General features: G+C 44.0%; 2 protein-coding genes across 3 annotated transcripts; both read left to right on the top strand.

Moving 5' to 3' along the window:
• The first annotated feature begins 20,752 nt into the window (after nt 1-20,752).
• On the top strand, nt 20,753-24,843 carry LOC110487388 (zinc finger protein 501-like). Of its 2 annotated transcripts, XR_005035712.1 has the most exons (3): nt 20,753-21,350; nt 22,640-24,581; nt 24,670-24,843. XR_005035712.1 is itself a non-coding variant. In XM_036942390.1 (2 exons), the coding sequence occupies exons 1-2, from the start codon at nt 21,020-21,022 to the stop codon at nt 23,758-23,760; spliced, it is 1,452 nt and encodes a 483-aa protein (XP_036798285.1). In that variant the 5' UTR covers nt 20,753-21,019; the 3' UTR covers nt 23,761-24,843. The 2 variants fall into 2 exon arrangements, 1 of the variants encoding a protein (XP_036798285.1); XM_036942390.1 differs by having other exon boundaries at nt 22,640-24,843.
• Nucleotides 24,844-26,027: 1,184 nt separating this feature from the next.
• Nucleotides 26,028-59,096, top strand: LOC118938062 (zinc finger protein 2-like). Its single transcript, XM_036939725.1, has 4 exons — nt 26,028-26,194; nt 26,321-26,473; nt 41,465-41,601; nt 55,316-59,096. The coding sequence occupies exons 1-4, from the start codon at nt 26,028-26,030 to the stop codon at nt 56,464-56,466; spliced, it is 1,608 nt and encodes a 535-aa protein (XP_036795620.1). The 3' UTR covers nt 56,467-59,096.
• Nucleotides 59,097-61,256: the final 2,160 nt, after the last annotated feature.

Raw genomic sequence — 61,256 nt, 5'->3', positions numbered from 1 at the left:
GTATTCGGCCCCCTTGAACTTTGCGACCTTTTGCCACATCTCAGGCTTCAAACATAAAGATATAAAACTGTATTTTTTTGTGAAGAATCAACAACAAGTGGGACACAATCATGAAGTGGAACGACATTTATTGGATATTTCAAACTTTTTTAACAAATCAAAAACTGAAAAATTGGGCGTGCAAAATTATTCAGCCCTTTACTTTCAGTGCAGCAAACTCTCTCCAGAAGTTCAGTGAGGATCTCTGAATGATCCAATGTTGACCTAAATGACTAATGATGATAAATACAATCCACCTGTGTGTAATCAAGTCTCTGTATAAATGCACCTGCACTGTGATAGTCTCAGAGGTCCGTTAAAAGCGCAGAGAGCATCATGAAGAACAAGGAACACACCAGGCAGGTCCGAGATACTGTTGTGAAGAAGTTTAAAGCTGGATTTGGATACAAAAAGATTTCCCAAGCTTTAAACATCCCAAGGAGCACTGTGCAAGCGATAATATTGAAATGGAAGGAGTATCAGACCACTGCACTCTACCAAGACCTGGCCGTCCCTCTAAACTTTCAGCTCATAGAAGGAGAAGACTGATCAGAGATGCAGCCAAGAGGCCCATGATCACTCTAGATGAACTGCAGAGATCTACAGCTGAGGTGGGAGACTCTGTCCATAGGACAACAATCAGTCGTATATTGCACAAATCTGGCCTTTATGGAAGAGTGGCAAGAAGAAAGCCATTTCTTAAAGATATCCATAAAAAGTGTTGTTTAAAGTCTGCCACAAGCCACCTGGGAGACACACCAAACATGTGGAAGAAGGTGCTCTGGTCAGATGAAACCAAAATTGAACTTTTTGGCAACAATGCAAAACGTTATGTTTGGCGTAAAAGCAACACAGCTGAACACACCATCCCCACTGTCAAACATGGTGGTGGCAGCATCATGGTTTGGGCCTGCTTTTCTTCAGCAGGGACAGGGAAGATGGTTAAAAATGATGGGAAGATGGATGGAGCCAAATACAGGACCATTCTGGAAGAAAACCTGATGGAGTCTGCAAAAGACCTGAGACTGGGACGGAGATTTGTCTTCCAACAAGACAATGATCCAAAACATAAAGCAAAATCTACAATGGAATGGTTCAAAAATAAACATATCCAGGTGTTAGAATGGCCAAGTCAAAGTCCAGACCTGAATCCAATCGAGAATCTGTGGAAAGAACTGAAAACTGCTGTTCACAAATGCTCTCCATCCAACCTCACTGAGCTCGAGCTGTTTTGCAAGGAGGAATGGGAAAAAATTTCAGTCTCTCGATGTGCAAAACCGATAGACCTACCCCAAGCGACTTACAGATGTAATCGCAGCAAAAGATGGCGCTACAAAGTATTAACTTAAGGGGGCTGAATAATTTTGCACGCCCAATTTTTCAGTTTTTGATTTGTTAAAAAAGTTGGAAATATCCAATAAATGTCGTTCCACTTCATGATTGTGTCCCACTTGTTGTTGATTCTTCACAAAAAAATACAGTTTTATATCTTTATGTTTGAAGCCTGAAATGTGGCAAAAGGTCACAAAGTTCAAGGGGGCCGAATACTTTCGCAAGGCACTGTATATGAAAATAACTTCCTGAAGATTGATTCTCTACTTAGTTTGACCAGTTTATTCGACCTGGAATATATATTTTTGAAGTTTTCGTCCGAGTTCTCCTGGACCGGCGTCAGCTTTTTGGGCACGTGAGCTGAAAGTGCTAGCAAATGCAGCTAATTGGACACTAGTATTGGACATTATGGAACAAAACAACGATTTATTGTGGAACTAGGACTCCTTGCACTGCATTCTGATGAAAGATCATCAAAGGTAAGGGAATATTTATGATGTAATTTCGTATTTCTGTTGACTCCAACATGGCGGAGAAATATATTTACGTCTGAGCACTGTCTCAGATTATTGCATGGTATGCTTTTTTCGTAACGTTTTAAAAAAATCTGACACAGCGGTTGCATTAAGAACCAGTGTGTCTTTAATTATATGTAGAACATGTATCTTTAGTCAAAGTTTATGATGAGTATTTCTGTTATCTGGCGTAGCTTTCTATAATTCCTCCGGATATTTTGGAGGCATTTCTGAACATGGCATCAATGTAAACCGAGATTTGTGGATATAAATATGCATATTATCGAACAATACATAAATGTATTGTGTAACATGTCATGAGTGTCATCTGATGAAGATTTTCAAAAGGTTAGTGATTCATTTTATCTCTAATCCTGCTTTTGTGACTATCTTTGGCTGGGAAAAAAGGCTGTTTTTTGGGGGGATTTGGTGGTGGTCTAACATAAATACATGTTGTGTTTTCGCTGTAAAACATTTTTTTTTTTAAATCGGACAGGATGGGTAGATAAACATCTTGTTCATCTTTCATTTCCTGTATTGGACTTGTTAATGTGTGAAAGATAAATATTTTGAAAGAATATTTTTGAATTCCCCGCGCCACCTTTTCAGCTGGCAAACAAACAGGCAAACAAATCACTGACCATTTTGAATTTCACCGTACCTTCTCCGCTGTGCAATCCAGTTTCCGAGCTGGTCATGGGTGCACCTCAGTCACGCTCAAGGTACTAAACGATATCATAACCGCTATCGATAAAAGACAGTACTGTGCAGCCGTTTTCATCAACCTGGCCAAGGCTTTTGACTCTGTCAATCACCGTATTCTCAGACTCAACAGCCTTCTTTTCTCAAATGACTGACTCGCCTGGTTCACCAACTTCTTCTCAGACAGAGTTCAGTGTGTCAAATCAGAGGGCCTGTTGTCCGGACCTCTGGCAGTCTCTATGGAGGTACCACAGTGTTCAATTCTCACACCGACTCTTTTCTCTGTATATACCAACAATGTTGCTCTTGCTGCGGGTGATTCCTTGATCCAACTCTACGCAGACGACACCCTTCTGTATACATCTGGCCCTTCTTTGTACATTGTGTTAACATACCTCCAAATGAGCTTCAATGCCATACAACACTCCTTCCGTGACCTCCAACTGCTCTTAAACGCTAGTAAAACTAAATATGTGCTCTTCAACCTATCGCTGCCCGCACCTGCCCATCCAGCACCACTACTCTGGATGGTTCTGACTTGAATATGTGGACAACTATTAATACCTAGGTGTCTGTGTAACAGTACTCTTCTTGCGTTGTGTACAATCAGTCATCGACACGGAACTCCAACGTGTAGCACCAGTCATGTAGATTTATTCTGATAAGAACGACACAAAATTGCACGTCATGCAATGCACGTCTCACCATCCAACTCTGCACTCACGCACTGTAAAAAATATATGAACTCCCCCCATCAGACACAGTAAGTTGCTAGCTAGTACTGAAGGGAATTCTCTACAACAAAATGCACAACAAATATTCTCCAAAAACCGCTGCATCTTATGTGTGATGTTCGAATAACATTTACAAACAATTTGATATAAATTGTACATTTAAATCATCACAAGAGAGTATAAAAAACACTTTTGATGTACAGTGCTTTGCAACCAACAACTTACCGCTGGTTTGGTGCTTGTTCACTGGGACGATTCTAACTGGAACATCCCCCCTCGTAAGCAAGCTACGCAATCCAGCCAATAAGATGCCATGTTGAGTAGGTGAAGGCAAAACAAACTCAAACCAAAAACCCATTGGCTCAACAATAAAGTGGCAAGGGGAATCACCAATATAACCCTGTTACATCTGGCTAGACTGTAAATTCTCCTTCCAGACTCACATTAAGCATCTCCAATCCAAAATTAAATCTAGAATCGTCTTTCTATTTCGCATCAAAGCTACCTTCACTCACGCTGCCAAACATACCCTCGTAAAACTGACTATCCTACCAATCCTTGACTTCGGTAATGTCATTTTCAAAATAGCCTCAACACTCTATTCAGCAAACTGGATGCAGTCTATCACAGTGCCATCCGTTTAGTCACCAAAGCCCCACATACCACCCACCACTGCGACCTGTATGCTCTCGTCGGCTGGCCCTTCGCTAAATATTCGTCTCCAAACCCACTGTCTCCAGGTCATCTATAAGTCTTTGCTAGGCCGCCTTAACTCAGCTCACTGGTCACCATAGCATCACTCACCCATAGCACGCGCTCCAGGAGGCATATCTCATTGGTCATCCCCAAACACCTACTTTGGCCACATTTCGTTCCAGTTCTCTGCTGTCAATGACTGGAATGAATGCGATGTGATTGGAACGAATTGCAAAAATCGCTGAAGTTGGAGACTTTTATCTCCCTCACCAACTTCAAACATCTGCTATCTGAGCAGCTAACCGATCGCTGCAGCTGTACATAGTCTATTGGTAAATAGCCCACCCATTTTCACCTACCTCATCCCCATACTGTTTTTATTTATTTATTTTTCTGCTCTTTTGCACACCAATATCTCTATCTCTACCTTTACATAACCATCTGATCATTTATCACTCCAGTGTTAATCTGCATAATTGTAATTATTTGCCTACCTTCTCATGCCTTTTGCACACAATGTATATATAGACTCCCCTTTTTTCTACTGTGTTATTGACTTGTTAATTGTTTACTCCATGTGTAACTCTGTGTTGTCTGTTCACACTGCTATGCCTTATCTTGGCCAGGTCGCAGTTGCAAATGAGAACTTGTTCTCAACTAGCCTACCTGGTTAAATAAAGGTGAAATAAAATAAAATAAAATCTATCACTCCAGTGTTAATTTGTTACATTTTAATTACGTCGCTACTATGGCCTATTTATTGCCTTACCTCTGTACTCCATTTGCACACACTGTATATAGATTTTTCTATTATGTTATTGACTGTACGTTTGTTCAGTTGTAAATGATGGATAGACTATTGAACAACACACACAGCTATTTTCCTATATTTGTTCTTAGGTGAAGTTATGGGTCCTACAGTAGGTCTATGTTATTGTAAGGTGAAGTTATGGGTCCTACAGTAGGTCTATGTTGTTGTTAGGTGAAGTTATGGGTCCTACAGTAGGTCTATGTTGTTGTAAGGTGAAGTTATGGGTCCTACAGTGGGTCTATGTTGTTATGGGTCCTAGAGTACACTATGTATGTCATGCAACAACAACCGAAGTGCTTCTTCGTTCATTACAGGTACTGTGCTGCCATCCTCTTAGAAGGTAACAGATTATTTTATTACAACGGTTAAAATGTATTTTCATTGTGTTCCATGGTGTTATTTGCCCCCTAGTGGAGCTTTCTGGAACTTAGAAAGACTACGCAAACAGGAAGTAGAGAATTTGTTCTGCACGCATAGAAGCAGCTAAAAACAACGCTACGGTGCAGGTCTTTCAGTGTAGTTATTTCTCGTCACGCTTCAGCCTTGGAAAATATTTGTTTGTAAGTTCGATTCAAGTATTTAGCTAATGATGATAATCTTGCTATTGATAGTTGCTTACATATCAATGTTGGTTGCATTTACTCACACAAATTGCAATGCCTTTCATGTTTATTTATTTTTTTATTTCACCTTTATTTAACCAGGCAGGCTAGTTGAGAACAAGTTCTCATTTGCAACTGCGACCTGGCCAAGATAAGGCATAGCAGTGTGAACAGACAACACAGAGTTACACATGGAGTAAACAATTAACAAGTCAATAACACAGTAGAAAAAAGGGGAGTCTATATATACATTGTGTGCAAAAGGCATGAGAAGGTAGGCAAATAATTACAATTATGCAGATTAACACTGGAGTGATAAATGATCAGATGGTTATGTACAGGTAGAGATATTGGTGTGCAAAAGAGCAGAAAAATAAATAAATAAAAACAGTATGGGGATGAGGTAGGTGAAAATGGGTGGGCTATTTACCAATAGACTATGTACAGCTGCAGCGATCGGTTAGCTGCTCAGATAGCAGATGTTTGAAGTTGGTGAGGGAGATAAAAGTCTCCAACTTCAGCGATTTTTGCAATTCGTTCCAGTCACAGGCAGCAGAGAACTGGAACGAAAGGCGGCCAAATGAGGTGTTGGCTTTAGGGATGATCAGTGAGATACACCTGCTGGAGCGCGTGCTACGGATGGGTGTTGCCATCGTAACCAGTGAACTGAGATAAGGCGGAGCTTTACCTAGCATGGACTTGTAGATGACCTGGAGCCAGTGGGTCTGGCGACGAATATGTAGCGAGGGCCAGCCGACTAGAGCATACAAGTCGCAGTGGTGGGTGGTATAAGGTGCTTTAGTGACAAAACGGATGGCACTGTGATAAACTGCATCCAGTTTGCTGAATAGAGTGTTGGAAGCAATTTTGTAGATGACATCGCCGAAGTCGAGGATCGGTAGGATAGTCAGTTTTACTAGGGTAAGTTTGGCGGCGTGAGTGAAGGAGGCTTTGTTGCGGAATAGAAAGCCGACTCTTGATTTGATTTTCGATTGGAGATGTTTGATATGGGTCTGGAAGGAGAGTTTAGAGTCTAGCCAGACACCTAGGTACTTATAGATGTCCACATATTCAAGGTCGGAACCATCCAGGGTGGTGATGCTGGTCAGGCGTGCGGGTGCAGGCAGCGAACGGTTGAAAAGCATGCATTTGGTTTTACTAGCGTTTAAGAGCAGTTGGAGGCCACGGAAGGAGTGCTGTATGGCATTGAAGCTCGTTTGGAGGTTAGATAGCACAGTGTCCAAGGACGGGCCGGAAGTATATAGAATGGTGTCGTCTGCGTAGAGGTGGATCAGGGAATCGCCCGCAGCATGAGAAACATCATTGATATATACAGAGAAAAGAGTCGGCCCGAGAATTGAACCCTGTGGCACCCCCATAGAGACTGCCAGAGGACCGGACAGCATGCCCTCCGATTTGACACACTGAACTCTGTCTGCAAAGTAATTGGTGAACCAGGCAAGGCAGTCATCCGAAAAACCGAGGCTACTGAGTCTGCCGATAAGAATACGGTGATTGACAGAGTCGAAAGCCTTGGCAAGGTCTATGAAGACGGCTGCACAGTACTGTCTTTTATCGATGGCGGTTATGATATCGTTTAGTACCTTGAGCGTGGCTGAGGTACACCCGTGACCGGCTCGGAAACCAGATTGCACAGCGGAGAAGGTACGGTGGGATTCAAGATGGTCAGTGACCTGTTTGTTGACTTGGCTTTTGAAGACCTTAGATAGGCAGGGCAGGATGGATATAGGTCTGTAACAGTTTGGGTCCAGGGTGTCGCCCCCTTTGAAGAGGGGGATGACTGCGGCAGCTTTCCAATCCTTGGGGATCTCAGACGATATGAAAGAGAGGTTGAACAGGCTGGTAATAGGGGTTGCGACAATGGCGGCGGATAGTTTCAGGAATAGAGGGTCCAGATTGTCAAGCCCAGCTGATTTGTACGGGTCCAGGTTTTGCAGCTCTTTCAGAACATCTGCTATCTGGATTTGGGTAAAGGAGAACCTGGAGAGGCTTGGGCGAGTAGCTGCGGGGGGGGGGGAGCTGTTGGCCGAGGTTGGAGTAGCCAGGCGGAAGGCATGGCCAGCCGTTGAGAAATGCTTGTTGAAGTTTTCGATAATCATGGATTTATCGGTGGTGACCGTGTTACCTAGCCTCAGTGCAGTGGGCAGCTGGGAGGAGGTGCTCTTGTTCTCCATGGACTTCACAGTGTCCCAGAACTTTTTGGAGTTGGAGCTACAGGATGCAAACTTCTGCCTGAAGAAGTTGGCTTTAGCTTTCCTGACTGACTGTGTGTATTGGTTCCTGACTTCCCTGAACAGTTGCATATCGCGGGGACTATTCGATGTTAGTGCAGTCCGCCACAGGATGTTTTTGTGCTGGTCGAGGGCAGTCAGGTCTGGAGTGAACCAGGGGCTATATCTGTTCTTAGTTCTGCATTTTTTGAACGGAGCATGCTTATCTGAAATGGTGAGGAAGTTACTTTTAAAGAAAGACCAGGCATCCTCAACTGACGGGATGAGGTCAATGTCCTTCCAGGATACCCGGGCCAGGTCGATTAGAAAGGCCTGCTCACAGAAGTGTTTTAGGGAGCGTTTGACAGTGATGAGGGGTGGTCGTTTGACTGCGGCTCCGTAGCGGATACAGGCAATGAGGCAGTGATCGCTGAGATCCTGGTTGTAGACAGCGGAGGTGTATTTGGAGGGCCAGTTGGTCAGGATGACGTCAATGAGGGTGCCCTTGTTTACAGAGTTAGGGTTGTACCTGGTGGGTTCCTTGATGATTTGAGTGAGATTGAGGGCATCTAGCTTAGATTGTAGGACTGCCGGGGTGTTAAGCATATCCCAGTTTAGGTCACCTAACAGAACAAACTCTGAAGCTAGATGGGGGGCGATCAATTCACAAATGGTGTCCAGGGCACAGCTGGGAGCTGAGGGGGGTCGGTAGCAGGCGGCAACAGTGAGAGACTTATTTCTGGAGAGAGTAATTTTCAAAATTAGTAGTTCGAACTGTTTGGGTATGGACCTGGAAAGTATGACATTACTTTGCAGGCTATCTCTGCAGTAGACTGCAACTCCTCCCCCTTTGGCAGTTCTATCTTGACGGAAGATGTTATAGTTGGGTATGGAAATCTCAGAATTTTTGGTGGCCTTCCTGAGCCAGGATTGGTGGCCTTCCTGAGCCAGGATTCAGACACGGCAAGGACATCAGGGTTAGCAGAGTGTGCTGTATGTCGTTAGGTGTATTACTTTACTCGTGCGTCAATGCAAACGAATTGTAAAATATACAATACTGTAGTTTTGTTACTGTTTCTATTGTATTATGCTTTGTTATTCTACATAGATGGTTGTACATTATTAGAGTAATGAAAGGAGTTAACCAATTACCATATGAGTAACAATTAGCTATATGGTTTGGCATCATGCCAAATGCATGGTACCTTAGCACGTGCTTTGTATTTATGCAACTTCAAATGTATAATGTACAGCTACAGGATGTCGGTGTGAATTGAATACTAAAGTATATTCTTTTCTGTATTTTGCAGTTTCACAACAAACGTTTTCAATATATTCATTCAAGAAAAGTCACGCCTTGGGAGTTTTATTGAAGACTTAGTTGTTAGCTATCTGTCTAGTTTTGCATGAGAACGCAACTCAAGGGCAGAATAGGTATATTTGTTGTTAGGCGAAGTAATGGGCCAAACCGTGTACAAACCCTCATTGTCATGTTGATGGAAAAGCTAGACAAAGAGCCTTTTACTGGTTGAAGTGTTTTTTAAATACAAAGCGGTTGATTTGCGATGACAAACATTATATTAAGCAGGACATTCAATTGAGCCTTACAATTATAATCCAAAGTAGTGTGAAATGCACTCATAAGCAACCTGGAAATGGAGGTTACTCCCCTGAGTTTTCCCCCATTCACATTCAGAATACATTGTGAAAAACTATAATCTTTGCTCACCATTTTTGCTCCTGGCAGATATACTACATCCATAACTAGTGGTTTCCTCATTACCAGATAAACATCCATAACTAGTGGTTTCGTCATAAGCATGGAGGAGTTTCTGCAATCAAATTGCCCTCGTGCCGCAATTTTATTAAACACTGAAAGGGGCCTGTATTGGAGACCAAACGTCTTCTAGCACACTGCTTAGAGTTTCAACAACATGAATAACGTTTTTCTAGTCTACAACCTTAGATGTTACTACTAATGTGAAAACAAGACAAAATATGACTTCTTGCTCATTTTAAGACAATTGTCAAATAATTTTAACATTCATTGAGGTTGGACTTTAGCACGTCTAGCTCGTTAGAACGTAGGACGCACTGATTGGTGTCACCTCGTTAGTCAGTATATGTTACACCTGTGCTGGCTTGTCCATCTCGTTAGTGGGAAGGTGTTTTACCTGAGCTGGTCCAGGTTCTATTTAAGAGCGTCTGGCCCAGTGCTCCAGTTGTCTTGATAGATGTGGAGAGTCAACACCTTTAGTTGCTTCACCTTTTTGGTTTAAGATGTTTTCATTTCAGGTTGCGGCTTCTTTCTGAAGAGAGCTTTTTTTTGAAGAAGAAAAATGAATACAAACAAGCAAACCTGGTCGGTTCCGGGGATTGGTATAGCAAATACCGTAAGATTTTCATGGACTGAAAAGGAGATGGAACCTTGGGGCAGGGAAACTTTTGGAAGGACCATATTGATGGGATGCCTCAGGATACTGGAACGAATTGCTGGAACGAATTGCAAAAATCGCTGAAGTTGGAGACTTTTATCTCCCTCACCAACTTCAAACATCAGCTATCTGAGCAGCTAACCGATCGCTGCAGCTGTACATAGTCTATTGGTAAATAGCCCACCCATTTTCACCTACCTCATCCCCATACTGTTTTTATTTATTTATTTTTCTGCTCTTTTGCACACCAATATCTCTACCTGTACATGACCATCTGATCATTTATCACTCCAGTGTTAACCTGCAAAATTGTAATTATTCGCCTACCTCATGCCTTTTGCACACATTGTATATAGACTCCCCCTTTGTTTTCTACTGTGTTATTGACTTGTTAATTGTTTACTCCATGTGTAACTCTGTGTTGTCTGCTCATACTGCTATGCTTTATCTTGGCCAGGTCGCAGTTGCAAATGAGAACTTGTTCTCAACTAGCCTACCTGGTTAAATAAAGGTGAAATAAAAAAAATTAAAAAAAATAGAGGTGAAGGAAGTACTCTGCCTTCAAGGCAACCCAAATGAAAAGGGTTTTGATGTGACGTTTCACAAGCAAGAGAAACATGATGATGTATTGAAGATGGCAAAGGAAGCGGAAAGAAAAGGACCCCTGTGCCATTATGCGGTGACCAGCCTGGCAAAGAACAACTTCAGGGTGGTCACCGTAAACATGTACAATCCGCACGTGAAGGATGAAGAAGTGAGGGCCTTTCTGGGGAGATACATGGACAATGTCTCCTCAGCGAGGTACCTCAGGGACTCCCTGGGTTTCTGGAACGGGAGGAGAGGGTTCCAGGCGTTACTCAGGGAGTCCCCGAAGAGTGTGGATGGCTACCTCCATCCTTCGGCGATGTTCTCCCTGGGGGCTGACAGGGGAACACTCTACTATGCACGTCAGCCCCCGTTCTGCAGGCGTTGTATGGCCTACGGCCATATCCTGGCCTCGTGCAGCGCCAAGAAATGTTGTTTTTGTGGGTCGGAAGAGCACGAGGCCAAGGAGTGTGACGAGCCCAAGGCTTGCCACGGGTGTGGCTCGAAAGTACACCTGTGGCGTGATTGCCCGGCTCGTCACAGGTCATACGCGTCTGCAGCTGGGGGGGAGCGGGGGATGGGGGGAGGAAAGAAAGGACGCGTGCGGATTGCATGGATGGCACAGGGGAAAAGACGGCGCAGGAAGAAGATGGGAAGAAGGATGAGGTGGGAAGAAAGAGGCGAGGAGAAGAAAAGAATGGAACAGAAGGAGAGAAGAAAAAGGGGACGGAAGAAGGTGGAGGAGCTGAGAAGAGGGAGAAGGGGACAGTGGTACGAGAAGGAGTGGAAGAGGGAACGGGGACAGTGACGGAGAAGGAGGGAGGAGTGGAGGTGGGAGGGGGGAGAGATGGGGGGAAGGAGTGGGGGGACAGCCTGCCAGGCTTCCTCGAGGTCGAAATGAGGGATTTGGTGGAGGAGTTAGCGGGGATGGGACGTTGTGTCTCCCCGCTACCTCCTTCACCAAAGAAGAAAGGGATAAAGAGGGGGAGCTTGGCAGGAAGTGAGAGGGAGGGGGGTGTGGAGGGGGAGGGGGGGGTAATTTGTCCTCCCGGTTTGCCTCAGCCCCTTGCATTTTAGTGGATGACTCCAGTGAGGGGTCGGTGGGTTGTTTGCTAGAGGGATCCCAGCTCCTGTTTGGGGAGATGGGGTCCCCTACATGCAGCCCCGAGGCAAACAGGGAGGGGGGGATGGTGGGTGGGGAGGGAGGACCCAACACACTGCCTGGATCATGGGTTGGGATGGAGGACGGGGGGGCGTCAGGAGAGGAGAGGACGTCCCCGCCGGTGGAGATGGACCAGGGGAGCATCGGGTGAGTCTCCTGGTTTTTCTTTGGGTTTTGGGGTTTTTATTTGTTGTAAATAATTAAATGAATAGTTCTGTTTCTTTTTTTAGTCTAAATGTTAGGGGGTTAAGAGATAATGTTAAAAGGAGGGCGGTTTTTTGTTATTTAGAGGGTGTGGGGTTTGATTTCTGTTTTTTACAGGAGGTTCACCTGAGGGATGGTGGGGATGTGTGTAGATTTAAGAGGGAGTGGGATAAGGGGGAATCTTTTTGGGGCATAGGAGGGGTGCACTCAACAGGAGTAGGGATTTTGTGTGGGCATACAGAGGTTAAAATAGAGAACACTTTTGTAATAATGCAGGGTAGAGTTTTGGGGATAGATGTTAAGTTTAGAGAAGCTAGATATAGGTTAATTGGGGTGTATGGGCCACAGGTGGCGGCAGACAGGAGGGAGATGGTGGACTGTATGGCGCCCCTGTGTGTTACAAACAGGCACTTGGTGATAGGAGGAGACTTTAATATAGATTTAGGGGTAGGCGGTGATAGCAGTGCAGGTGCCATCTCTGGGCTAATGGCTTGCCATGGTCTGGTTGATGGTGGCCTGCACACTACTCCGACAATGGTCGGTCCTACATGGCGCAACTCCAGGGGGGTTGCGAGGAGGCTCGACTACATTTTTGTATCCAGGTCTTTGGGTCACTTGTCTGGGCGGCTGTTGCCTGTTTTCTTCACGGATCACGACGGGGTGTTCCTGCAGGTGGGGTCGCCAGTCTGCCTCTTCGGTAGGGGGTACTGGAAGTTAGATCGGGATATACTGGAGGAGCAGGCTTTCGTTGATGCATTTTTTTGTTTCTTTCGGAGGCTTGACGGCCTCCGGTCCATGTGCGAGGGGGTGTTAGAGTGGTGGGATTTAGTCAAGGGGAGGATAAGGGCTTTTATAATAGGATATTGTAGAAGGAAAAAAAGGGAGGAAAGGAGGGAGGTGGATCGTATCCAAAGGTTAATTGAACTCGAGTACGAGGCAGGCAACCTCGGCGGGTCGATTGACTGGGAGAGATTCGCAGCCCTAAAGGCTGCAGGAGCAGAAGGCTCGAGCTTTCCTGGAGCGTGCGCATAGTGGCTTTCTAGAACATAATGAGACTTGTTCTGCTATGTTCTTTAAGTTGGTTAGGGCCAGACAGAGTAGGAAGGTAATGCAGGGAGTTAGGGAAGAAAATGGTAGTATAGTAAGTAAACCAGAGGAAATGGTCAGGGTGACAACTGATCATTTCCAAGGTTTATTTAAGGAAAGGGAAATAGATGTAGAGCAGGGAAACGTGTTTTTAGAACACTTGTCCCGGCGGTTGCCAGAGGACATTAGAGACGTGATGGAGGCCCAGATCTCACTAGAAGAGGTTGAGAGCTCTCTTAGGAGGATGGGAAAAGGGAAGGTGCCTGGGATGGATGGGCTGCCGGCTGAGTTTTACCTCAAGTTTTGGGGTATACTTGGACCAGTGGTTCTCGAAGTCTTGAAGGCCATCCTTGAGACGGGGGTCCCGGGGGGGTCAATGGCTGTTGGTGTGCTGTCACTTCTTTATAAGAAGGGGGAAGCAACTGACCTTGGCAACTGGCGGCCATTGACCATGCTGTGCGTAGATTACAAGATTCTTGCAAAGGTTTTAGCAGACCGGTTGCACACAGCCCTTCCCTACGTCGTCCACGAGGATCAGACGTGCGGGGTAGAGGGCCGCTCTATAAGATGGAACCTACAGTTGATCAGGGATTCCATCGCTTGGGTTGAAGATAGAGGGCTGCCTTTAATGGTAGCAGCGCTAGATCAGGCGAAAGCTTTTGATCGCGTGAATAGATATTTTCTATTCAGGGTGTTAGGTAGATTAGGATTTGGGGAGAAGTTTATAGGATGGATCCGTACTTTATATGTCGGAGCGGGGTGTCAAGTTAGTGTAAATAGTCACTTAGGTGACGTTTTTGACCTCTCGTCTGGGGTCAGGCAGGGATGCCCACTCTCGGCTCTCCTCTTCGTTCTGTACATGGAGCCTCTGGGGGCTGCTATTAGGGCAGACACAGGGGTGGAAGGCTTGTTGATCCCTGGAAGCGGTGGGCTGCGTGTTAAGATGACGCAGTACGCCGACGACACTTCCTTGCTGTTGTGAAAGGACTCGTGCCTGACAAGGTCCCTTGCCATCTTTGGGAATTTCACCCGAGCGTCGGGAGCGGTTCTGAACCATGCAAAGTCTTCCGTCAAGTTTTTCGGAAGATGGCGCGGTAGAACGGATGTGCCTGGGGGGTTATCTCTCTGTGAAGGGGCCCTGAGGATTCTCGGGGTTCATTTTGAGACCTCCGGCTCAGCGACGCTAAACTGGAACATGCGTATCGCAGTGGTACAGAGGAAGCTAGCAATGTGGAAGGCTAGGTATTTGTCTTTTATGGGCAAAGTCCTGGTCCTAAAGGTGGATGTGTTGCCGTCTCTTTTGTATGTGGCATACATCTATCCATTGCCGGCTTGTCTGAGGAGGCCTCTAGTGAGGCTTGTGTTTCAGTTTATGTGGAGTGGCAGGTGCGAGTGGGTCGCCAGGGCACGCATGATCTGTCCCATCGGGGAGGGAGGTAGGGGGGTACCACATTTCCCCCTCAAGCTGGACGGCATTTTTGTTTCTTTCTTGTTGACGGAGCTTGCTCGTCCGGTTATACACCCGTCCGGTTACCTCCTGCAGGTTTTCTTCTAGTATAAGGCGAGAAGTGTAATGGTGTGGTCTAACACGGGTCCTCGGGCGGAACAGCTGCCGTGGCATTTTGGCCATGCGGCCAAGTGGCTGCGTGCACACCCCGAGGTTGAAGTTGCCCGAGTAGGTTTAGACCACAGGCACCTGTACGAGGAGGTCATGCAGTCAGGGAGTCCTGCGCCTGTAGCGGGCATCTCGTCAGTGGTCTGGGAGGGAGTGCAGGCGCGGGGCCTGGACAACAGGCTCAAGGACCTGAATTGGTTGGGCCTCCATAAGTGCTTGCCGGTACGTGCCATCTTGTACCGGTATAGTTTGGTGCAATCCCCCACCTGTCCAAGATCCTCTTGTGGCAGGGAGGAGACTGTGCGCCATGCCTTCTGGGACTGTGCCTTTGCCGGACTAGTCTGGGCTAGGGCACGGGTAATGCTAGGTGTGGTTAGGAGTGATTTTGTTTTGACATGGGCTAGGCTAGAGAGAGGCGTAGGGAGAGCAAAGGGAACGGATAGAGACAGGTTTCTGCTGTGGCTTCTCATGAGTCTCTTTAAAAAGGGACTGTGGGAAGCCAGGCAGAATTTAGTCAAGACAGGGAGAGATTGGGGGGTGGAAGGGATAGTGAGAAGGGTGGAAGGTGATTTGAGGGGGAAGATGAAGAGGGAGGAGAGGAAGTGGGGGAAGCATGCGGCACGGGAGAGGTGGAAAGGGGGTTTAGGGCTGGGAGTGTTAGAGTGAGTTTGGTAAGGGGATAGATTAGGGAAGGGGAGATAGGGAAAGGGTTAGGTATTGGTTAGGTATGACGGGGAGGGACGATGCTCCCCTGAGGTTTGTTTTTGTTTGATGTTTTTGTAAATAGAATTAATTAAGAATGAATGAGAAATATGATTTTGTAATAGTATGAATGGTATTGATTGTAATAAATTATTTTAACCACCTTTTTGGTTTGCTTCCTGTCTTTACGTTTGGTGTGGGTTTTTCTTTTGTTTGTCGCTTCTTGGGCGGAGTTGATGGGTCTCATGGTGGGTGTCTTTTATGTCCCAGTGTTTGTTACTAGTCAACTTTCAATGGACACCCCCATTGTGTCTTTAAGAGCCCCTCCTATAAAACAAGCTTATATTTTGGGTTGGATATTGCATCCAATTATTCATATTTTAATCAATGGCATTTCCATAGGGTGCTCATTAGTCTTTCAGTTGTTATTCTTCTGTTTTTTTAATCCTCTTATGTTTGTTGTGTACTAAATAGTTGTTTATTTATATATTTTTTTTGCTGTGAAGCCATTGTGTTGCATCCATGTCTGAAATGTGCTGTATAAATAAAGCTTGATTTGACTTGAACATATTGCAAAACAAATTAACCCAAGGACTGACCAATCAACAGACTCTTGGTCCCTTTTATTATCCCCCTTGTCCCTTTGAACTAGACCAGGTACTGTGATACAGCTGCTCTCTCCTCCTCAATGCCATGAATTAGACCAGGTACTGTGTTACAGCTGCTCTCTCCTCCTCAATGCCATGAACTAGACCAGGTACTGTGTTACAGCTGCTAAACTCACTGAGATGAGGTCCAAAGCCCCCTCCTCCACGGTTTCCCTAACCTAAACTCACTGAGATGAGGTCCAAAGCCCCCTCCTCCTTGGTTTCCCCAACCTAAACTCACTGAGATGAGGTCCAAAGCCCTCTCCTCCACGGTTTCCCCAACCTAAACTCACTGAGATGAGGTCCAAAGAGGTGACGTCTAATAGAGGTGGTTTGATGAGTAACTTTGCCTGAAGACTTGTTAGGTTCCCAAGCACTTTAATTTGTTGTCCATGTTTAATGGAAAGAGACAGCAAAGTTAAGCCCAGTGTGTAGCAGGTGGACATTGGGTTTGATCTAGACCCTGTCAGTGTGCCAGGTGGACATTGGGTTTGATCCAGACCCTGTCAGTGTGCCAGGTGGACAGTGGGTTTGATTCAGACCCTGCCAGTGTGCCAGGGGGACATTGGGTTTGATTCAGACCCTGCCAGCATGGCCAGAAATGTATTCCAAGGTCAGTAACTTAACCACAGAACCACCCCAGACCTTTCATGCATGACTAAAAACACCTAAGTATTAGATTTACTGCCATGGTCTAGTATGTCACTGCCTCAGACACCATTCACAATGCTGGCTGAGGTACGAGTAAAGCATGACATATTATTTCCTAATTGTAAAAAATGGCAAGGCTTTAGCTAAGTGGGCTTTTCCATTGTTGATGAAAGCAGGGGAAGTGTTGTGAGTAACAGAACTGCCTGAGATGTGAGGGATGGGAAACTGCTCACTGATTGGCTGTAGTGACATGGGTCCCTCCAAAAATCTATCATTATTCCAACTGACATGTCAAATTCTCCCCCAAATCTACCACTAATAGGCCAAGCCTCTGCAGACCCTGTCTTGTACTGACAAACAGAACAAATCATTTGACATTCAAATATGTCATTTTAAATAGTTCAATTCAATCCAGCTGAGCCTTTTTAACACAGACAGTTGTTCCTGCTGTAGATGTTATGTCTTTGTACAGATCTAGGATCAGTTCGTTTTATATGCTCTCTAACATAGACAGTTGTTCCTGCTGTCGATGTTATGCCTTCACACAGATCTAGGATCAGTTTGTTTTATATGCTCTCTAACACAGACAGTTGTTCCTGCTATAGATGGTATGTCTTTGTACAGATCTAGGATCAGTTCTCCTCCACAATGCATACACAGTACCAGTAAATTGTTTGGACACACCTACAAATTCAATGTATTTTCTTTATTTTAACTATTGTCTACGTTGTAGAATAATAGTGAAGACAACACAACTATGAAATAACTCATATGGATTCATGTAGAAACCCAAAAAGTGTTGAACAAATCAAAATATATTTTATATTTGAAATTCTTCAAAGTAGCCACCCTTTGCCTTGATGACAGCTTTGCATACTCTTTGCATTCTCTCAACCAGCTTCACCTGGAATGCTTTTCCAACAGTCTTGAAGAAGTTCCCACATATGCTGAGCACTTGTTGCCCGCATTTCCTTCCGTTCCGATTCATCCCAAACCATCTCATAGGCTTAGTTGTGTTGTCTTCACAGTTAACTCTAATTAACTTTTTTTCTGCAGCAGAGGTAACTCTGGGTCTTCCTTTCCTGTGGCAATCCTCATGAGAGCCAACTTCATCATAGCGATTGACGGTTTTTGCAACTGCACTTGAAGAATCTTTCAAAGTTCTTGAAAGTTTCCGCATTGACTGACCTTCATGTGTTAAAGTAATGATGGACTGTCATTTCTTTTTGCTTATTTGAGCTGTTCTTGACATAATATAGACTTGGTCTTTCAGCAAATAGGGTTATCTTCTGTATACCACCCCTACCTTGTCACAACACAACTGATTGGCTCAAATGCATTAAGAAAGAAAGAAATTCCGCAAATTAACATTTAACAAGGCACACCTGTAAATTGAAATGCATTCCAGGTGACTACCTCATGATAGATAGATGATAGGAGATATAATTATGGTCAACAGATAAAAGTCAAAATAAAACATAATAAAAAGTACATTTGAATGACACTAAGTGGCAGTCTTTTTACAACTAATGCCGGTTTGCCTGAGGCTGGTGCCGTGCAGGTGTTGGTACACATGCATATACATACACTCACTCACTCACTCACTCACTCACTCACTCACTCACTCACTCACTCACTCAAATAAACACATTCAAGAACACACATATACATGTAATAGTGCCAGACATGCACACAAACATATACAGTTGGCATTGCTGTTATGATTTTAGTTGTCATTGATGTCCTTTGTTTTAAATGTATTTTTTGCATTGTTGTTTGCTGTTTTCTTCTGTCTTTTCCTTTTTTCTCTTTAGTTCATTATTTTGGTTGTTGGTACATTGGGGGGTTCTTGGGGGTGGGGAATGGAATGAATTGTTTTGTCTTCCTGAGGGGGGACAGTGGGAGGGGTCTCGAATGGTTGAGGGACAGCTATTGGGGAACTGTGGGGGGATCTTGGAGGGTTCGGTTTCACGTTTTTTGGCCTGGTGGTAGATCGGTGAGCAGGGCATTGACCCTGGATGCTTCTGTGTGTTGCTCTGAATGGGAGTCTGTTGGGTGACTGGTGTGATGTAGTTGTTGAGTGGCTTCACTGCAAGTATATTGTATGTTAATAATATTCCATTTTAAAAAATTAAATCGAAAAAAAACAACTTTTGCAAGCTTGAGCTAGATATCGAGCTAGTGTGACCTTCCTGGTCCCGTTTCTCAAGTCAGTGAGTCAACACAGGAAGGAGCAATGGATGGATAGTTAATTTATGTCCAAAGCTGCAATGATGGGACACACACAGTATGGATGAATGATCAGTGGTGACGGGATGTAAATAGCACTCCCACAGCAATTCTCCATAAATATGCCCTATAATATACTAACAAAAAAACAGTTGAAATGTCGATCAAAGTTATTGTGATCTTATAGTGGATTTAACAATTCCTACTAATTCATAATTTACTATATTAAATGAATCAATTGTTTCCATGTGTCTCATATGCACTACATCAGAATAAACTGTCATCCATTTTAGTGTCAAAATATATCAAATTAACCTGGAAAATTACCCAATGTCCGAAGAAGTATAATACACCTAAACTAACAAAACCGGGCTAATAAACTGGCTGGTGTTCATGTTTTATTTATTTATTTCACCTTTATTTAACCAGGTAGGCTAGTTGAGAACAAGTTCTCATTTACAACTGCGACCTGGCCAAGATAAAGCATAGCAGTGTGAACAGACAACAACACAGAGTTACACATGGAGTAAACGATAAACAAATCAATAACACAGTAGAAAAAAAGAAAGAGTCTATATACATTGTGTGCAAAAGGCATGAGGAGGTAGACGAATAATTACAATTTAGCAGATTAACACGGGAGTGATAAATGATCAGATGGTCATGTGCAGGTAGAGATACTGGTGTGCAAAAGAGCAGAAAAGTAAATAAATAAAAACAGTATGGGGATGAGGTAGTTAAACTGGGTGGGCTATTTACCAATTGACTATGTACATCTGCTGCGATCGGTTAGCTGCTCAGATAGCAGATGTTTAAAGTTGGTGAGGGAGATAAAACATATACTTTATACATTTGTCATAAATTACCAGCATTGACGGGACACAGTGTGGATGAATGATCAGTGGTCGACAGGGTAAAAATAGCACTCCTAAAGAATATGCATTTTCCGTTAGATACCAATTTGAAAGAGGGATCTTTAGCATAAAACCCACATGGAAAACTGAGATTTGGCAAACAGCTTACTTGACACCAAACCAACATCAGTAGTTACTAAAACATAAATTGCTAATGTATGATTTAAAACGTGGATTTTATGATGTAATGTCAACTTTATACATTTCTATCCCAGGACCACTCAATTTTCAAATTCTCCAAAAATCTGCTGTGGATTACATAGAATCCCTTACCTTTATCACTGAGTGTATTTACACCGAGTGTAACGTTAACACACGAGCAGCGCAGTGGTCTAAGGTTCGGCGTCTCAGTGCAAGAGGCATCACTACAGACCCTGGTTCAAATCCAGGCTGTATCATAACAGGCCCTGATTGTGAGTCCCATCGGACAGAGCACAATTAGCCCAGTATTGATCTGTGTTAAGGTTTGGCCGGGGTAGGACGTCAATGTAAATTAGAATTTGTTCTGAACTAACTTGCCTAGTTAAATATATTTAAAACATGTAGCTTCACTACACCGTTACACTGGCATACAAACTCAGTGGCACAGAGTAGATCATCCATATGACCTTGTCAATAGTGCATTGTGGGTAGTTTAGAAGATTTCCTGAAATAAATTAATAAATATGTAATTACGCAAAAACATAACTGTTTGTCATTATAGGTAACCATAAAGTGACTACAACTAGCTTACTAAGTCTTTACACTTGTGAGTAAAAACTAATGCTTCCTACACTTTAACTTGTTGTTTGAAGATAAAATATACATTTTACTCAACTGCGTTACCCACTCCAGTCAGCAGATGGCGGTCTGGGAATTTAAGGTTGTGCTGTTTTGTGACGTGTAATCTAGTGCACGGAACGCTTCTTTCAGCAGCAGCAACAGTTAGTCAGACACCTCGATAGCTTGCTAGACAAAAAAAGCAGAATCAATAAGATCTTTAGACGCTTTAATGTTTATCAGCCACTGTTTTAAACCCTCTTCTGCCATCTAGTTAGTTATCCGATTTAATTTCATATTTACGGTGTTGTTATTAGTCAGCTAGCGGGCTGGTTAAGGTAGCATTAGCCTAGCTAACATCCCCGACCATGCGGTCACTAAGCTACTCCCCTTCTAAAGAAGAGGTGGATATCACAGTAAAACAAGAAGTAGAGGGTGAGGCTGTTACTGTGAAAGAAGAGGAAGACGCGTTCAGAGTGAAAGAGGAGGAGGATGTTACAGTTAAAGGAGAGGATGGTGCAGTTTATGGAGTGAAAGAGGAGGGAGAGATGACTGTTACATCGAAAAAGGAGGAGGAAGAAGAGGAGGAACCTGGATATCTGGGCCCGGTTTCCCAAACGCATCTTAAGGCATCCAATGGTTCTAACGATGAATTTAGCCATAAGATGGTTTTGAGAAACCGTCCCCTGATCAACACTAGTAAGTACTGTCTTAAAAACAGAGGCACAAACTCTGCAGTTGTTGAACTGATGTTTGGTGTTAAAGCGGAAATCTGCAATTGCTACATCCATATTGTGTATTTTTTATTATTTATTTCTAGCTTGTTTTCTATTTGGAGTGCAAATTATCTTACCTTTTCTACCTATCTGCTTGCCAGTTATGGTTGTCATATGCACATTTTCATGGAACAGTTTAATTTCATTTATAATAGTATCTCAAAATCATTGTCTATGATTAATCTACATTCTATCTAAATCTGAATGAAATCTAAAAGTAACTTTTATTGCCATTGACAACTATGTAAAGAATTCCCTACATAAAGCCTACAAAAAAAACATTGCAAATACATATCCTATAAATCACATGGCCTGTCTATAACGAACTTGAAACATTGTATAAAATATTCTGGGCCCTCAGGTTCCCGCGCCAGTGAGTTTGGGACAGACACAGTTGTCAGCCATTTGTGTAAGGGATAAGAAGTAATCGGGTATTTTCCACTGGATCAGCGCATTACATTTTTCCCTTTCGTGCCGAGTGGTTATCGAAAGGGCGAGAGCTGGAAATGTTTTTCACATACTTTATAGGACTATTCTCATTTGCAATTGATTTTGATTAGACTTTGTTTACTTGCTGTTTGAGGTGAAGAGAAATTAGCTTTGAGAAGCTCCTCAGCTCATTAGTGGTGGTGCGTTAAGACAATCAGAAATACTATCAGAATTCCCCAAATAGGCACATTTATAGGCCTACATTTGCGCTCAGGCCAGGTAGACTAGTCCTACTTCTATATCCCTAGTAGGTCTATGTTGTTAGGTTAGGTTAGGGGTCCTACAGTAGGTCTATGTTATTGTTAGGTGAAGTTATGGGTCCTACAGTAGGTCTATGTTGTTGTTAGGTGAAGTTAGGGGTCCTACCATAGGTGTATGTTGTTGTTAGGGGTCCTACAGTAGGTCTATGTTGTTGTTATAGGTCCTACAGTAGGTCTATGTTGTTGTTTGGGGAAGTTATGGGTCCTACAGTAGGTCTCTGTTAGAGGAAGTTATGGGTCCTACAGTAGGTCTCTGTTAGAGGAAGTTATGGGTCCTACAGTAGGTCTATGTTGTTGTTAGGTGAAGTTTTGTGCCAATTTGGCAAGCACTTAGTGTACAAACCCTCATTAATATTTAACCTTAACCCTAATTAATAATTAACCTTCATAATTTGAATAACTCAATCATCGATGTTACTACTATGGGCCTTTAACCATCTGTCTGAATTTGTTGTTCACACAGGAGAGAGACGTGACTATCGTGGATCTTCTTTGGAGCCTCAACAACCTCATGATGCTGATGAGGCAGAGAAGAGTCTCTCCACATTAGAACACCTCAAGAAACACCAGCGGAGACCCACAGGGAAGAGAACTCACTGCTGCTCTGACTGTGGGAAGAGATTCACCTCATCAGCGGGCATTAAAATGCATCAGAGAATCCACACAGGAGAGAAACCTTTTAGCTGTGATGAATGTGGGAAGAGATTTACTCAATCATCCAGCCTGTCGTCACACCAGAGAACACACACAGGAGAGAAACCGTTTAACTGTGATGAATGTGGGAAAAGTTTTACTCGGTCAACTGGTCTGATATCACACCAGAGAACACACACAGGAGAGAAACCTTATAGCTGTGATGAATGTGGGAAGAGATTTGTTACATCTAACAGTCTGACTAAACACCGGAGAACACACACAGGAGAGAAACCATATAGCTGTGCGCAATGTAGGAAGAGCTTTACTGAGTCTAGCAGTCTGACTAAACATCGGAGAACACACACAGGAGAGAAGCCTTATAGCTGTGATGAATGTGGGAAGAGATTTACTGAGTCTGGTTGTCTGACTAAACACCAGAGAACACACACAGGAGAGAAGCCTTTTAGCTGTAATCAATGTGGGAAGAGTTTTACTCAGTCAACTGGCCTGATATCACACCAGAGAACACACACAGGAGAGAAATCTTATAGCTGTGATGAATGTGGGAAGAGATTTGTTGCATCTAACAGTCTGACTAGACACCGGAGAACACACACAGGAGAGAAATCATATAGCTGTGCTCAATGTAGGAAGAGCTTTACTGAGTCTAGCAGTCTGACTAAACATCAGAGAACACACACAGGAGAGAAGCCTTTTAGCTGTAATCACTGTGGGAAGAGTTTTACTCAGTCAACCAGCCTGAAATCACACCGTAGAACGCACAGAGGAGATAAATCTTATAGCTGTGCTCAATGTGGAAAGAGTTTTACTCAGTCAACCAGCCTGATATCACATCAGAAAAAACACACACAGGAGAGGAATCTTATAGCTCTGCTAAATGCGGGAAGAGTTTTACTCCGTCTAGCAAGCGGACTACACACCATATAACACACACAGGAGAGAAATCTCAGCTGTGAGCAGTGTGACCAGAGATAATCTGATAAAATACCTATGATCAAACATCAGAAAATACATACATGAAGGAGTTGTTTCATGGTATCAATGAAATAATGTCTCAATGTAGAATGTTTTAACATTGTAGTAGGATTATTTTAATAATGTCACAATGTAGAACTCTAATCGTTTGCCCCTTGTTCTATTGATTTCAACATGATCTGGATATTAGCCCCAGGGGGGAAATCCAGGCTCTGAATTGAAAGAGTACAATTTATGTGATGTAACAAAAATTGACTCTCAAAAAAAGAGTTGTGTTACACTTACCGTGTTGGTGACCCACTTGAATCAAAATGCAACACTTCAAAATGTAGCTAGCTGTTTTCTACAAATTGTACTCAGGGATGTACACATTATTCCCAGATTCCGTGTGGTTTTTGAGCTGTTAGTTTTAACAGGACGTGCAACCTCATCTCCCTCCTCTTGCACAAATGATTTTAGCGATGAGTTATGACAAATAGGTGGTGTTCCTTTGTTTAGCGACCCCTACATTTAAATGCATCACTCCAAAATGTAGTTGACTGTCTTCTGCAGGTTGTCCTCTAACCAGGGAGGTAAAAGATATCTCCCATTTCCATGTGTTTTGTTTAGTTGTGTTAGTTTCAACAGCACAAACAACCTGATTTACCCCCTAATCGATATCAGTGGTATATTGCTGCTTGTCAAAACAACAGCGTTTCTGGTGCTTGTTTTAAAAAATACAAGTAATATGAATATTGTGTCAGATGTTTGTGTATGCAGTACATTTTAATTTAGTTTTTAATATATCGCAAACTGTTTCTGCATATTGGTTATTGATTAAACTGTGTACAAACTGTGTTTTATAGCACATTTTATGTTTAGGTTTTTAATATATCACAAACTGTTTCTGCATATTGGTTATTGATAAAACTGTGTACAAACTGTGTTTTATAGCACATTTTATGTTTAGGTTTTGGTTATTGATTTGGACACGTTAAAACTGTGTTTTGACACTGGGCTACCTAGCAAAATGTAATTAAAAATAAGACTATGCAACCAAATATTTCATATTTACATTTCATGTAACATTTAGTAATCATAATTATGTAACCAACTGACAGTTTTTGGGTACAATTATATTGACATTGTTGCCCTGCTTTTAGAATATCCGCATTCATTCTCAGATGTGCCAACCCAAATGTACGAGAGCATGTGGTAAGGACAACTTGGTTGCTGATTGTCTCAAGGGTGAGCAGTCAAAATATTTGTGTTGTGCATTTAACCAGTGTGTTACCATGGATCACAATTTATTTTGACACGTTTTTCCGTGTTGGAGATGAGTTTTATCTCTTATTCTTATCTGTATTTTTTTTAAATTGCACTGTTGGTTAGGGGCTCTTAAGTTAGCATTTCACTGTTAGGTCTACCTGTTGTATTCGGCGCATGTGACTAATATAATTTGATTTGAGTTTTGTTTGAACCAAGTGGACGAGAGTTCTCGAAGCTAGTGAGTTTTCGGAAGACGAGAGTTCTACAAGCTAGTGAGTTTTAGGATTCTATAGAAAGAAAAAGGAGAAAAAATATATACGATTATATATTATTATTTAGAAATATGTGTTGTTTTCTTTTTTTAATTGTTGACAGCCAGTAGACATCATGTTTATATTATAGAAGGTGAAGCATTGTAGTTGATTATAATGTGAAATGGAAGTTGTTTTCTAGTCGGTTGTTCAACTGAAATGTGTCTTGGGCACACTGGTTGGTGTTACCTCGTTAGTCAGTATGTGTTACACCTGTGCTGGCTTGTCCATCTCGTTAGTGGGAAGGTGTTTCACCTGAGCTGGTCCAGGTTCTATTTAAGAGTGTCTGGCCCAGTGCTAAAGTCGTCTTGATAGATGTGGAGAGTCAACACCTTTAGTTGCTCCACCTTTTTGGTTTAAGATGTTTTTATTTCAGGTTGAAGCTTCTTTCTGAAGAGAGCTTTTTTTTGAAGAAGAAGAAAAATGAATACAAACAAGCAATCCTGGTCGGTTCCGGGGATTGGTATAGCAAATACCGTAAGATTTTCATGGACTGAAAAGGAGATGGAACCTTGGAGCAGGGAAACTTTTGGAAGGACCATATTGATGGGATGCCTCAGGATAGAGGTGAAGGAAGTACTCTGCCTTCAAGGCAACCCAAATGAAAAGGGTTTTGATGTGACGTTTCACAAGCAAGAGAAACATGATGATGTATTGAAGATGGCAAAGGAAGCGGAAAGAAAAGGACCCCTGTGCCATTATGCGGTGACCAGCCTGGCAAAGAACAACTTCAGGGTGGTCACCGTAAACATGTACAATCCGCACGTGAAGGATGAAGAAGTGAGGGCCTTTCTGGGGAGATACATGGACAATGTCTCCTCAGCGAGGTACCTCAGGAACTCCCTGGGTTTCTGGAACGGGAGGAGAGGGTTCCAGGCGTTACTCAGGGAGTCCCCGAAGAGTGTGGATGGCTACCTCCATCCTCCGGTGATGTTCTCCCTGGGGGCTGACAGGGGAACATTCTACTATGCACGTCAGTCCCCGTTCTGCAGGCGTTGTATGGCCTACGGCCATATCCTGGCCTCGTGCAGTGCCAAGAGGTGTCGATTTTGTGGGTCGGACGAGCACGAGGCCAAGGAATGTGACGAGCCCAAGGCTTGCCACGGGTGTGGCTCAAGAGCACACCTGTGGCGTGATTGCCCGGCTCGTCACAGGTCATACGCGTCTGCAGCTGGGGGGCGAGCGGGGGATGGGGGGAGGAAAGAAAGGACGCGTGCGGATTGCATGGATGGCACAGGGGAAAGGACGGAGAAGGACGAAGAAGGGAAGAAGGAAGAGGCGAAAAGAAAGAGGAGAGAAGATGGAAAGAAGGAAAAAGAAGGAGAGATTAAAAAGAAGGTGGAAGAACGTGGAGGAGCAGAGAAGAGGGAGAAGGGGACAGTGGTACGAGAAGGAGTGGAAGAGGGAAGGGGGACAGTGACGGAGAAGGAGGGAGGAGTGGATGTGGGGGAGGGGGGGGGGAAGGAGTGGGGGGACAGCCTGCCAGGCTTCCTCGAGGTCGAAATGAGGGATTTGGTGGAGGGGTTAGCGGGGATGGGACGTTGTGTCTCCCCGCTACCTCCTTCACCAAAGAAGAAAGGGATAAAGAGGGGGAGCTTGGCAGGAAGTGAGAGGGAGGGGGGTGTGGAGGGGGAGGGGGGGGGTTAAGAGAGTGGCAGGGGGGGGAGGGGAGGGTAATTTGTCCTCCCGGTTTGCCTCAGCCCCTTGCATTTTAGTGGATGATTCCAGTGAGGGGTCGGTGGGTTGTTTGCTAGAGGGATCCCAGCTCCTGTTTGGGGAGATGGGGTCCCCTATATGCAGCCCAGAGGCAAACGGGGAGGGGGGGATGGTGGGTGGGGAGGGAGGACCCAACACACTGCCTGGGTCATGGGTTGGGATGGAGGACAGGGGGGCGTCAGGAGAGGAGAGGACGTCCCCGCCGGTGGAGATGGACCAGGGGAGCATCGGGTGAGTCTCCTGGTTTTTCTTTGGGTTTTGGGGTTTTTATTTGTTGTAAATAATTAAATGAATAGTTCTGTTTCTTTTTTTAGTCTAAATGTTAGGGGGTTAAGAGATAATGTTAAAAGGAGGGCGGTTTTTTGTTATTTAGAGGGTGTGGGGTTTGATTTCTGTTTTTTACAGGAGGTTCACCTGAGGGATGGTGGGGATGTGTGTAGATTTAAGAGGGAGTGGGATAAGGGGGAATCTTTTTGGGGCATAGGAGGGGTGCACTCAACAGGAGTAGGGATTTTGTGTGGGCATAGAGAGGTTAAAATAGAGAACACTTTTGTAATAATGCAGGGTAGAGTTTTGGGGATAGATGTTAAGTTTAGAGAAGCTAGATATAGGTTAATTGGGGTGTATGGGCCACAGGTGGCGGCAGACAGGAGGGAGATGGTGGACTGTCTGGCGCCCCTGGGTGTTACAAACAGGCACTTGGTGATAGGAGGAGACTTTAATATAGATTTAGGGGTAGGCGGTGATAGCAGTGCAGGTGCCATCTCTGGGCTAATGGCTTGCCATGGTCTGGTTGATGGTGGCCTGCACACTACTCCGGCAATGGTCGGTTCTACATGGCGCAACTCCAGGGGGGTTGCGCGGAGGCTCGACTACATTTTTGTATCCAGGTCTTTGGGTCAGTTGTCTGGGCGGCTGTTGCCTGTTTTCTTCACGGATCACGACGGGGTGTTCCTGCAGGTGGGGTCGCCAGTCTGCCTCTTCGGTAGGGGGTACTGGAAGTTAGATCGGGATATACTGGAGGAGCAGGCTTTCGTTGATGCATTTTTTTGTTTCTTTCGGAGGCTTGACGGCCTCCGGTCCATGTGCGAGGGGGTGTTAGAGTGGTGGGATTTAGTCAAGGGGAGGATAAGGGCTTTTATAATAGGATATTGTAGAAGGAAAAAAAGGGAGGAAAGGAGGGAGGTGGATCGTATCCAAAGGTTAATTGAACTCGAGTACGAGGCAGTCAACCTCGGCGGGTCGATTGACTGGGAGAGATTCGCAACCCTAAAGGCGCAGCTCAGGGAGCTGCAGGAGCAGAAGGCTCGAGCTTTCATGGAGCGTGCGCATAGTGGCTTTCTAGAACATAATGAGACTTGTTCCGCTATGTTCTTTAAGTCGGTTAGAGCCAGACAGAGTAGGAAGGTAATGAAGGGAGTTAGGGAAGAAAATGGTAGTATAGTAAGTAAACCAGAGGAAATGGTCAGGGTGACAACTGATCATTTCCAAGGTTTATTTAAGGAAAGGGAAATAGATGTAGAGCAGGGAAACGTGTTTTTAGAACACTTGTCCCGGCGGTTGCCAGAGGACATTAGAGACGTGATGGAGGCCCAGATCTCACTAGAAGAGGTTGAGAGCGCTCTTAGGAGGATGGGAAAAGGGAAGGTGCCTGGGATGGATGGGCTGCCGGCTGAGTTTTACCTCAAGTTTTGGGGTATACTTGGACCAGTGGTTCTCGAAGTCTTGAAGGCCATCCTTGAGACGGGGGTCCCGGGGGGATCAATGGCTGTTGGTGTGCTGTCACTTCTTTATAAGAAGGGGGAAGCAACTGACCTTGGCAACTGGCGGCCATTGACCATGCTGTGCGTAGATTACAAGATTCTTGCAAAGGTTTTAGCAGACCGGTTGCACACAGCCCTTCCCTACGTCGTCCACGAGGATCAGACGTGCGGGGTAGAGGGCCGCTCTATAAGATGGAACCTACAGTTGATCAGGGATTCCATCGCTTGGGTTGAAGATAGAGGGCTGCCTTTAATGGTAGCAGCGCTAGATCAGGCGAAAGCTTTTGATCGCGTGAATAGATCTTTTCTATTCAGGGTGTTAGGTAGATTAGGATTTGGGGAGAAGTTTATAGGATGGATCCGTACTTTATATGTCGGAGCGGGGTGTCGAGTTAGTGTAAATAGTCACTTAGGTGACGTTTTTGACCTCTCGTCTGGGGTCAGGCAGGGATGCCCACTCTCGGCTCTCCTCTTCGTTCTGTACATGGAGTCTCTGGGGGCTGCCATTAGGGCAGACACAGGGGTGGAAGGCTTGTTGATCCCTGGAAGCGGTGGGCTGCGTGTTAAGATGACGCAGTATGCCGACAACACTTCCTTGCTGTTGTGCAAGGACTCGTGCCTGACAAGGTCCCTTGCCATCTTTGGGGATTTCACCCGAGCGTCGGGAGCGGTTCTGAACCATGCAAAGTCTTCCGTCAAGTTTTTCGGAAGATGGCGCGGTAGAACGGATGTGCCTGGGGGGTTATCTCTCTGTGAAGGGGCCCTGAGGATTCTCGGGGTTCATTTTGAGACCTCCGGCTCAGCGACGCTAAACTGGAACATGCGTATCGCAGTGGTACAGAGGAAGCTAGCAATGTGGAAGGCTAGGTATTTGTCTTTTATGGGCAAAGTCCTGGTCCTAAAGGTGGATGTGTTGCCGTCTCTTTTGTATGTGGCATACATCTACCCATTGCCGGCTTGTCTGAGGAGGCCTCTAGTGAGGCTTGTGTTTCAGTTTATGTGGAGTGGCAGGTGCGAGTGGGTCGCCAGGGCACGCATGATCTGTCCCATCGGGGAGGGAGGTAGGGGGGTACCACATTTCCCCTTCAAGCTGGACGCCATTTTTGTTTCTTTCTTGTTGACGGAGCTTGCTCGTCCGGTTATACACCCGTCCGGTTACCTCCTGCGGGTGTTCTTCTCGTATAAGGCGAGAAGCGTAATGGTGTGGTCTAACGCGGGTCCTCGGGCGGAACAGCTGCCGTGGCATTTTGGCCATGCGGCCAAGTGGCTGCGTGCGCACCCCGAGGTTGAAGTTGCCCGAGTAGGTTTAGACCACAGGCACCTGTACGAGGAGGTCAGGCAGGCAGGGAGTCCTGCGTCTGTAGCGGGCATCTCGTCAGTGGTCTGGGAGGGAGTGCAGGCGCGGGGCCTGGACAACAGGCTCAAGGACCTGAATTGGTTGGGCCTCCATAAGTGCTTGCCGGTACGTGCCATCTTGTACCGGTATAGTTTGGTGCAATCCCCCACCTGTCCAAGATCCTCTTGTGGCAGGGAGGAGACTGTGCGCCATGCCTTCTGGGACTGCGCCTTTACCGGACTAGTCTGGGCTAGGGCACGGGTAATGCTAGGTGTGGTTAGGAGTGATTTTGTTTTGACATGGGCTAGGCTAGAGAGAGGCGTAGGGAGAGCAAAGGGAACGGATAGGGACAGGTTTCTGCTGTGGCTTCTCATGAGTCTCTTTAAAAAGGGACTGTGGGAAGCCAGGCAGAATTTAGTCATGACAGGGAGAGATTGGGGGGTGGAAGGGATAGTGAGAAGGGTGGAAGGTGATTTGAGGGGGAAGATGAAGAGGGAGGAGAGGAAGTGGGGGAAGCATGCGGCACGGGAGAGGTGGAAAGGGGGTTTAGGGCTGGGAGTGTTAGAGTGAGTTTGGTAAGGGGATAAATTAGGGAAGGGGAGATAGGGAAAGGGTTAGGTATTGGTTAGGTATGACGGGGAGGGACGATGCTCCCCTGAGGTTTGTTTTTGTTTGATGTTTTTGTAAATATAATTAAGAATGAATGAGAATTATGATTTTGTAATAATATGAATGGTATTGATTGTAATAAATTATTTTAACCACCTTTTTGGTTTGCTTCCTGTCTTTTACTTTGTTGTGGGTTTTTATTTAGTTTGACTCTTGGACAGATTTAATGGTTCTCATGGTGGGTGTCTTTTAGGTCCCAGTTGTTACTTGTCAACTTTCAGTGGACACCCCCATAGTGTCTTTCAGAACCCCTCCTAAAAACAATCTTATATTTTGGGTTGGATGTTGCATCCAATCAATATTGTAATCAATGGCATTTCCTTAGAATGCTCATTAGTCTTTCAGTTATTATTCTGTTTTTTTATCCTCTTATGTATGTTGTGTACTAAATATTTCTGTTTATTTTGATTGTTTTTTAATGTGAAGCCATTGTGTTGCATCCATGTCTGAAATGTGCTGTATAAATAAAGCTTGATTTGATTTCAACAAATGAACGACCAATCAACAGACTCTTGGTCCCCCTTAGTATGAAAATCATTATCAATCCCATGTCAAAGGATTCAACTACTGAAAACAAACAAATGGATCAACCAGATCAATCACACTTTTCAAGCCTGCTGAAGGTGTGGTGGAGTGGTAAACACCACCCCCGGCTAATGTCATGTTCTGTGGCCTTGCCATTCCATTTCTCGACTGCCCCTGCAACACATTTAGTCATATTATATAAAACTCTCAAAGTAATGGATATGAAGCATCTACAGCCTCAGTTACACATGGCACATATATGTGACTTCTGTCATCTGATCACTCCAAGCTGCATTAGGTCTGGATGCACAAAAGTCACAATGTGCTACATTAGGTTTAGATCTGCCAGGATGGGCATTGTGTTCGGAATTTGAGTCTGGCCACCGAATATGCATAAGCAACGTAAAGAGATGGGGTGAATGAGTGGGGAAAAATACATTTGACACAAATGACCTTCATAATATCAAAGAACAAATGTGTGTGCCTGAGGGGAAATTAACTTTCACAGAAAACCATCATTGTCTTCGTTATTCATTATTAGTATGTTATATTATTATATACATTATTTCGAGACATATTCAGAGCCAAACATCAACCCAACTTTTTATTTTTTAATTTTTAATTTACCCCCTTTTTCTCCCCAATTTCGTGGTATCCAATTGTTAGTAGCTACTATCTTGTCTCATCGCTACAACTCCCGTACGGGCTCGGGAGAGACAAAGGTCGAAAGTCATGCGTCCTCCGATACACAACCAAACAAGCCGCACTGCTTCTTAACACAGCGCGCATCCAACCCGGAAGCCAGCCGCACCAATGTGTCGGAGGAAACACGGTGCACCTGGCAATCTTGGTTAGCACACACTGCGCCCGGCCCGCCACAGGAGTCGCTGGTGTGCGATGAGACAAGGATATCCCTACCGGCCAAACCCTCCCTAACCCAGACGACGCTAGGCCAATTGTGCGTCGCCCCATGGACCTCCCAGTCGCGGCCGGTTACGACAGAGCCTGGACGCGAACCCAGAGTCTCTGGTGGCACTTCATCACGGCGCCACCCGGGACATCAACCCAACTTAACCTTTTTAATAACTGTTGTTGCATCCAAACTTGTCACCATCGTTTTCAATTGAAATTGCGAAGTTCCCGGAAGAAGTCCAGCAACAGCCGAAAGGGGTGAGAAATTACACCAATATCAGTGGACAATTTGCACTAATGTAAATAAACATAGATGATGGAACATATTCCCTTTTGCTTACGTGATGAACCGCTAAGGGGACATAAATATTTACCATCTAAACCATGTGTGACCTCTCACCTCTCTGGCTGTAGAAGTGCTCTTCCTACCCAGTCCCTCAACAGCTCTCTGACTGAGCTCCACCCTCACTGGGTCTTCAGGAGGGATGGAAGAAGGAATGGATCAGTCAGTCAATAAAGTGTAGAGCTGATGTCTATGCTGTCTGACAGAATCACTATTTTAGTCGTTCATTAAAGTAATTAAGGCTTTATGACTGCTAAATACCAACTATCAATTACTTAGATCATGTATTTTCAGGTAGCGATACTTCCTTGGGACGTCCCTGGCCCATTGAAGTTGACATTTAAAATGGTTAAGGTAGGGGTTAGGGTTTTGGGTAGGGATCTCCCAAGGATCCCAGATAGCATTGACCATCGTGCATTCTTCTGTCTCTTTTACATAGCAGGTGTAAAATAAACAGACCAGACAAGTAGGCATGCAATGCATTATGGCCAATGTAGTTCAATTATACCAATGGCTGATGAAACATATGTTTCCTTTATTTAAATTGACAAGTCATTTAAGAACACATTCTTATTTACAATGACGGCCTAGGAACAGTACCTTCCTAGACAATGTGCTGGACGGTAATTATTTATGTGGCCCATGGACCCAGTGTAACTTTACGAGAAAAAAAAATAACTTTTCTCCACAGACTGCAGGCGACAGGCTCAGGACACGGTTGATTGGCTGTCAGACAAGGTTCCTTACACTGCTAGCTGGTAGGACTGCTTTTCTGGATTATACTATAGCTGAGATCCCAATACCCATGTAAACATAGCTTATTGATAGATCAATGAGGTCAGATCCCAATATCCATGTAAACATAGCTTACTGGAAGATCAATGAGGCTAGATCCCAATACCTATGTAGACATAGCTTACTGGCAGTTGTCTGACTATTATATTATTATTTAATGAAAGAAATGTAAAAATTCACTTTTTGTCTGGAAATAAAATAAACATGTATCTGCTTTACCCACTCCAGTCAACAGATGGCGATGTGCGTCTTTCAGGCGATGCTATCAGCGTGACATATGATCTTGGAAAGTCTACACATTCTAGTTATCGTGGAATTCTTGTGCAATTTAAATGTTTAAATATGAAATGTAATTTTGCTTCTAAATGAGAGAATTGTTTTCATTAAGTGAACTGGGCTCAATCAGTGGCCACGCCCAAGTGAACAGACATTGGTTGAGAACTATGAAACACGCCCTTCTCTGCTCCTACTACAAAAGTCCGTTGACGGAAGTCAACCTCATGTTCCAGATGAGGTGTACATACGTTTAAAAGGGCTAATTTCAACCCTGGCGGTGACGATCACCACGCTTGGAAGGATGAATTTCGACTACACCAGCCAGAATATAGTACGAGCTTCGTTGAGGCAACTTGGTAAGAACTTTGAACTCTTATTCACTGAAGAAGAAGTGACATCCTAGATGTTGAGTTATCAGCTGCAGCTGTAAACGTACAGGAAAGGACAGACAATCTCCTGAGAACGACAGGGTACAACGTATCCGTTCTATGACACTACGACCAGACAGATTCTACAAGGGACGAGGGCGATCTCTGCTGGGCAAACCAGTCTTCCATTGTCGATCCGTCATGACACAGGCACAAGAATGTCAATATACTTTTATAATATTCTACAGGAAGGCCGTCCAGACCAGGTGATTTCCCTGCTTTCATAGATAAAATGGCGTCTCTAACCTCCTCTTCTGTTATAGTCCAGTCCAGGTCCTCTACCTGGCTATCTGATAATCTAGGTAATTCTATGCCAGACAAAGAAGTGTCCATATCTATGGGGCTGAACAGGAGGATGTATATACATCTTCATAATAACATTAAAACACGCTGTCAATCTCTTTGGATGAGGTCAACATCTTAGTGTCCATCTCAATGGCTGGAGTTACGTTCCAAGTGTTCTGCATTTCTAGTTGTCTTGCTAGTAGCCTGCCTGTCTTCTCACCTCCCTCATTAAACTGGTTCTAGGTCTAAACAGAGCATATTCTGCCTTTTTTGTTATACGTTTCCTGCATCTGAAATGTGAATTTGCAGGCAGTTTTGAAATGTGCGATCTGTGAAATGTCCAAATCCCTTTCCAGACCACATCTCTGTTTCTAGTCTTTTCACTGCTTCAGACCTTCTCTCTTCTTTCTGGAGGCATGCCATTTCCCATCTAATACACCAGAGCCATAATACATGGTGTTATTTCCCCTCTAATACACCAGAGCCTAACATAATACATGTTATAGAGGTTCCCAGACTGTGTTATTTCCCCTCTCATCCACCAGAGCCTACTATTATACATGTTATAGAGGTTCCCAGACTGTGTTATTTCCCCTCTAATACACCAGAGCCATAATACATGTTATAGAGGTTCCCACACTGTTATTTCCCCTCTAATACACCAGAGCCATAATACATGTTATAGAGGTTCCTACACTGTGTTATTCCACCTCTAATACACCATAGCCCACCATAATACATGTTATAGAGGTTCCCACACTGTTTTATTTACCCTCTAATACACCAGAGCCATAATACATGTTATAGAGGTTCCCACACTGTGTTATTTCCCCTCTAATACACCAGAGCCCACCGTAATACATGCTTTCCACATGCTTCCACACTGTGGAAATCCTTTCCGTTGAGCCCATCTGCTAGTGACTGGCTAAATATCTAATCTTGTAATAGCATGGTGTTGAGTCTAAATATATGTTTTATCATGTGGAGGTTTCATTCATGTCTCTATTTAATTCAATAATTGGTTTGTTTTTGACCGGATAGAGACCAGACTCTCCTTCTGACAGCAGGAAGAGTCCTTCAGGGGAACCAGACCATGAGACGTCCAAACCAGCAGGACGGCATCACTGCTCCCAGTGTGCAAAGAGTTTTACTCAGTTAGGGAGCCTGAGAACACACACTGGAGAGAAGCCTTACCACTGTTCTCAATGTGGAATGACGTTTACCCAGTTAGGGAGCCTGCAAATGCATGAAATAAAATAAAATAAAATGTATTTGTCACATACACATGGTTAGCAGATGTTAATGCGAGTGTAGCGAAATGCTTGTGCTTCTAGCTCCGACAATGCAGTAATAACCAACGAGTAATCTAACTAACATATATGAATGAGTGATGGTACAGAGCGGCATAGGCAAGATGCAGTAGATGGTATCGAGTACAGTATATACAGTGCCTTGCGAAAGTATTCGGCCCCCTTGAACTTTGCGACCTTTTGCCACATTTCAGGCTTCAAACATGAAGATGTAAAACTGTATTTTTTTGTGAAGAATCAACAACAAGTGGGACACAACCATGAAGTGGAAGGACATTTATTGGATATTTCAAACTTTTTTAACAAATCAAAAACTGAAAAATTGGGCGTGCAAAATTATTCAGCCCCCTTAAGTTAATACTTTGTAGCGCCACCTTTTGCTGCGATTACAGCTGTAAGTCACTTGGGGTATGTCTCTATCAGTTTTGCACATCGAGAGACTGAAATTTCTTCCCATTCCTCCTTGCAAAACAGCTCGAGCTCAGTGAGGTTGGATGGAGAGCATTTGTGAACAGCAGTTTTCAGTTCTTTCCACAGATTCTCGATTGGATGCAGGTCTGGACTTTGACTTGGCCATTCTAACACCTGGATATGTTTATTTTTGAACCATTCCATTGTAGATTTTGCTTTATGTTTTGGATCATTGTCTTGTTGGAAGACAAATCTCCGTCCCAGTCTCAGGTCTTTTGCAGACTCCATCAGGTTTTCTTCCAGAATGGTCCTGTATTTGGCTCCATCCATCTTCCCATCAATTTTAACCATCTTCCCTGTCCCTGCTGAAGAAAAGCAGGCCCAAACCATGATGCTGCCACCACCATGTTTGACAGTGGGGATGGTGTGTTCAGCTGTGTTGCTTTTACGCCAAACATAACCTTTTGCATTGTTGCCAAAAAGTTCAATTTTGGTTTCATCTGACCAGAGCACCTTCTTCCACATGTTTGGTGTGTCTCCCAGGTGGCTTGTGGCAAACTTTAAACAACACTTTTTATGGATATCTTTAAGAAATGGCTTTCTTCTTGCCACTCTTCCATAAAGGCCAGATTTGTGCAATATATGACTGATTGTTGTCCTATGGACAGAGTCTCCCACCTCAGCTGTAGATCTCTGCAGTTCATCCAGAGTGATCATGGGCCTCTTGGCTGCATCTCTGATCAGTCTTCTCCTTGTATGAGCTGAAAGTTTAGAGGGACGGCCAGGTCTTGGTAGATTTGCAGTGGTCTGATACTCCTTCCATTTCAATATCATCGCTTGCACAGTGCTCCTTGGGATGTTTAAAGCTTGGGAAATCTTTTTGTATCCAAATCCGGCTTTAAACTTCTTCACAACAGTATCTCGGACCTGCCTGGTGTGTTCCTTGTTCTTCATGATGCTCTCTGCGCTTTTAACGGACCTCTGAGACTATCACAGTGCAGGTGCATTTATACGAAGACTTGATTACACACAGGTGGATTGTATTTATCATCATTAGTCATTTAGGTCAACATTGGATCATTCAGAGATCCTCACTGAACTTCTGGAGAGAGTTTGCTGCACTGAAAGTAAAGGGGCTGAATAATTTTGCACGCCCAATTTTTCAGTTTTTGATTTGTTAAAAAAGTTTGAAATATCCAATAAATGTCGTTCCACTTCATGATTGTGTCCCACTTGTTGTTGATTCTTCACAAAAAAATACAGTTTTATATCTTTATGTTTGAAGCCTGAAATGTGGCAAAAGGTTGCAAAGTTCAAGGGGGCCGAATACTTTCGCAAGGCACTGTACATATGAGATGAGTAATGTAGGGTATGTAAGCATTATATTAAGTAGCATTGTTTAAAGTAGCTAGTGATACATGTATTACATAAAGATGCAGTAGATGGTATCGAGTACAGTATATACATATGAGATTAATAATGTAGGGTATGTAAACATATTAAGTAGCATTGTTTAAAGTGGCTAGTGATATATTTTACATCAATTTCCATCAATTCCCATTATTAAAGTGGCTGGAGTTGAGTCAGTGTGTTGGCAGCAGCCACTCAATGTTAGTGGTGGCTGTTTAACAGTCTGATGGCCTTGAGATAGAAGCTGTTTTTCAGTCTCCCGGTCCCAGCTTTCATGCACCTGTACTGTCCTTGCATTCTGGATGATAGTGGGGTGAACAGGCAGTGGCTCGGGTGGTTATTGTCCTTGATGATCTTTATGGCCTTCCTGTGACATCGGGTGGTGTAGGTGTCCTGGAGGGCAGGTAGTTTGCCCCCGGTGATGCGTTGTGCAGACCTCACTACCCTCTGGACAGCCTTATGGTTGTGGGCGGAGCAGTTGCCGTACCAGGCGGTGATACAGCCCGACAGGATGCTCTCGATTGTGCATCTGTAGAAGTTTGTGAGTGCTTTTGGTGACAAGCCGAATTTCTTCTGCCTCCTGAGGTTGAAGAGGCTGTGTGGGTGGACCAATTCAGTTTGTCTGTGATGTGTACGCCAAGGAACTTAAAACTTACTACCCTCTCCACTACTGTCCCATCGATGTGGATAGGGGGGTGCTCCCTCTGCTGTTTCCTGAAGTCCAAAATCATCTCCTTAGTTTTGTTGACGTTGAGTGTGAGGTTATTTTCCTGACACCACACTCTGAGGGCCCTCACCTCCTCCCTGTAAGCCGTCTCGTCGTTGTTGGTAATCAAGCCTACCACTGTTGTGTCGTCCGCAAACTTGATGATTGAGTTGGAGGCGTGCGTGGCCACACAGTCGTGGGTGAACAGGGAGTACAGGAGAGGGCTCAGAACGCACCCTTGTGGGGCCCCAGTGTTGAGGATCAGCGGGGTGGAGATGTTGTTACTTACCCTCACCACCTGGGGGCGGCCCGTCAGGAAGTCCAGTACCCAGTTGCACAGGGCGGGGTCGAGACCCGGGGTCTCGAGCTTGATGACGAGTTTGGAGGGTACTATGGTGTTAAATGCTGAGCTGTTGTCGATGAACACCATTCTCACATAGGTATTCCTCTTGTCCAGATGGGTAAGGGCAGTGTGCAGTGTGGTTGAGATTGCATCGTCTGTGGACCACACAGGGGAAAAACTTTTCCAATGTTCCCATTGTGGAAAGAGTTGTACCCAGTTAAGAAACCTGTATGAGAGGACACACACAGAAAAAAAAGACGTACCACTGCTCCCACTGTGGAAAGAGATTTACCCAGTTAAGGTACCTGAAAGAGCATGAAAGAATACATACAAATGCGCAGGAGAAGAAGACATAACACTGTTCTCATTGTGGAAAGAAATTTTCCCAGTCAGAGGACCTGAAAACACATGAGAGAATAGAGAGGCTGTGTTCTGACTTGTGTTTTTGACTGAGAATGTGTGTTTTTGTTTGGGCTGTCAGACTTGAGATAACTTTGTGTAATGTTAGTGCACTATTTTTTAATTGCGATTAATCCATTGTCTGAAAGCGTTGAAAATACACTGAAAGCATCCAAAATACATCCTATATACCGCTAAAATCTACAATGCCATGTAAAAACAAGATGACATGGAGGTTAAATAAAGTGTGCTTTATCAATGTAACATATTTTGACACGTCCACTGTGGGGCGCTGTAGAGTTATAATATCCATAACAACTACAGGTCAAACAGGGAAATCGTTCACATGGTTTTTCCACCATTAATTTTTTCCCCACGGGGCTGTGTTTTGTTTAGGCTTACCCTGGTGTGACGTTTTGATAACCATGTAAATCTCTCTAGGACAAGGTGACTGAGGGCACACCGTGTGTTGTGAACGTATTTTAATGTTTTTAATATTGTATAACTGCCTTTATTTTGCTGGACCCCAGGAAGAGTAGCTGCTGCCTTGGCAGGAACTAATGGGGATCCTTTATTCACCGATTCGAAAAGGCTAATTAGCATCAAAGTAGAGGACATGCAAGACTACAAATAATAATAATAATAATAATAACAAACTTCTTCCATTAACGTTGATGGAAGCCACTAAGACTACAAATCCCTGCAGCTCCACGGATTCAGACTACACATAATAATAATAATAACAAACTTCTTCCATTAAGTATGATGGAGGTCACTGTGTTCTTGGGGACCTTCAATGCTGCAGAAATGTTTTGGTACCCATCCCCAGATCTGTGCCTTGACACAATCCTGTCTTGGAGCTCTACGGACAATTCCTTTGACCTCATGGCTTGGTTACCTGTGGGACCATATTTCGACAGGTGTGTGCCTTTCCAAATCATGTCCAATCAATTGAATTTACCACAGGTGGACTCCAATCAAGTTGTAGAAACATCTCAAGGATGATCAATGGAATCTGGGTGCATCTGAGCTCAATTTCGAGTCTCATAGCAAAGGGTCTGAATACATGCATAAATGTAAAAAAAAAAGTTTTGGGTTTGTCATTATGGGGTATTGTGATGTCATTATGGGGTATTGTGATGTCATAATGGGTTATTGTGTGTAGATTGATGAGGGAAAAAATATTCCATTTTAGAATAAGGCTGTAATGTAACAAAATGTGGAAAAGTGAAGGGGTCTGAAAACATTACGAAAGCACTGTATACTCCTGGCAGACTTTTCTACCACTGGCAGAGTTTTCTACTATTGATAGTTTTGTACAGTCATGTTAAACGTGGTATAGAAAAATCCAATCTTAGGAGAGTACATGGGAGGCACTATACTGTGTGTATGCAGGTGTCTATCTGGTCAAAACCACTGATACAGGTGCCCCTCCACCTTCTGGTGGGATGGATCATGTCTACAGAGAAACCTAGATTTGAATACTTAGATTTGTGTATATTGGGCATATGTTGTGAAATTGTTAGATATTACTTGTTAGATATTACTGCACTGTCAGAGCTAAAACCACAAGCATTTCACAACACCCACAATAACATCCTAACATGTGTATGTGACCAATAAAATGTGATTTTGATTTTAAATGAACATCCTATTTATCAAAGGTGCTTTTGCCTGGGGTCAAAATGAAAGTCCATATTGATACAGAAACACTGAACCATATTTAGATTTATTAAGAACAAGTTGACTGACAAAGTCATGAAAAATTGGAAGAATTGAATAAACCACATGTTGGCTACGATAAAAGATATGCCTCTGGGGTCAAAATGATCCATGTCAGATGTATGGTTCAATAAAAATATGTAGTGGGTGTAAAGTTGGTTTTAAATTCTCATTAAAAACGAATCAATCATCACATGCTTCTCTTTGAACAACTCAATATAATAATCAACTTTTATGAAATAAATGAAAAATAAACGTTTGGTTGCTCAACTGCGTTGCCCACTCCAGTCAGCAGATGGCGATGTGCGTATTTTAGGTTCAGGCGACGCTGCCAGTGTGACGTATAATCTAGTGGACGGGACACTCCAACAGCTTGTCAGACACCTCCGTAGCTTTCTAGCAAACACAGCTACAACATTCACGCTCTTTACACTGTTTTTGGTGTATATTAGTCGCTGTGTATTAAACATACTTCTGTCGTACGTACTTGTTGACCCATTTAATTATATATTTACGTTGTTTGTCAGCTAGCTGGTTTGCTAAGTTAGCTTAGAACTAGGCTAGTCGCTAATGCTAGCTGGCTAACATCTCCGACTATGAGTTCACTAAGCTACTCTCTTCCTGATAAAGAAGAGGAGGTTTGCTGGACGGAGAAAGAAGCTCTCATCAAAGAGGAGGAGGAAGAGAAATATGTTACTATACAAAAACAAGTAGAGGGTGAGGCTGTTACTGTGAAAGAAGAAGAGAAAGACGTTTCAGTGAAAGAAGAGGAAGACACGTTCAGAGTGAAAGAGGAGGGTGCATTTTTTGGAGTGAAAGAGGAGGAGGGGGAGATTACTGTCACATTGGAGGAAGAAGAGGAGGTTGGAGATCTGTTTAACACCAGTAAGTACCGTCTCTGCAGTCGTTGAACCAATATGCAGTAAAGGGGAACCAATATGCAGTAAAGGGTTTCTACCATTGGTGGGCCGTCAGGGCCAGCAAGGCCAGCTATAGCAAGGCCTTCTCTAGCTCTAGCTAGCTGTCCTAAACATCAGAATATATATTTTTTTAAATATATTTTTCCACAAATATGTATTAAATTATTCCAAAGAGTAAGAGTTATACCTTCATTTCATAGCTTTCCTCTTGGCTGCACTGCTTCCAGCCCCAGGTTGAGATTTGGAGGGCTGGTCTTTATGTTAGATCTTTTATCCAATCATATTCAGCCATCATGTGTTTCCAGGGGTCTAAAATCTGCCTTCAGAATCAACAGTGCGGGCGCTTGTAGCTTAAAGTGAATGGAAATGAAAATTTAGTGTCAACCAATCAGCTTTAGAGTTGGCTATTGTACGCCTGCTGGCTGGCTCCAGTGTTACACAGGAGCCAGCTAGCAGGCGTAGTGCGTGCACGTCTTTTGATTGGATTACCAATATTGAGAGGCAGGTCCTATGGGCACCTCAGAACTAGGAAACTGCGTACTACTAAGGAATTTGCGTACTACTAAGCTGTTTTTTCAACCCACAATGGCGGAAGGAGGAGAATATATCGATTTGGTCGAGGATATAATTATAACGCCATTCTCAAGACGAACTTTTCAAGAAAAGTTGGACATTGTAAGGAGAGGACGCCGACGCTACAAAGCCTGTCACAGGCGGGAAAGGGGTTCGTTCGCCACTTTCAAAGTTCCAACTGCGAGCGCTATCAATGGCTCACAGGCTCCGAGAAGCACTGCAAACTGTATTGCTGGGAATGCCTGATATTTGCAAGTGATCAATTTGGTGTTTGGAGCCACACTGGCTTTGCAAACTTGAGTTGTCTAACTAAGGCAGCAACGAGACACCAAAGTACGGCTGGGCACTTACAAGCAATGGTGCTTTTGAAAACTTTTGGGGACACCCGAGTGGATCTACAGCTCAACGAACAAGCGCGCAGGGCAACGGAGCTGCACAATGAAAAGGTGAAGAAAAATAGGGAAATATTGAAAATACTCATTGATTGTGTCATGTTTTTGGGTAAACAGGAACTTTCATTTAGGGGACACGATGAAAGTGCTGACTCCACAAACAAAGGGAACTACGTGGAGCTTCTTTCTTTTCTTTCTGAAAGCAAGACAGATTTACAATACCACCTGTCCACTAACAAAGTGTTCATTGGGACGTCAGGCAAAATACAAAATGACCTAATTTATGCTATTGCTGAAGTGATGGGAGAAGAGATCAAAATGGAGATTAAAAAAGCTCCCTTTGTTGCTGTTATGGTGGACGAGACAACAGATGTGGGAAATGCAGCACAGCTCTCACTCGTCCTGCGTTATGTGACGGACACAGGAGTCAAGGAGCGATTTATCCGATTTGAAGATGTGACAAGCGGCAAGTGAGCTGATGACATTGCCGCTCTTATTTTCCGTTTCTTGGAGGAAAATGAATGTAGTCTGGATAAAGTTGTGGCACAGTGTTTGGATGGCGCGGCAGTCATGGCATCTGGACTCAATGGGGTGCAGGCTAAAGTTAAGGAGAGGGCACCGATGGCCTTATTCATTCACTGCTATGCACATCGACTAAATTTAGTACTGACTCAAGGAGCCTCAAAGCTTAAAGAATGCAAGGTCTTCTTTGCCAACCTCAATGGCCTTGCAGCATTTTTCTCACGATCCCCTAAGCGCACGCAACTGCTGGATGACATCTGCAAGCGTTGTCTTCCTAAGGTTGCACCAACGAGGTGGCAATATACATCTAGATTGGTCAATGCAGTCTTTGAAAAGAGAGTTGCCCTAAAGGAGCTGTTTAACCACTTACTGGAACATCATGATGACCATGACGGGGATACTGTGCTTATGGCTGATGGATTTAATGCACGTTTGGATGATTTTGAGTTGTTTTTTGCTTGAAACATTCAATGGGATTTTTAATTATTTGGATGGGCTTTTTGGAATTCTACAGAAACAAACTTTGGATGTACAATTCTGCCTGACAAGGGTGAACGAGTTTTGTGACACAATTGAGCGAGAGAGGCGCAGGTTCAGTCAAATCTACGATGACACAGCGCGCATCTCAAGTTCACCCAGCGCACGCAGAGGCCCAGCACAAGGAGACCCTCGCACATACTACCAACAACTCCACAGCAATATTCTGGACAACATTCTTTGCCAGATACGAAACATGTTTCAAGACCATGAAAAATGTATGTTTCTCTCCCTCCTGAACCCCCAGCACTTTCAGACCTACCGGAAAAAATTCCCGCAATCAGCCTTCTCCAGCTTAACAGAGAGTCACGGAACACTGTTCGACCTATCCAAGCTAAAAACAGAACTGACTGTAATGTATGCTATGACTGATTTTGAAGGGAAAATTGCCTCTGATCTCCTTGATTTCCTTAAGCAGAAAAATCTGAATGAGGACATGGGGCAACTTTACACATTGGCATGTGTGACAGTGACTATCCCTGTGTCCACGGCTTCTGTCGAGCGGTCATTCTCGGCCTTAAAGCGAATCAAAACCTATTCCAGAAATGCTACTGGACAGACTCGGCTTTCAGCATTAGCCTCCATGTCCATAGAAAAGGACTTATTGGTGGAACTAAAACGCACAGACTGTACAACAGAGTCATTGAAGTCTTCTTGAAGAAGAAAGGAGGAAGGCTTTTGTGTTCAAATAATCAGCCTTTGGTGAGTAGGCATACAATGCATTTTATTTTTTATTAAATGTGTATGTATGTTTCGCATTTTATTTCGTTAATATTAAATAGCCTATATATTAACTCAATAAAATGGCAAATAGCCTATGTTGCAAATGATTTGTTTTCTTTTATTTTCAGTGAATAGTTATGTCTTTATCATCACGGTGAAACTGCTTTGGGTGCGACAATGCGCTGTTTAGTGAACACACTGTATTTTATTTATTTTTTTACTTGTGGACCAGAAATGGATAGAAGAAGAATATTAATATAACTCTGTTGCACTCGACTATGTTCTTGCCTATTAGTTGAACTGTACTGTATTGTACTCTTCCCCTGCAATTCTCTGAATAAAAATGTCAATTTCAAGGTGACACAACGCCTGGTTATACTGCGTTTCTGTCTAAATGTATAGTGTCTAGAGCCATGGCATCATAATTATGGTAATAAGAGGTGGATTCATTCGGGTGGGACTGTGTAGGACCTCACTGAAGGCCCAGGACCACGGCACGCCACTGGGTTCTCCACTTTAATGTTGTTCTGAAGGAATGGCTGAAGCTACCCTGTAATGTGTAGAACATCAAGAGTGGACCATCAACAAAACGTTAACAATTGATCAAATGCATCCAATGACAATGCCTGAAATATTGTATTCCTCAATATCTCCTATTAGCATAGCCCAAGATGTACTCTTAGAGGGGCAATCAGCAGTTGTTACATCCATTTAGGGACTTATACATTAATGATATGTACCCATTTGTTTCTTTAAGAATTCACTTCTAAATAAATACCTCATGAGCTTAGTTCAGCTGTTGTACCCCATCAGAACCCAGAATATAAGCCTTTATTTTCTCCAATGTTTGTCAGTAAATATAAACAAACACAGTATATCCTCAAAACATGGTTAAAACTATCATGTTGATATCATGGATGGTTGCATTTCTCCAGCCCCATCCCTCAGCTTTTACCGAAACGGGCAGGGAGTACGCTTTGTTATTGTGTCTACTGCTGATTCCTGCCCCCATTACTCCTCAAGGTCCAAGGAGTGTATGTTATTTTCAGAGGTAGACTAAAATAGTCAAATATTCCATCTAAATGTGAATCAATTCTCAATTGCAATATGTTTCTAGAAACAAATCACTGTACTTTCATATCATGGAGTGGCCTAGCCAGTCTCCAGACCTTAATCCCATAGAAAATCTTTGGAGGGGGCTGAAGGTTCGAGTTGCTAAATGTCAGCCTCAAACCTTAATGACTTGGAGAAGATCTGCAAAGAGGAGTGGGAAAAAAATCCCTCCTGAGATGTGTGCAAACCTGGTGGCCAACTACAAGAAATGTCTGACCTCTGTGATCAGGGTTTTGCCACCAAGTACTAAGTCATGTTTTGCAGAGGGGTCAAATACGTATTTTCCTCATTAAAATGCAAATCATTCAAACCAATCAACATTTTTGACATGTGTTTTTCTGGATTTTTTTGTTGATATTCTGTCTCTCACTGTTCAAATAAACCTACCATTAAAATTACAGACTGATCATTTCTTTGTCAGTAGGCAAACGTACAAAATCAGCATGGGATCAAATACTTGTTTCCCTCACTGTATGTTTTGTTTGATAAAGTTCATATTTATATAAAATAATCTGAGTTTACATTGGCGCGTTACGTTCAGTAGTTCCAAAAACATCCTGTGATTTTGCATCGCCACATCAATTCAACAGAAATACTTATCATAAATGCAAATCATGCAATAATCTCAGACGGCGCTCAGAAAAATAAAAAAAATATCAGAAGTCAACAGAAATCAGAAATAACAATATAAATATTCCCTTACCTTTGATCTTCATCAGAATGCACTCCCAGGAATCCTAGTTCCACAATAAATGCTTGATTTGTTCGATAATGGACATAAATAAATAATGGACAAGTAGCTACTTTTGTTACGGCGTTAGGTACACATCCAAACGCTCGTGCAGGTCAGGCATAACGTCGGACAAAAACTTCCAAAAGTTTATATTACAGAAACATTTCAAACTAAGTATCAAATCATGTTTTTATCATAAATCTTCAATAACTTTCCAACCTTTGTGTGTAGAGAAGCAATGGAACGCAGGTCGCTATTATGTGAAATGCGCGTGACCAGGATATGGCTCTCTGCCAGAAACCTGACTCATTCAGCTGTTATTCAGCCCCACATCACAGTAGAAGCCTCATTCAAGTTTCTAGAGACGGTTGACATCTAGTGGAAGCCCTAGGAAGTGCAACTTCATCCATATCCCACTGTGAATTAATTAGGGTCTGGGTTGAAAATCGACCAACCTCAGATTTCTCACTTCCTGTTTGGATTTCTTCTCAGGTTTTTGCCTGCCATATGAGTTATGTTATACTCGCAGACATCATTCAAACAGTTTTAGAAACTTCCGAGTGTTTTCTATCCAATACCAATAATAATATGCATATATTAGCAACTGGGACTGAGGAGCAGGCCGTTTACTCTGGGCACCTCTGGACACCTTTCATCCAAGCTACTCAATACTGCCCCCTGCAGCCATAAGTTTTAAGCATGCTGTTTGATCAAATCATGAAGACACACAAATGACTTGAGGGAGCCAGAGATCAAGATAACCTAACCAGAAGGAGAAAAATTCTGCCGTTATGCTCCTGAAGTTTCCTGTAGTGGGCTACACCAGCGGTCGGCAACCTTTTCCATTTGGAGTGCCAAATTATCTTACCATTTCTACCACTCTGCGTGCCAGTAAGGATTTTCATATGCATGCATATGCATATGCGCCACCTTTTGCTGCAATTACAGCTGTAAGTCGCTTGGGGTATGTCTCTATCAGTTTTGCACATCGAGAGACTGAATTTTCTTCCCATTCCTCCTTGCAAAACAGCTCGAGCTCAGTGAGTTTGGATGGAGAGCATTTGTGAACAGCAGTTTTCAGTTCTTTCCACAGATTCTCGATTGGATTCAGGTCTGGACTTTGACTTGGCCATTCTAACACCTGGATATGTTTATTTTTGAACCATTCCATTGTAGATTTTGCTTTATGTTTTGGATCATTGTCTTGTTGGAAGACAAATCTCCATCCCAGTCTCAGGTCTTTTGCAGACTCCATCAGGTTTTCTTCCAGAAGGGTCCTGTATTTGGCTCCACCCATCTTCCCATTAATTTTAACCATCTTCCCTGTCCCTGCTGAAGAAAAGCAGGCCCAAACCATGATGCTGCCACCACCATGTTTGACAGTGGGGATGGTGTGTTCAGCTGTGTTGCATTTACGCCAAACATAACGTTTTGCATTGTTGCCAAAAAGTTCAATTTTGGTTTCATCTGACCAGAGCACCTTCTTCCACATGTTTGGTGTGTCTCCCAGGTGGCTTGTGGCAAACTTTAAACAACACTTTTTATGGATATCTTTAAGAAATGGCTTTCTTCTTGCCACTCTTCCATAAAGGCCGGATTTGTGCAATATACGACTGATTGTTGTCCTATGGACAGAGTCTCCCACCTCAGCTGTAGATCTCTGCAGTTCATCCAGAGTGATCATGGGCCTCTTGGCTGCATCTCTGATCACTCTTCTCCTTGTATGAGCTGAAAGTTTAGAGGGATGGCCAGGTCTTGGTAGATTTGCAGTGGTCTGATACTCCTTCCATTTCAATATTATTGCTTGCACAGTGCTCCTTGGGATGTTTAAAGCTTGGGAAATCTTTTTGTATCCAAATCCGGCTTTAAACTTCTTCACAACAGTATCTCGGACCTGCCTGGTGTGTTCCTTGTTCTTCATGATGCTCTCTGCACTTTTGACGGACCTCTGAGACTATCACAGTGCAGGTGCATTTATACGGAGACTTGATTACACACAGGTGGATTGTATTTATCATCATTAGTCATTTAGGTCAACATTGGATCATTCAGAGATCCTCACTGAACTTCTGGAGAGAGTTTGCTGCACTGAAAGTAAAGGGGCTGAATAATTTTGCACACCCAATTTTTCAGTTTTTGATTTTTTTAAAAAGTTTGAAATATCCAATAAATGTCGTTCCACTTCATGATTGTGTCCCACTTGTTGTTGATTCTTCACAAAAAAATACAGTTTTATATCTTTATGTTTGAAGCCTGAAATGTGGCAAAAGGTCGCAAAGTTCAAGGGGGCCGAATACTTTCGCAAAGCACTGTAAAGCCAAAAAAACAAACATTGCATCCTGCAGGTAGAAAATAGCCTAAATATCACATTTTCTGCACATGGCCTGTCTACAACGATCTTGAAACATTGTATCAACTATCAACTTGGTCCTCTGAAACTTGCAACATTGTATAAAATATTCTAGGCCCTCAGTTTCCCGGCACCAGTGAGTTCTGGACAGACACAGCTGTCGGCTATTTGTGCAAAGGATAAGAAGTAATCAGGTATTTTATGACATTTCCACTGGATCAGAGCATTACTTTTTTCCCTTTCATGCTGAGTGGTTATCAAAAGGGTGAGAGCTGGAAATGTTTTACGAAAATACTTTGAGGAGCTATTGTCATACGCAATTGATTTTGATTATACTTTGTTTACTTGCTGTTTGAGGTGAAGAAAAATGTTTTTGAGAAGCGCCACAACTCATTAGTGGTGGTGCGTTAAGACAATCAGAAATACTACCAGACATCCCCAGATGGGCACATTTTATAGGCCTACATTTGTGTGCAGACCAGGTAGACTAGTCCTACTTCTATATGCGTAATTAAGTGTGTGCCCTTACTCTGGACCATTACACCGGATAATCGCAGCTAGCTAGCTGCCACCGAGTTGCCCAGTCTCGAAGCTAGCCTTGAGCCAGGCCCATCTCCTGGCCTGCTCAGTGGACCCTATGATCACTCAGCTACACAGCTGATGCCTCCCAGACTCTTCACTAAGATTATTAGAAGCCACGACATCACCGGATTCCTGCCGTAAGCTCTGGACCTTTGGCTACAGTGGCTAACGCCCTTGTCCCGAAGCTTACACCAGTTAGCCTCGAGCCAGGCGCATCTCCCGGCCAGCGTAGTAAAGACTACCATATAGGCTTCCCTGGTTCATATTTTGCTGTTCACTGGACCCTATGATCACTTGGCTACGTAGCTGATGCCTGCTGGACTGTTCATTAATCACGGTACTCAATTTAGTTTATCTGTCGGTCCCAGCCTCGAACTCAGGCCCTGTGTGTAGTTAACTGACCCTCTCTGCCCATTCATCTCCATTTTAACTGTTGTTGTTGTCTTAGCTAATTAACTGTTGTCTTACCCGTTGTTGTCTTAGCTAGCTCTCCCAATCAACACCTGCGATTGCTTTATGCCTCGCTTTATGTCTCTCTAATGTCAATATTCCTTGTATAATGTTGTTTAGGGTTGTTATCATTGTTTTATTTTACTGCAGAGCCCCAAGTCCCACTCAACATGCCTCAGAACTATTTTGTCCCACCTCCCACACATGCAGTGACCTCACCTAGCATTACTGGTGCCTCCAGAGATGCAACCTCTCTTATCATCACTCAATGCCTAGGTTTACCTCTACTGTATCCGCACTCTACCAAACCCCTGTCTCTACATTATGCCTTGAATCTATTCTACCACGCCCAGAAATCTGCTCCTTTTACTTTCTGTTCCCAATGCACTAGACAACCAGTTCTGATAGCCTTTAGCCACACCCTCATCCTACTCCTCTGTTCCTCTGGTGATGTAGAGGTTAACCCAGGCCCTGTGTGTCCCCAGGCGTCTTGGTTTCATGCATGTTAACATCAGAAGCCTCCTCCTTAAGTTTGTTTTACTCACTGCTTTAGCACACTCCGCCAACCTTGGTGTCCTTGCCGTGTCTGAATCCTGGCTTTGGAATGCCACTATAAATTCTGAAGTTTCCATCCCCAACTACAACTGTCAAAATGAGAGGAGTTGCAATCTACTGCAGAGATGACCTACAAAGTTCTGTCATACTTTCCAGGTCTAAACCCAAACAGTTTGAGCTTCTAATTTTAAATATTAATCTCTCCAGAAATAAGTCTCTCTCTGTTGCTGCCTGTTACAGACCCCCCTCAGCTCCCAACTGTGCCCTGGACACCACATGTGAATTGATTGCCCCCCATCTATCTTCAGAGTTCGTTCTGTTAGGTGACCTAAACTGGGATATGATTAACACCCCGGCCGTCCTACAATCCAAGCTAGATGCCCTCAATCTCACACACATTATCAAGGAACCCACCAGGTACAACCCTAGATCCGTACACATGGGCACCCTCATAGATATTATCCTGACCAACTTGCCCTCCAAATACACCTCTGCTGTTTTCAATCAGGATCACTGCCTCATTGCCTGCATCCGTTATGGGTCTGCGGTCAAACGACCACCCCTCATCACTGTCAAAAGCTCCCTAAAACACTTCTGCAAGCATAAGGATATTGACCTCATCCCGTCAATAGAGGATGCCTGGTTATTCTATAAAAGTAATTTCCTCACGACCTTAAATAAGCATGCCCCTTTCACGAAATGTGTAACTAAGAACAGATATAGCCCTTGGTTCACTCCAGACCTGACTGCCCTCGACCAGCACAAAAACATCCTGTGGCGTACTGCACTAGCATCGAATAATCCCAGCGATATGCAACTTTTCAGAGAAGTCAGGAACCAATACACACAGTCTGTTCAACCTCTCTTTTGTCTCGTTCGAGATTCCTAAAGATTGGAAACGCTTCCGCGGTCATCCCCCTCTTCAAAGGGGGTGACACTCTAGACCGAAACTGTTACAGACCTATATCCATCCTGCCCTGCCTTTCTAAAGTATTCGAAAGCCAAGTTAACAAACAGATCACTTACCATTTTGAATCTCACTGTACCTTCTCCGCTGTGCAATCCGGTTTCCGAGCTGGTCATAGGTGCACCTCAGCCACACTCAAGGTACTAAATGATATCATAACCGCCACCGATAAAAGACAGTACTGTGCAGCAGTCTTCATCGACCTGGCCAAGGCTTTCGACTCTGTCAATCACCGTATTCTTATCGGCAGACTCAACAGCCTTGGTTTCTCAAATGACTGACTCGCCTGGTTCACCAACTGCTTCTCAGATAGAGTTCAGTGTGTCAAATCGGAGGGCCTGTTGTCCGGACCACTGGCAGTCTCTATGGGGGTACCACAGGGTTCAATTCTCAGACCGACTCTTTTCTCTGTATATACCAACGATGTTGCTCTTGCTGCGGGTGATTTGTTGATCCACCTCTATGCAGGCGACACCATTCTGTATACTTCTGTCCCTTATTTGTACACTGTGTTAACAAACCTCCAAACGAGCTTCAATGCCATTCAATGCAATACCAAACTCCTTCTGTTGCCACCAACTGCCCTTAAACGCCAGTAAAACTAAATGCATGCTCTTCAACCGATCGCTGCCTGCACCCGCCCGCCTCACTACTCTGGACGGTTCTGACTTAGAATATGTGGACAACAGCCTCCCGGGTGGCGCAGTGGTTAAGAGCGCTGTACTGCAGCGCCAGCTGTGCCATCAGAGTCCCTGTGTTCGCGCCCAGGCTCTGTCGTAACCGGCCGCGACCGGGAGGTCCGTGGGGTGACGCACAATTGGCCTAGCGTCGTCCGGGTTAGGGAGGGCTTGGTCGGTAGGGGTGTCCTTGTCTCATCGCGCACCAGCGACTCCTGTGGCGGGCCGGGCGCAGTGCGCGCTAACCAAGGTGGCCAGGTACACAGTGTTTCCTCCGACACATAGGTGCTTCCGGGTTGGATGCGCGCTGTGTTAAGAAGCAGTGCGGCTTGGTTGGGTTGTGTATCGGAGGACTTCATCCTTCGTCTCTCCCGAGCCCGTACGGGAGTTGTAGCGATGAGACAAGATAGTAGCTACTACAACAATTGGATACCACGAAATTGGGGAGAAAAAGGGGTAAAATAAAAAATAAAAAAAAAAAGAATATGTGGACAACTACAAATACCTAGGTATCTGGTTAGACTGTAAACTCTCCTTCCAGACTCATATTAAGCATCTCCAATCCAAAATTAAATCTAGAATCGGCTTCCTATTTCGCGGGTGATTACTTGATCCACCTCTACGCAGACGACACCATTCTGTATACATCTGGACCTTCTTTGGACACGGTGTTAACAAATCTCCAAACGAGCTTCAATGCCATTCAATGCAATACCAAACTCCTTCTGTTGCCACCAACTGCTCTTAAACGCTAGTAAAATTAAATGCATGCTCTTCAACCGATCTTGCCTGCACCCGCCGCCTGACTAGCATCACTACTCTGGACGATTCTGACTTAGGTATTTGTTTTTTGTTTTTTTTCCTATTTCGCCACAAAGCCTCCTTCACTCACGCTGCCAAACATACCCTCGTAAAACTGACTATCCTACCGATCCTTGACTTCGGTGATGTCATTTTCAAAATAGCCTCCAACACTCTACTCAATAAACTGGATGCAGTCTATCACAGTGCCATCGGTTTTGTCACTAAAGCACCATATACCACCCAACACTGCGACCTGTATGCTCTCGTCGGCTGGCCCTCGCTACATATTCGTCGCCAAACCCACTGGCTCCAGGTCATCTATAAGTCTTTGCTAGGCCGCCATAACTCGGCTCACTGGTCACCGTAGCAACACCCACCCATAGCACACGCTTCAGGAGGTATATCTCACTGGTCATCCCCAAAGCCAACACCTACTTTGGCCGCCTTTCCTTCCAGCTCTCTGCTGCCAATGACTGGAACGAATTGCAAAAATCGCTGAAGTTGTAGACTCATAAATCCCTCACTAACTTTAAGCATCAGCTATCTGAGCAGTGGATCGCTGCAGCTGTACACAGCCCATCTGTAAATAGCCCATCCAACTGCCTACCTCATCTCCATGTTTTTATTTTTTTTGCACCCCAGTATTTCTACTTGCACATCATCATCATCTGCACATCTATCACTCCAGTGTTAATTTGCCAAATTGTAATTACTTCACTACTATGGCCTATTTATTGCCTTTCCTCCTTACTCCATTTGCACACTGTATATTGATTTTCCTATTGTGTTATTGACTGTACGTTTGTTTATCCCACATGTAACTCTGTTGTTTTTTTGTCGCACTGCTTTGTAAATGAGAACTTGTTCTCGACTGGCCTACCTGGTTAAATAAGTGTGAAATACAAAATAAAATCTTAACTTTATTGACAACCCCCAAATGGATACTGTCATTAACCCGGTTCTTAACCTTTTAGGGATAGGGGAGCATTTTCACTTTGGATGAATTGCGTACCCATAGTGAACTGCCTCCTACTCTGTCCCAGATGCTAATATATGCATATTATTATTACTATTGGATAGAAAACACTCTGAAGTTTCTAAAACTGTTTGAATTATGTCTGTGAGTATAACAGAACTCATAGGGCAGGCGATCTTCCAAACAGGAAGTGGAAATTCTGGGGCTGGTTGATTTTCAACTCATTGATTCTCTACTTAGTTTGACCAGTTTATTCGACCTGGAATATATATTTTTTAAGTTTTCGTCCGAGTTCGCCTGGACCAGCGCCAGCTTTTGGACATGTGAACTAAACGTGCTAGCTAAAGTAGCTAATTGGCCACTAGTAATGGACATTATGGAACAAAACAACGATTTATTGTGGAACTAGGATTCCTTGCACTGCATTCTGATGAAGGATCATCAAAGGTAAGGGAATATTTATGATGTCATTTCGTATTTCTGTTGACTCAAACTTGGCGGAGAAATATAGTTACGTCTGAGCGCCGTCTCAGATTATTGCATGGTATGCTTTTTTCGTAACGTTTTTTAAAAATCTGACACAGCGGTTGCATTAAGAACCAGTATATCTTTAATTAAATGTAAAACATATCTTTTGTCTAAGTTTATGATGAGTATTTCTGTTATTTGACGTGGCTCTCTGTAATTACTCTGGATATTTTGGAGGCATTTCTGAACATGGCGCCAATGTAAACTGAGATTTGTGGATATAAATATGCATATTATCGAATAAAACATAAATGTATTGTGTAACATGATGTCATATGAGTGTCATCTAATGAAGATTATCAAAGATTAGTGATTAATTTTATCTCTAATTCTGCTTTTGTGACTATCTTTGGCTGGGAAAAATGGCTGTGTGTTTTTGGGGATTTGGTGGTGATCTAACATAAATATATGTTGTGTTTTCGCTGTAAACCATTTAAAAAATCGGACACGATGGGTAGATTAACAAGATGTTTCTGTCATTTGCTGTATTGGACTTGTTAATGTGTGAAAGATAAATATTTCGGAAAAATATTTTTGAATATCCTGCGCTGCCTTTTCAGCGGAATGGTGGGGGGGTTTCTTTAGCGGAACCTGTGTCGTAGACAGGTTAATAATTACACATAATTCATAATACTGTAGCAAACACATTAAACAGGACATTCAAACGAGCCTTACAATTATAATCCAAAGTAGTGTGAAATGTACTCATAAGCAACCTGGAAATGGATGTTACTCCCCTGAGTTTTCCCCCATTCACATTCAGAATACATTGTGAAAAACTAAAATCTTTACTCGCCATTTTTGCTCCAGGCAGATATAGTACATCCATAACTATCGATTTCCTCATTAGCAGGGAGGAGTTCCTGCAATCAAATCGCCCTCGTGCCCCAATTTTAGCAAACACAGAAAGGGGCCTATATTGGAGGCCAAAAGTTGTCTGGCACACTGTTTAGGGTTTCAACAACATGAATATCTTATTTCTATCCTACAATCATGGATGTTACTACTAATGTGAAAACAAGACAACATATGACTATTCTTGCTCATTTTAAGACAATTGTCAAATAATTTTAACATTCATTACAGACATTACAATTGTTGTATAACATCATGGCTACGCTGTTGGCATCAACTTTTACAGGGGATTACCGCTGTTGTGGGCCTTTAATCATCTGTCTGACTTTGTTGTTCACACAGGAGAGAGACGGGATTATCGTGGATCCTCTGGGAAGCCTCAACAACCTTATGATGCTGAAGAGACAAAGAAGAGTCTCTCCAGATCAGAACACCTCAATAAACACCTGCAGAGATCCACAGGGAGGAGAACTCATTGCTGCTCTGACTGTGGGAAGAGATTCACGTCATCAGGCATTAAAATGCACCAGAGAACACACACAGGAGAGAAACCGTATAGCTGTGCTCAATGTGGGAAGAGTTTTGGTGGATCTGGCTCTCTGACAGTGCACCAGAGAACACACACAGGAGAGAAACCATATAGCTGTGTTCAATGTGGGAAGAGTTTTGGTGGATCTGGCTCTCTGACTGTACACCAGAGAACACACACAGGAGAGAACCCTTTCAGCTGTGGTCATTGTGGGAAGAGATGCACTACATCTGGCCATCTAACTATACACCAGAGAACACACACAGGAGAGAAACCTTATAGCTGTAGTCAATGTGGTAAGAGTTTTGGTCAATCTGGAGAGCTCACAGTGCACCAGAGAACACACACAGGAGAGAAACCTTATATCTGTGTTCAATGTGGGAAGAATTTTGGTCGATCTGGCTCTCTGACAGTGCACCAGAGAACACACACAGGAGAGAAACCTTACTGCTGTGATCAATGTGGGAAGAGATGTACTACATCTGGCAATCTAACTCTACACCAGAGAGCACATACAGGAGAGAAACCTTATACCTGTGGTCAATGTGGGAAGAGTTTTGCTGCATCTAGCACTCTGACTCAACACCAGAGAACACACACAGGAGAGAAACCTTACAGCTGTGTTCAATGTGGGAAGAGTTTTGCTGCATCTAGCACTCTGACTCTACACCAAAGAACACACACAGGAGAGAAATCTTACAGCTGTGTTCAATGTGGGAAGAGTTTTAGTCAATCTTGCCATCTGACTCTACACCAGAGAACACACACTGGAGAGAAACCGTATAGCTGTAATCAATGTGGGAAGAGCTTTACTCAGCTAAACAGCCTGATATTGCACCAGAGAACACACACAGGAGAGAAACCTTACAGTTGTGTTCAATGTGGGAAGAGTTTTCGTCAATCTTGCCATCTGACTCTACACCAGAGAACACACACAGGAGAGAACTCATCAGAAAATACATGAAGGAGTTGTTTCATGATATCAATGAAATAATTTCACAATGTAGAATGTTTTTAACATTGTATTTGGAGTATTTTAAGGTATTTCACGATGTAGAATCCTAAACGTTTGCCCCCTGTTCTATTGATTTCACCATGATATGGATATTAGCCTTGGGAAAAATCCAGGCTCTGAATTGAAAGAGTACTATTTATGTGATTTAACAAAAAGTGACTAACACAAAAAGAGCTGTGTTACACTTCCCGTGTTGGTGACCCACTTGAATCAAAATGCAACAGTTTAAAATGTAGCTAGCTGTTTTCTACAAATTGTCCTCTAACCAGTGATGTACACATTATTCTCTGATTCCGTGTGGTTTTTGAGCTGTTAGTTTTGACAGGACGTGCAACCTCATCTCCTTCTTCTCGGCACAATTGATTTCAACATGATATCTTTGAGTGATGACAAATAAGTGTTGCGTTCCTTTGTTTAGCGACCCCTACATTTAAATGCATCACTCCAAAATGTAGTTGACTGTCTTCTGCAGGTTGTCCTCTAATCAGTGAGGTAAAAGATATCTCCCATTTCAATGTGTTCTTTTAGTTGTGTTAGTTTCAAAAGCACGTACAACCTGATTTCCCCCCTAATCGATATCAGTGATTTATTGCTACTTGTCAAAACAAGTGTTTCTGATGCGTGTGCAGTTTATAAGGAGCTTGTTTAAAAAATACAAGTAATATGATTATTGTGGCAGATGTTTGTGTACATAGCACATTTTATGTTTAGGTTTTCAATAAATCAAAAACTGCATATTGGTAATTGATTTGAACACGTTAAAACTGTGTTTTTACTTTGGGGCTATCCCACGTAGCAAAATGTAATTGAAAAGAAGACTATGACTGACGTCCAATATTTGTTCGGTTGTAGTTGAAAATATGTATTTTCGGGTCATTTTTTAAATTACTTTAAAACAACGTAATTTCAACGTACTTTCAGTAGCCGAGTGGTTAGAGCGTTTGGCAGTAACCGAAAGGTTGCTGGATCGAATCCCCGAGCTGATAAGGTAAAAATATATTGTTCTCCCCCCAGTTAACTCACTGTTCCTAGGCCGTCACTGTCAATAAGAAGTTGATCTTAACTGACTTGCCTAGTTAAATAAAAAGTGGACTAGAGTTCTATTAGCTAGTGAGTTTTTGGGTTCTATTAAAAAAAATGGAAAAATAATACTATTGTATATTACTATTTCGATTTTTTTTGTTGTTGCTGTCTTCAATTGTTGCCAGCCATCAGACCACATGTTTATATTGTAGAAGGTGAAGCATTGTAGTTGATTATAATGTGAAATGGAAGTTGTTTTCTGTTGGTGGTGAGCAAACTTGTCCAACAGAAATATAGGATATATTTGTTGTCTTAAAGGGGAATGTTTTACAGGCTTTGGTTTTTCCATTTATGTTGTGAGGTTGAACTTTAGCTCATTAGCACGTAAGACGCACTGATTGGTGTCACCTCGTTAGTCAGTATGTGTTACACCTGTGCTGGCTTGTCCATCTCGTTAGTGGGAAGGTGTTTCACCTGAGCTGGTCCAGGTTCTATTTAAGAGTGTCTGGCCCAGTGCTCCAGTTGTCTTGATAGATGTGGAGTCAACACCTTTAGTTGCGCCACCTTTTTGATTAAAATATGTTTTCATTCCAAGTTGAAGCTTCTTTCTGAAGAGAGCTTATTTTATAAAATGAATCAATACAAGCAAACAAGATCGGTTCCGGGGATTGGTATGGCAAATACCTTACGATTTGCCTGGACTGAAAATGAGATGGAGCCGTGGAGTAGAGAGACATTTGGAAGGACTATTTTGATGGGATGCCTCAGGATAGAGGTGAAGGAAGTGCTCTGCCTTCAAGGGAACCCGAATGAGAAGGCTTTCGATGTGACGTTTCACAAAGAAGAAAAACACGACGAAGTAATGAAGATGGCAAAGGAAGCGGAGAAAACGGGACCCCTGTGCCATTATGCGGTGACCAGCCTGGCGAAGAACAACTTCAGGGTGGTCACCGTAACCATGTACAATCCGCACGTGAAAGATGAAGAGGTGAGGGCCTTTCTGGGGAGGTACATGGACAATGTCTCCTCAGCGAGGTACCTCAGGGACTCCCTGGGTTTCTGGAACGGGAGAAGAGGGTTCCAGGCGTTACTCAGGGAGTCCCCGAAGAGTGTGGATGGCTACCTCCATCCTCCGGCGATGTTCTCCCTGGGGGCTGACAGGGGAACACTCTACTATGCCCGTCAGCCCCCGTTCTGCAGGCGTTGTATGGCCTACGGCCATATCCTGGCCTCGTGCAGTGCCAAGAGGTGTCGATTTTGTGGGTCGGAAGAGCACGAGGCCAAGGAATGTGACGAGCCCAAGGCTTGCCACGGGTGTGGCTCAAGAGCACACCTGTGGCGTGATTGCCCGGCTCGTCACAGGTCATACGCGTCTGCAGCTGGGGGGGGAGCGGGGGATGGGGGGAGGAAAGAAAGGACGCGTGCGGATTGCATGGATGGCACAGGGGAAAAGACGGCGCAGGAAGAAGATGGGAAGAAGGATGAGGTGGGAAGAAAGAGGCGAGGAGAAGAAAAGAATGGAACAGAAGGAGAGAAGAAAAAGGGGACGGAAGAAGGTGGAGGAGCTGAGAAGAGGGAGAAGGGGACAGTCGTACGAGAAGGAGTGGAAGAGGGAACGGGGACAGTGACGGAGAAGGAGGGAGGAGGGGAGGTGGGAGGGGAGGGGGTGGTAGGGGGGGGAGATGGGGGGAAGGGGTGGGGGGACAGCCTGCCAGGCTTCCTCGAGGTCGAAATGAGGGATTTGGTGGAGGGGTTAGTGGGGATGGGACGTTGTGTCTCCCCGCTACCTCCTTCACCAAAGAAGAAAGGGATAAAGAGGGGGAGCTTGGCAGGAAGTGAGAGGGAGGGGGGTGTGGAGGGGGAGGGGGGGGTTAAGAGAGTGGCGGGGGGGGGAGGGGAGGGTAATTTGTCCTCCCGGTTTGCCTCAGCCCCTTGCATTTTAGTGGATGACTCCAGTGAGGGGTCGGTGGGTTGTTTGCTAGAGGGATCCCAACTCCTGTTTGGGGAGATGGGGTCCCCTATATGCAGCCCCGAGGCAAACAGGGAGGGGGGGGTGGTGGGTGGGGAGGGAGGACCCAACACACTGCCTGGATCATGGGTTGGGATGGAGGACGGGGGGGCGTCAGGAGAGGAGAGGACGTCCCCGCCGGTGGAGATGGACCAGGGGAGCATCGGGTGAGTCTCCTGGTTTTTCTTTGGGTTTTGGGGTTTTTATTTGTTGTAAATAATTAAATGAATAGTTCTGTTTCTTTTTTTAGTCTAAATGTTAGGGGGTTAAGGGATAATGTTAAAAGGAGGGCGGTTTTTTGTTATTTAGAGGGTGTGGGGTTTGATTTCTGTTTTTTACAGGAGGCTCACCTGAGGGATGGTGGGGATGTGTGTAGATTTAAGAGGGAGTGGGATAAGGGGGAATCTTTTTGGGGCATAGGAGGGGTGCACTCAACAGGAGTAGGGATTTTGTGTGGGCATAGAGAGGTTAAAATAGAGAACACTTTTGTAATAATGCAGGGTAGAGTTTTGGGGATAGATGTTAAGTTTAGAGAAGCTAGATATAGGTTAATTGGGGTGTATGGGCCACAGGTGGCGGCAGACAGGAGGGAGATGGTGGACTGTCTGGCGCCCCTGTGTGTTACAAACAGGCACTTGGTGATAGGAGGAGACTTTAATATAGATTTAGGGTTAGGCGGTGATAGCAGTGCAGGTGCCATCTCTGGGCTAATGGCTTGCCATGGTCTGGTTGATGGTGGCCTGCACACTACTCCGGCAATGGTCGGTCCTACATGGCGCAACTCCAGGGGGGTTGCGCGGAGGCTCGACTACATTTTTGTATCCAGGTCTTTGGGTCAGTTGTCTGGGCGGCTGTTGCCTGTTTTCTTCACGGATCACGACGGGGTGTTCCTGCAGGTGGGGTCGCCAGTCTGCCTCTTCGGTAGGGGGTACTGGAAGTTAGATCGGGATATACTGGAGGAGCAGGCTTTCGTTGACGCATTTTTTTGTTTCTTTCGGAGGCTTGACGGCCTCCGGTCCATGTGCGAGGGGGTGTTAGAGTGGTGGGATTTAGTCAAGGGGAGGATAAGGGTTTTCATAATAGGATATTGTAGAAGGAAAAAAAGGGAGGAAAGGAGGGAGGTGGATCGTATCCAAAGGTTAATTGAACTCGAGTACGAGGCAGGCAACCTCGGCGGGTCGATTGACTGGGAGAGATTCGCAGCCCTAAAGGCGCAGCTCAGGGAGCTGCAGGAGCAGAAGGCTCGAGCTTTCCTGGAGCGTGCGCATAGTGGCTTTCTAGAACATAATGAGACTTGTTCCGCTATGTTCTTTAAGTCGGTTAGGGCCAGACAGAGTAGGAAGGTAATGAAGGGAGTTAGGGAAGAAAATGGTAGTATAGTAAGTAAACCAGAGGAAATGGTCAGGGTGACAACTGATCATTTCCAAGGTTTATTTAAGGAAAGGGAAATAGATGTAGAGCAGGGAAACGTGTTTTTAGAACACTTGTCCCGGCGGTTGCCAGAGGACATTAGAGACGTGATGGAGGCCCAGATCTCACTAGAAGAGGTTGAGAGCGCTCTTAGGAGGATGGGAAAAGGGAAGGTGCCTGGGATGGATGGGCTGCCGGCTGAGTTTTACCTCAAGTTTTGGGGTATACTTGGACCAGTGGTTCTCGAAGTCTTGAAGGCCATCCTTGAGACGGGGGTCCCGGGGGGATCAATGGCTGT

The sequence above is a fragment of the Oncorhynchus mykiss genome, chromosome 13 (assembly GCF_013265735.2).
Source record: "Oncorhynchus mykiss isolate Arlee chromosome 13, USDA_OmykA_1.1, whole genome shotgun sequence".
NCBI lineage: Eukaryota > Metazoa > Chordata > Actinopteri > Salmoniformes > Salmonidae > Oncorhynchus > Oncorhynchus mykiss.
The sequence above is the reverse complement of the archived record's forward strand: the minus strand, read 5'-3'. Positions and strand labels throughout refer to the sequence as shown.

Excerpts from the sequence above, each read along its gene's own strand:
- LOC110487388 (XM_036942390.1), top strand. The coding sequence starts at position 21,020 with ATGCGGTCACTAAGCTACTCCCCTTCTAAAGAAGAGGTGGATATCACA. Across the intron at positions 21,351-22,639 it reads CCGTCCCCTGATCAACACTA|GAGAGAGACGTGACTATCGT; the intron begins GTAAGTACTGTC and ends TTGTTCACACAG.
- LOC118938062 (XM_036939725.1), top strand. The coding sequence starts at position 26,028 with ATGGCAAAGGAAGCGGAAAGAAAAGGACCCCTGTGCCATTATGCGGTG. Across the intron at positions 26,195-26,320 it reads GACAATGTCTCCTCAGCGAG|GGGAACATTCTACTATGCAC; the intron begins GTACCTCAGGAA and ends GGGGGCTGACAG. Across the intron at positions 41,602-55,315 it reads TGGAGATCTGTTTAACACCA|GAGAGAGACGGGATTATCGT; the intron begins GTAAGTACCGTC and ends TTGTTCACACAG.